The sequence below is a fragment of the Rhinoderma darwinii genome, chromosome 13 (genome assembly GCF_050947455.1).
Source record: "Rhinoderma darwinii isolate aRhiDar2 chromosome 13, aRhiDar2.hap1, whole genome shotgun sequence".
Taxonomy (NCBI): Eukaryota; Metazoa; Chordata; class Amphibia; order Anura; family Rhinodermatidae; genus Rhinoderma; species Rhinoderma darwinii.
In genome coordinates this window covers 45,116,915-45,189,003 of record NC_134699.1, presented here as the reverse complement: position 1 = coordinate 45,189,003, position 72,089 = coordinate 45,116,915, and the positions used below count along the sequence as shown (strand labels likewise).

General features: G+C 43.4%; 3 protein-coding genes across 6 annotated transcripts in view; 1 reads left to right on the top strand and 2 right to left on the bottom strand.

Moving 5' to 3' along the window:
• Positions 1-29,819, bottom strand: part of FBF1 (Fas binding factor 1) — an 85,499-nt gene extending 55,680 nt beyond the window's left edge. The window contains exons 1-3 of the mRNA XM_075845614.1: positions 29,572-29,819; positions 29,463-29,490; positions 2,810-2,894 (exon numbers count right to left, since the gene is read on the bottom strand). Coding sequence (XP_075701729.1) covers positions 2,810-2,894; positions 29,463-29,490; positions 29,572-29,574 — 116 coding nt within the window. The 5' untranslated portion in view covers positions 29,575-29,819. The remainder of the gene's footprint in view (positions 1-2,809; positions 2,895-29,462; positions 29,491-29,571) is intronic.
• Positions 29,820-36,542: 6,723 nt separating this feature from the next.
• Positions 36,543-58,494, bottom strand: ACOX1 (acyl-CoA oxidase 1). Of its 4 annotated transcripts, XM_075845635.1 has the most exons (15): positions 57,925-58,270; positions 57,185-57,344; positions 53,640-53,683; positions 45,264-45,380; positions 44,943-45,050; positions 44,704-44,823; positions 44,503-44,618; positions 43,717-43,886; positions 43,330-43,492; positions 43,021-43,211; positions 42,733-42,912; positions 38,431-38,536; positions 38,188-38,331; positions 37,328-37,534; positions 36,543-37,045 (listed from the first exon to the last, which is right to left on the bottom strand). In XM_075845635.1, the coding sequence occupies exons 1-15, from the start codon at positions 58,031-58,033 to the stop codon at positions 36,995-36,997; spliced, it is 1,986 nt and encodes a 661-aa protein (XP_075701750.1). In that variant the 5' UTR covers positions 58,034-58,270; the 3' UTR covers positions 36,543-36,994. The 4 variants fall into 4 exon arrangements, with proteins under 4 accessions (XP_075701750.1, XP_075701749.1, XP_075701748.1 ...); XM_075845634.1 differs by lacking the exons at positions 53,640-53,683; positions 57,925-58,270 and adding an exon at positions 58,420-58,494 and having other exon boundaries at positions 45,264-45,424; XM_075845633.1 differs by lacking the exon at positions 45,264-45,380 and having other exon boundaries at positions 53,523-53,683.
• On the top strand, positions 58,131-69,380 carry TEN1 (TEN1 subunit of CST complex). The gene is made up of 4 exons (XM_075845636.1): positions 58,131-58,336; positions 59,971-60,080; positions 68,207-68,364; positions 68,900-69,380. The coding sequence occupies exons 2-4, from the start codon at positions 59,983-59,985 to the stop codon at positions 69,028-69,030; spliced, it is 387 nt and encodes a 128-aa protein (XP_075701751.1). The 5' UTR covers positions 58,131-58,336; positions 59,971-59,982; the 3' UTR covers positions 69,031-69,380.
• Positions 69,381-72,089: the final 2,709 nt, after the last annotated feature.

Below are 72,089 nucleotides of genomic sequence, written 5' to 3'. Positions count from 1 at the left end.
GAGACAGCTGTTGGGGAATTAGTCCCCATCCCCATTACTATTCCTCTCTCCCAGAGAGTCTTGCTCTGTCTCCTAGTGGAGGCCATGTCGCATTTGCAAAGCCCCTAAGGGGTCAAAACAGTGGAAAACCCCAAAAGTGACCCCATTTGGGGAACTACACCCCTCAAGGAAATTATTTAGGTGTATAGTGAGCATTTTGATCCCACAGGTTTTTTGCAGAAATAATTGGAAGTAGGCCGTGAAAATGAAAATCTAAATTTTTTCCAATAAAATGTAGGTTAAAGCTCATTTCTTTTCATTTTCAGAAGGACTAAAAGAGAAAAAGCACCACAACATTGGTAAAACAGTTTCTACCGAGTACAACAATACCGCATATCTGATCATAAACGGCCGTTTTGAAACACGGCAGGGCTCAGAAGGGAAGGGGCGCCATTTTGGAGCTCAAATTTAACAGAATTGGTTTGCGGAGGCCATGTCCCATGTGCAACGCACCCGACAGGCCGAAACAGTGGAAACCCCCCAAAAGGGACCCCATTTGGGAAACTACACCCCTCAAGAAAATTATATAGGGGTATAGTGAGCATTTTGACCGCACAGGCTTTTTTGCAGCAATTATTGGAATTAGGCTGTAAAAATGAAAATCTATATTTTTTCAAATAAAACAGTTTGCGCTTACATTTTTCATTACCACAAGCAATACCCCAAGGACTAAAGGAGAAAATGCATAATTTAAAGACATTTCTCCTACGTACAGAAATACTCCACAAGTGGGGACAAACGGCAGGACGCGGAAGCGCCATTTAACTTTTGGAGCTAGGATTTAGCTGGATTTGTGTGTGGACACAATGTCGCTTTTAGTATAATAAATGAAGTATGAAATTACTCATTTGTGGATGTGTGGTACGCTTTGAAGCAATACTTGATACACAGGCCTAGTTTTTCGGGGCAGGTTTCACAGTGATAAATAGTGTCTTTTCTAATTCACTTTTGGAACACGCTCTGCACCTTTTTTGTGTTCTTCCCTTCTTTGCAGCTTAGGGTACTTCATTGGGGAAATGTTGCCCTGGTAAAATACGTGGACTATCGATACCAGCAGATGTGCTCCGGCCCTCCCCTGCCTGGTTCCCAAATAGAAGTGCGTTAATAGCCACCTCTTGAAAATTAAAGAGGCTCTGTCACCAGATTATAAGTGCTCTATCTCCTATATAATATGATCGGCGCTGTAATGTAGATAACAGCAGTGGTTTTTATTTAGAAAAACAATCAATTTTGACCAAGTTATGAGCTATTTTAGATTTATGCTAATGACTTTCTTAATAGACAACTGGGCGTGTTTTTACCTTTTGACCAAGTGGGCGTTGTGGGGAGAAGTGTATGACGCTGACCAATCCGTTACCAATCAGCGTCATACACTTCTCTCCATTAATGTACTCAGCTCAGCCTGATCTTGCGAGATCATGATGTGCTGTCACATACACCCATATTAACTTTACTGAAGTGTCCTGACAGTGAATAGACATCACCTCCAGCCAGGACGCGATGTCTATTCACAATCCCGACACTTCGGTAACGTTTGTGTGTGACTTACTCACACAGCACATCGAGATCACGCTATGCTGTCATCCACAGCGTGATTTCGCGAGATCACGCTTGCTGTCATTAAGTCCCACACAAACAATCACCGTCATCTAATTGTGCCCCATGACTCCAGGGCAGTTTTCACAAAAATGCAATTGCAGTGATCTCTGATGCGGGGGAGCTGCAACGGCCCCCTGGGCGATTAGTAGAGATGGCCTGCTGTCAGGGACAACAGCCATCTTTACTTAGTCACAGTGCCATCAGCACCGGTGACCGCTTCCCGCCGCGCAGTAACTGTCTGGCGCTTTGCGGGAAGCACCTCCCGACAGCACCGTATATATACGGCGCATGTCGGAAGGGTTAAAGAGAACCTTTCACCTGCCCAAACATGTGCAGCTGAGTGCAGCATGTAATGGGGAGGGCTGCACAAACCCTGGGGCACTTTAAACATTTTTCCTCTCCTGCTGTTATTTAGATATCGGTGCCATTATATTTGGCACCCGATATTTAAATGACCCCCTGAACTGTCAATGTGGCGTGTAATTGGCAAGGAGGCGTGTAACATCACTGTGACACTGTCCAATCAGCTATGGACAGCGTCACAGCAAAAGCTGGAGAGAGGATAGTGTGTGTGTGCACACGCGCACCTCGGAGCTGTCCGAGCATGTGCGCGCACGCTCTCACTCTTCAGCTCTCGGCAGACAAGCTGACTGCGTGATCTCTTGCAAGAGATCAGTCTTGTCCTTGTCTGCCGAGAGCTGAGGAGTGAGCGTGTGCGGGCGCGCCCGCACGCACAGCTCCGATGCCGCTGCCGAAGATACTCCTGCCGCCATAGAACAGAAGAAGAATAATTCAGTCCTCTTCTCCTCTTCTGTTCCGTGGTGGCTCTCGCTCTCCTCACTCCAGCTCTTGCTGTGACACTGTCCGTAGCGGATTGGACAGTGTCACAGCGATGTTACACGCCCCATTGCCCATTACACGCCACATTGACAGTTCAGGGGTAATTTAAATATCGGGCGCCAAATATAACGGCACCGTCCTCTAAATAACAGAAAAAGATAGGAACATTTTTTATAGTGAGACAGGGTTTGTACAGCCCTGCCTATTACATGCTGCACATGTATGGGCAGGTAAAAGGTTCTCTTTACGTATATTGAAGAATTGTCTATCTGTGTAATCACGAACTCATAGTTTATTTTGCTATAAAGGAGGTAAACTTTAAGAAACTTACTTTTTGCCGGCGATAGACAGAACTGTAGACCGTTTTCTGTTGGTGGATGCAGATGATGCTTTGCGAGGCCTTGATGGAGATGGATCTGTAAATATGACAAATAATACAGATTTGACTCCTGCAGCAAAATTACTTATAATAGACATAGAATTAGTTATTTGAAAAAAAAATAAAAAAATCGGGAAAACTAACAAATTAGGCCTATGATTATGGATTAGATGACTTCTAGGATCCTATGACTCAATTGGTAAGACTTATTGCAACGAAAAAAACGTATTCATACACAAACCGACCATAGTGACCAATTACATAACAAATGTCATTTTCACTACCTGATTGGTTGATTTGCTCTAGTTTGTATAAACCTCAGTACATGTATATGTATAAATGAATACATTTCAAAGACATTCTAGGATTGTAGTTTATGATATCTGAAGTGATACAGGATATTGAAATCTATGCTAATCGTTTCTCGACCACACCATGTAATTAATGGGCTAGGGGACTGGTTCTTGTACCTGCAGCCCATTAATTTACGCGCCAAGCTTGATGACACTGAGAACTCACGAACGAAATGCCATCGGCAGGATCGGGCTGTCACATAGACAGCCTGATCCTGTACTGACAGGAGCCTGACATAAACAGTTCCCTGTTACAAAAAGTCCATGAACAGTGCTCATATTAAAGGAACAGTGTCATCACAAATTATTTTTTTATATGTTAAAGATGTTAGTGCTTTATTAAAAACGTTTATATTCATTTGTGTGTTTGTGTTTTACTTTTTCTTATTTTTACACTTTTTCTTCCCTATGGGGGCTGCCATTTTTTGTTCCATTTCTGTGTGTGTCGATTAACGACACATACAGACATGGAATACGGCAGCCACAGTCCCATAGGGACTGCGAACGGCTCCCGTCCCATTGACTGCAGTGTACGGCGTCTGTGTGGGAACTGCGCATGCGCCGCTCCCACACAGTCCTATTCGAAATTGGCGCCGTCCGGCGCCATTTTCCTGTGGACCGGAAGTCGCGGCCGGACAGTAATATTACTACTTCCGGTCGCGGCTTCCGGATTTGTGCACTTGCACCAGCGGCAGCAAACGGAGCGGACGGGCCGGAGGGAGCCGCGGCGGCAGGAGCAGGTAAGAGATTTCAATGTATGTTCGTGTTTGTGTGTGTTTACTACTGTATGTAAACCTACTACACTGTGGGTTAGCTCAAAAAATGGCGACACACAGTGTAGGAGGTTACATCGTTCAAACCCCTCGTTTATCCCGGCACTAGCCAGGATAAAGGAGGGGGGGATGCTGAGAGCTCACTAGAGCGAGGGCTTTTAACCCAATGTTGCAATGCTGCAATTTTGGGAACAGCTCCATCTAGTGACCAAAAATGGGTAGTATTATAAATTAGAAATAATTTATAATATTACATGGACTCGTGCAAAAAAATAAAAAAAATTTGAACAATGTTTAATCACCCACACACTAAATGTTTAATTTTTAAAAAAAAAACATGTTTTTCTGGCAACACATTCCCTTTAAGCGCTGTGTCCCCCCCCGAATACAGAAGCCTTGCTTCGGCTTTCTTGCGGTTGCTAGGGAATCTTGTGACGTCATTAATGATGTCACAGGGAATCCCAGTGCAGAGAAGGCTTGGAGGCATGCAGAGGGGACGCAATCTGCATTTTCACTTCATGTCTGTGTATACAGATACGGATAACAGTAATCAAATGGGCTGTTAGCCGTGATCTGTATATGGGGACAGTAAGGAACACGTAGATCATGTGTTTCCTGCTAACCTGTGCCACCCACAATAAAAAATAAAAAGATTTAAAAAAATACTGCGTGATACCCCCAGCCACCAATATAAAGGCCCTTTTACAGCGGCCAATTGAGCGCTCACAAAACACTCGTTCCCGATTATTGCCCTGTGTAAACAATCAGCCGACGAACGAGCAAATGTTCATCGGCTGATATTATCGTTTAGGGTATGTGCACACACACTAATTACGTCCGTAATTGACGGACGTATTTCGGCCGCAAGTCCCGGACCGAACAGAGTGCAAGGAGCCGGGCTCCTAGCATCATACTTATGTACGATGCTAGAAGTCCCTGCCTCGCTGCAGGACAACTGTCCCGTACTGTAAACATGATTACACTACGGGACAGTTGTCCTGCAGCGAGGCAGGGACTCCTAGCATCGTACATAAGTATGATGCTAGGAGCCCGGCTCCTTGCACTGTGTTCGGTCCGGGACTTGCGGCCGAAATATGTCCGTCAATTACGGACGTAATTAGTGTGTGTGCACATACCCTTAGGCAGCATGAAATATCATCGTTGTCGGCAGCATATCTCCCTGTGTAAACAGGGAGATGTGCTGCCGACATTATAGAAATGTATGGGGACAAGAGACCGGAGAAAGGAGTGCTCGTTCCCCTAAATTACGGATAATAGCTCCTTGTGAAAGGAGCAAACAAGCGCAGAACAACGAGCAGTCTCGTTGATCAGGGGGTTGTTTACACTGCCCTTGTCGGGCCGTGTAATAGGCCCCTAGTCTATTCTACCCCGTCCCCATTTACTTTTACTAAAATATTTCTGTACTTGGACGACTAAAACCCATGTACAGATGCTGCGTCTAAAGCTAAGAAGGGAGATCTAGTGCTAGTGCTATAGTGACGCCATAAGTTACACAATGTACACATACTTCACATCGCTATGTGCCGAAGGAATAGAGGATTAATTTATGGGGTAAACATAGCATGCAAAAATAAGGTAAAACTATTTTTTTCCTGTTTCTATTCCTCCCCCCAAAAAACTAAAAATTTCATTTATATCCACTTGAATTTTAAAATAAGAAGAAAGCCCTATGTGTACCGCCAACAAAGAAACAAAACCTTAGGCCCTGTCCACACAGGGGTTTTTTGCAGGCACAATAAGTCTGCCTCAGAATTCCTTCAGGCATTTTGAGGCAGATTTTGACCTGCCTGAAATTTTTTTGCCGCAGTTTTTGCAGCGCTTTTCACTTGCGTCCATTGTAGCTAGTGCAGGGACCGCGGGCAAAAAAACGCAGCGAAAAACAGGTTTTTCCACCCGGGGGGAAAAAAACGCCTCTTCCTCCCATTGAAATCAATGGGGGAGGGGGGGGGCGATTTTGCCGCTGATTCAGATGCGGTTTCCACGTCAAAAACCTCTGTGTGAATATGGCCTTAGAACGCAGCATTCCAAAAGGTGAAATTTTGCTCTGGCCAAGAAAGGCCCAAAACACCTCTGACCATGAAAGGTTTAAAATGATAATAGAGGCTCTGTTCACATCTGTATTGTGGTTTCCACTCATAATCCACAGGATATGTCATAAATGGCAGATAGATGTGGGTCCCACACCCATCTCTAGAACAGGGCCCCCTAAACCCTGTTCTAACTTTTTCTGCTGCAGCTGCCTCCCGGCCACTTCCTGACTATATGGTCGGGAGTACAAAAAGAGTGTAGCTCGTGGAGATACTGTAGCGTCCATGTCCGTGGGCCGTCCGGTTTACTTACCTCCCGACGCCCGCAGCCATGGATCTGTGAGCGCTGGTCCCCATCTCTTTCCTAGGAGACGCCAGCGCTCACTTCCGCTCCGGTCCGCTGTGTCCCATAGGGTGCGTGTACACGATCGTGCCCGCTCTTAAAGGGCCAGTGCGTGCACATGAAAAGAATCATCATCATCAAGTCACATGATTTCCTGGACTATAAGAATGCCTCTGACCTTCTGATCCTTGCCTGAGCGTTGTTTGTCATATCATAGTTTGTCTAAGCAAATGGTCTCCTAGTGTTTTCCAGTTCCAGTGTTCCCTGTTCCTGTATCCTGTGCTATCCTTGTCAAGTGCCGTGCTGAGCTGTAGTCGTGCTGTGCTGTATTCCACGCCTGTCCTGCTGCTCCACGCCGGACATCTACCCGCTGCCTAGTCCCAGCCGAGCCTGCCTTGCTACTGTCCGAGCTGCCACAGGTACCTTATACGAACTGTGGACTGTGACCTGCACCCTGTTGGCCAGCTGCCATACCGCCAAGGCGGTGCGGCCCAGTGGGTCCACGAACCCAATGTGACAGCTACGCTGTTTTCGGAACTCCCACAGTGGTGAATAGCAGTCGACTGCACTAATGATTCCGTCAAAACAACGGAACCCAGATACATGGCCTGGACATGGCACGGAGTAGACGTGCTGCATGAGAGCTCCGTGCCTGCACAGCCTCAACACTTACATTAGCACCTTTACTGAAGCTGCATTGGTCTCCTGATGGTCAGGAAATCCAAGCAAGCCTCTGGGACCCCTTATTATACAAGGAGAATGTCGGCCACTGGATCTATTTACAGTTAGCTCTCTGACGCCGCAGCTGGGCGATTTCCAAGATGGAGCTAACGGAGCGGGAACATGCTCGTACCGAGACTCTGCCTGCAACAGGGACCTCTCCTTTAGCCTCCTCCGCTGACACAGGTACCTGCTGTGCCCTTCCCTCCACATCTTGCTCCCAAGACTCATTTACCATTCCGCTGGATGGGGCTATACCTGCCTCCGCGGCTCGTAAAATGGCATCTCATGTCCGGGAACATTCCACACGTGGTGCTTGCCCTGCTCCTGCACCTCTCCCCAGTACATCAGGAGCTGCAGTCCTGCCTCCCCTTCCCTCCAGGGATCAGGTCTCACCGCAGGCACACAATATCTCCAGCGACTCTGGCAGGGGGATGATTTACAGGGACTAAGAAACAATTATCGGCTATGCCTACTAAACAGGACATGGAAAAGTATATACATTTGGAGACTACTTATAAATCAGAGATTCAATCTCTTACCGCCAATCTAATCTCTTACCGCCAACCTATCTCATTTAACGGATCGAGTACAGCGCATAGAGGGGGATTTTTCTGCTGTTTCAGTTCAACAAGCTTCTCAAGCAGACCGTTTGGATCAGCACTCCCATCAGATTCACATGCACTTTAATTTGTCGGAGGATTATAAGAATAGGAATCGTCGCAACAATATCAGGGTTCGGGGAGTACCCGAAGACATATCTCCTGTGCAGTTAATACCCACTTTACAGAAGTTGTTTAATTCCTTATTGGATCGCCCTGCTGATGATACTCCGGAAATGGATAGAGCTCATAGAACCCTTGGTCCTCGCAATCCGGGCCCTGACAGACCGAGAGATGTCCTTTGCAGCGTTAATTTTTTCTCTATTAAGGAAGAAATTATGCGGAGGGCTCGTGATAAGGGTGATTTACTACTGAATGGCACTAAGATACAGTTGCTGTCCGACCTCTCTAGGATGACTTTAGATAAACGCAGGGCGCTTCGACCTTTGATGGATGTGCTGAGAGAACGTGAGATCTCTTATTCTTGGGGTCATCCCTTTCAAATACAAGTGCGAAGAGATGGTATGCTGTTGGCCTTCAGAGACCCTGGAGACGTTCCTGACTTTCGCGCTGTTCTCAATTTACCTCGTATCTCCATCCCTGATTGGCCATATGTTTTTCCATCGCCTCAACATCCCCGTCCACGACGTCGTGGTCGGTCTCCATCATCTCCTGAGAGTCGCGTAGCAGAACAGGTGTCTCCTGCTGGCCATTCTTCTATTTGTCAATGGAACTTCTTATCATTCCTAAGATGTGTCGTGAATATGATGGCACCCCGGAAACGTTTGCAGGATTGCCTATGGAGTACTGTTGTATAGGACCTTTAGGGGCCGTTTTGCTGGTTATGTTTACTCTATGGCAATTCACTGTTTAAATTGATATAAATATAATTGTGCTCCCACAATATGAGAAAATTCAAGGGTTCACTGAAGTGACAACTGAGTAAAATATACCTTTTATTAGTAACTCGTTTTAAAACCAGGGGTAACACACCACTGTGAAATAGGCCCCACCGTGTAAATTAAAAAATGAATTAAACAAGAAACACTGAGTCATTGAGATAAATATATCTCAGTGTTTATAACAATATTTTACTGGAACCAGCATTTGTCCTGGGCACAGCAATAGTACAATCCCCAAAAAGCACCAGTGTCCATGAGCAAACACCGGATCTCCTAGCGCTGGGTGTAACACAATGCTACTGTCCCCTATGCAAACATTCCATGTACAATGAAAGACCCTACGCGTTTCAGATACTCATCCTCAGGGGTCCGTATCTTGGTCACTCTGGCCTCGTCGCCAGCGATAATAATATTCAACAGCAGATATTCTGCTGTGCGTCACGGGAAGATGCTCGTATCGATGTCAACGGCATACTTCATTACAGGCGCTGGGTTACTATAAGCACCAAGACTCCACCCCTCGTATTTGGCGGCACTACATGAACTGACCAATCACAACGCCCTCACGATTCGTGACACCTGCCCATGTGACCCCCCGCCGTCAGCTGACAGCCAGGGGTCATCATCGACCGCATCAAACCGACCGCGCAGGCGCAGTAGAAGCCAAGGACATATCGCCCGGGCTGCCAATTTAGAGGAAGGTAAGAGCAAAACGATAATTGATTTGAAAGTATGTCTTGCGGGACAGTTACCCACCGCAAGTGGACTGCCTCAAAAAACAACTCTATAGTTTATAAACACATGTTGAGTGGACAAAAATGCGGGGTCCCTCCCACTTAGAAATTCTGACAAAAAATCTCTTTATTTGTTGCCTGGCCAAGATGGCCATATCAAAAACAAAATGCACTATGCAAAATACAAAAATACACCACTCACCCAAAAAGGCAGCCCAGGGTGAAAACCGGCCGCCTCAAGAGGAATGGAATTGCATATTAAATAAAGCACGTATAATTGGTCTGCTCGTTTAAACCCGCTGGTTGTATGCATGCCAATCTATGGATCCATTGGGCTTCTTTGCGTAGAATTAAATTGTCCCAGTCGCCTCCTCTTTTAGGGGGTCTAATGAGTTCAATTGCTTGAAACTTTAAACATGCTGCACGGCCTTGGTGTTTAGCATGTACATGCTTTGATATTGAGGTGTCCCTAGCATGGATAATATCTCCAACATGCTCCCTTATCCGGCGCCGAAATTGTCGTGCCGTTTTGCCCACATAGTTTAGGGGGCATGGGCATGTAATAAGGTAGACTACCCCCGCTGTTTTGCAATTGACAAAATCCCGAATGTTGTACTTTTCCTGTGTTGCAACACTGATAAAGCTATTCCCTTTGAGAATAAAGTCACAAGCTTTACAGCTACCACATCTAAACGTGCCTGGTGTTTGTCTGTCCAACCACGTACCCCTAGGTATAATGGGGTCAAAACAACTGTGCATGACTCTGTCCCTAATGTTTTTCCCTCTCCGGTACGTGACAGAGGGCCATTGTGTGATCTGATCTACCAAATCTGTATCAGAGCTGAGAACACTCTATGGCAATTGTTTGATATTTTGTGCATTCTTAATAATTGCGCACTGTACTTTCCTATGCATTTTATATGCCTATCCTGTTGCACGGTTTCTTCCTTTTCTTTCTTGCTCATGACCGACGTCTTTACAGGTAATATTATTTTTCCTTTATTTGATGCAGATACATTACCTGATATTAATAGTGTTGGGGTTTGTACGGGACGTCGACTCGGCCTTGTCCTGACACTTCTCCTCTTAGGGATTCGCTGGTTACTATCCAGTGTTTAACTTAGTTTTGTTTTCTCCCGGATTAGTCTTTAGGGAGCGGGTGATAGTTTCTCACCCTCCTACTTGTTGTCTTTGTTTGTCGCATGGCTTTCCCCTTCCCGGTTTGTCTTGTGTTATCCTGTCATATTTACTTGCTGCTTATTGCATTTTTTCATTTGGCATTGATGTCCATAGCAGTAGTGAGAGAGATGGCTCAATTGAAGTTGGGTACCCTTAATGCTAGGGGACCTAATGTCCCATAAAAACGCTCACAGGTATTATATAATATGTATAAGGAACGAGTGCATATTTTGTATCTACAGACTAATTTTAAAGTGGGCCACACGACACAGTTCACTAATAGACATTATCCAGTTTGGTTTCATAGTGCCAACCCAGACGCCAAGTCACAGGGTGCTAGTATTTGTATACATAGGTCTATTTCACAAGGTATTAATTGATACGGAGGGTCGGTATGCATTTCTGAAGATTTGCATTAGAAATAAGGTTTTCACTCTTGCCAATCTCTATCTCCCTAATCAAGATCAGGCTCATGTGTGTCGACTGTTTCTTAGGAGTTTGCAAAAGACTTTGATTGTGGGCGGCGATTTTCATTTAACCTTCGATTGCAGGCTTGATACCTCCTCGGGCAGGAATACTGTTCCTAAATCCCAGTTGGTGGCCTTGAAGGCTACTATGCATTTATTGCAAATAATTGACATGTGGAGAATACTTAATCCTAAGGTAAGAGAGTATACGTATTTCTCTACCTTTCATAACATATATAGCCATTTAGACGCCTTCCTCATCAACCACCACTAGCTTACCCGGCACCCTACCCCTGAAGTGGGGTTCTATGCTTTGATCAGACCATGCTCCGGTCTTTCTGACATTAACCTTTCCCAACTCAATGCCCACCTTCCAATCTTGGAAGATCAATGATAACCTTCTGCATGACACTGTGTGCGTATCGGCACTCAAAGAGACACTTGACACATTTTTAGCCATTCATGTTCTTGACCCTACCCCCCCCCCACGACGCAGTGGGAGGCCCTGAAATGCGTGGTTAGGGGTGTACTTATACAACTGCCAGAGAATCATTGCGTTCTCAGCTTGATGAATCTCATGCTAAATTTAGGGATCGGATGGGTAGGCACTCCTACGAATTTGCGGATAAATGCAGTAAATCTTTAGCACGGATTTTACATCCCCACACACAAGCGTCTTATATCTCTACAATTGCATCTCCATCTGGCACGGATATCCATGACCCAGTAGGCATTACTGAACGCTACAGACAATATTATTCTGCTTTATATAATATTAAGGGGCATTTTCATAATATGCAGGCTGCTGCGCGAAGAGATTGATCATTATGTGAATGACACGTCACTGCCATCTCTACAAGCCGGGAATGCATCGGGACTTGAGGAGGAGTTTATTGACACAGAGGTAGAGCAGGCGATTAAGGATTCTCCGATGGGTAAAAGCCTGGGACCTGACTGGTTTAACAACAGGTTCTATAAATCATTTAAAGATCAACTTACCCCGTTTTTGACAAAGGTGACCGCCAGTGACCGTTAGTGACCGCCAATACGCCTTTTAACGGCGGCCACTAACGGGCTTTATTCTGATGCATATGCCTTTTTACGGCACTGCATCAGGATGAGTAAACAGAGCAGGGAGCCGTCAAATCTCCCTGCTCTCAGCTGCCAGAGGCAGCTGAGGGCTGGGAGCGTCCCTGCTCTGCCGTGTGAGATCGATATAAGTATCGATCTCACATGTTTAACCCCTCAGATGCGGTGCGTAATAGCGTGCACTGCATCTGAGTGGTTTTGGAGAGAGGGACGGAGCTCCCGCTCTCTCCCACCGACACCCGGCGATAAGATCGCCGAGTGTCTGTGTCTTCTATGGCAGCTGGGGGCCTAATAAAGGCCCCCAGGTCTGCCTGTCATGAATGCCTGCTAGATCATGCCTCTGGCATGACCTAGCAGATGCCTGCCCGTTTTAAACGGACAGGCAGTAATACACTGCAATACAAAAGTATTGCAGTGTATTATAATAGCGATCGCAGAATCGCATATTATAGTCCCCTAGTGGGACTAGTAAAAAAAAAAGTTTAATAAAGTTAATTAAAAAAAATATGTGAAAAAAAATGAAAAACCCACTTTTTCCCCTTACAAACTCCTTCACTATTAAAAAAACAAAATAATGTTCTTGAATGGGGATGTGATGCACATTTCTGATTTTGTTTTAGTGGGTTTTTGCTTTGGTCTTTGACTTTGTTTGTTAATTTACTGTGTGGAGGCCTTCCCTCCACTATGTCTTGTAACTTTGTGTACTGAAACTTAATAAAACTTTGAATAAGAAAAAAAAATAAAATAAAATAAATTTAAAAAGTTACGCATATTTGGTATCGCCGCGTCCGTAACGACCCCGACTATAAATCTATTACATTATTTAACCCGCACGGTGAACGCCGTAAAAAATTTCATAAAAAACTATGGAAAAATTGCTGTTTTCTGTGAATCCTGACTTAAAAAAAATGTTAGAAAAAGTGATCAAAAAGTCGCATCTACTCCAAAATGGTACCAATAAAAACGACAAGTCTTCCCGCAAAAAAAAAGCCCCCATACAACTGCATCAGCGGAACAATAAAAACGTTACGGCTCTTCAAATACGGAGACACAAAAACAAATAATTTTGAAAAAAAAGCGTTTTTACTGTGTAAAAGTAGTAAAACATACAAAAACTATACAAATTTAGTATCGTTGCAATCGTAACAACCCGCTGAATAAAGTTATTGTGTTATTTATATCACACGGTAAACAGCGTAGATTTAAGACGCGAAAAAGCGTGGTGAAATTTCAGGTTTTTTTCTATTCCCCCCCAAAAAAAAGTTAATAAAAGTTAATCAACAAATAATATCTCCCCCAAAATGGTGTTATTAAAAAATACAACTTGTCCCGCAAAAAACAAGACCTTATACAGCTATGTCGACGCAAAAATGAAAGAGTTATAGCTCTTAGAATGCGACGATGGAAAAATGTAAAAAATGGCTTGGTCATTAAGGTCTAAAATAGGCTGGTCATTAAGGGGTTAATTCTGTGTCCTTGTCCCTTTGCCCCACAGTCTCTGGAGGCCCACATAATCCTTCTACCGAAACCAGGTAAAGACCCTACTAGATGTGCCTATTTCAGACTGATCTCCTTGATAAATGTTGATGTAAAGGATCTGCCAGGCACAGCTTCGGGGTTAACTCCCAGAACTAATCAGTCAGCACCTGAGAATACATCCCTGAGACTGACTCCTGCTTCCACCATTCAGGCTGGCAGGCTTAGGAGTGGGAGAACCTATCGTAACCTGGCCAGACTCAGCTAGCTCCCGCCCTTTGTCTATTTAAGCCTGCACTTCCTGTCCCTCGGTGCTTGTGATTCTTTCCTTGTGGTTTCCTGGCCCAGCTACAGCTCCTGCTATTTTTGATCCTGCTCCATATAGACCCTGGCTTACCGACTACTCTTCTGCTTTTCGTTTTGTACCTCGCACACTCCTGGCTTGACTCGGCTCGTTCACCACTCTGGTTGCTCACGGTGTTGCCGTGGGCAACGGCCCCTTTTTCTTGCTTGTGTTCCTTTGTCGTGCACTTACTGAGCGCAGGGACCGCCGCCCAGTTGTACCCCGTCGCCTAGGGCGGGTCGTTGCAAGTAGGCAGGGACAGAGTGGCGGGTAGATTAGGGCTCACTTGTCCGTCTCCCTACCCCCTGCCATTACAGTTGATGTGTAAATCTATGCTAAATTGATCGACTCTCGTCTCTCACCATTGTGTAGCTTGATACGTGATGAGCAGGAGGGGTTTATACATGGAAGAGAAGCACGTTACAATACTAACAAGACCCTTCTTCTAACGCCCTATGATCAGAAGCATGGAGTGCCCATGTGTTTGCTATCCGTAGATATCGAAAAGGCATTTGATCGGGTGAACTAGGTTTTTCTCCGCAGTGTCTTGGCTCAGATTGGACTTGGCTCTAACATACACTACCTTTCAAAAGTTTAGGGTCACTTAGAAATTTCCTTATTTTTGCAAGAAAAGCACAGTTTTTTTCAATGAAGATAGCATAAAATTAATCAGAAATACACTCTATACATTGTTAATGTGCTAAATGACTATTCTAGCTGCAAACGTCTGGTTTTTAATGCAATATCTACATAGGTGTATAGAGGCCCATTTCCAGCAACCATCACTCCAGTGTTCTAATGGTACATTGTGTTTGGTAACGGTGTTAGAAGGCTAATGGATGATTAGAAAACACTTGAAAACCCTTGTGCAATTATGTTAGCACCGCTGTAAACAGTTTTGCTGTTTAGAGGAGCTATAAAACGGACCTTCCTTTGAGCTAGTTGAGAATCTGGCGCATTACATTTGTGGGTTCGATTAAACTCTCAAAATGGCTAGAAAGAGAGAGCTTTCATGTGAAACTCGACAGTCTATTCTTGTTCTTAGAAATGAAGGCTATTCCATGCGAGAAATTGCCAAGAAACTGAAGATTTCCTACAACGGTGTGTACTACTCCCTTCAGAGGACAGCACAAACAGGCTCTAACCAGAGTAGAAAGAGAAGTGGGAGGCCCCGCTGCACAACTGAGCAACAAGACAAGTATATTAGAGTCTCTAGTTTGAGAAATAGATGCCTCACAGGTCTTTAACTGGCAGCTTCATTAAATAGTATCCGCAAAACGCCAGTGTCAACGTCTACAGTGAAGAGTGTCGACTCCGGGATGCTGGCCTTCAGGGCAGAGTGGCAAAGAAAAAGCCATATCTGAGACTGGCTAATAAAAGGAAAAGATTAATATGGGCAAAAGCACACAGACATTGGACAGAGGAAGATTGGAAAAAAGTGTTATGGACAGACGAATCGAAGTTTGAGGTGTTTGGATCACACAGAAGAACATTTGTGAGACGCAGAACAACTGAAAAGATGCTGGAAGAGTGCCTGACGCCACCTGTCAAGCATGGTGGAGGTAATGTGATGGTCTGGGGTTGCTTTGGTGCTGGTAAAGTGGGAGATTTGTACAAGGTAAAAGGGATTTTGAATAAGGAAGGCTATCACTCCATTTTGCAACGCCATGCCATACCCTGTGGATAGCGCTTGATTGGAGCCAATTTCATCCTACAACAGGACAATGATCCAAAGCACACCTCCAAATTATGCAAGAACTATTTAGGGAAGAAGATGGCAGCTGGTATTCTATCTGTAATGGAGTGGCCAGCGCAGTCACCAGATCTCAACCCCATAGAGCTGTTGTGGGAGCAGCTTGACCGTATGGTACGCAAGAAGTGCCCATCAAGCCAATCCAACTTGTGGGAGGGGCTTCTGCAAGCATGGGGTGACATTTCTCCCGATTACCTCAGCAAATTAACAGCTCGAATGCCAAAGGTCTGCAATGCTGTAATTGCTCCAAATGGAGCATTCTTTGACGAAAGCAAAATTTGAAGGAGAAAATTATTATTTCAAATAAAAATCATTATTTCTAACCTTGTCAATGTCTTGACTATATTTTCTGGTCATTTTGCAACTCATTTGATAAATATAAGTGTGAGTTTTAATGGAAAACACAAAATTGTCTGGGTGACCCCAAACTTTTGAACGGTAGTGTATTGAGCAAAATTATGGCGCTATATAATAGTCCTATAGTTCGAGTTAATGGTCTCTTGTCGGATCCTCTGACTATACCCAATGGCACAAGACAGGGATGTCCCCTCTCGCCTCTGCTGCATGTTTTGGTCATGCAACATTTGGCTGTGGCAGTGCAGGGTAATCCCAACATTAAAGGCATTTGCATTGGTGCCCAACACCGCAAATTGGCGCTTTATGCTGACGATCTTCTTCTATACATTACAGACCCTATGATTTCTTTGCCTTCGTTGATCGGAGAGTTTGAGCGATTTGGCCACCATAGTAATTTTAACGTCAACTACTCTAAATCAGAGGCCTTGAATATATCCCTCGATGCTTCTCTTTCTGCTCATCTCGCTCAGGCCTTCCCGTTCAAATGGCAACCCACTTCTCTGAAATACTTAGGAGTACATATTCCCACCCACTTGTCTGATTTATTTAAGCTGAATTATACTCCTGTCTTGCAGCATACTTTGCAAGACTTGGAAATGTTGTGGTTTGGTCATACCAACGCTATTAAAATGGACATCTTACCGAAATTCTTGTGCATATTTCTAACCGTCCCTATTAAAGTGCCTACTGCCTTCTTTAAGACGTTACACCATGCCATTTCCAAATTTGTGTGGTGTTCTTCAAAACCTCTTAATAGGTTCTCTGTCATTAGTCGCCCTAAACTGGAGGGTGGTGCAGGCTTACCGGATTTCAAATGCTATAATCAAGCCGCACTCTAGATGAGAATGATGGACTGGTTCTGCTCACATGCTGGTAAGAAATGGGTGCGCATTCAGAAGAGTAGGTCTTCTTCTGCACTATCATTTCTGCTTTGGCTGAATAGCTCACAAAGACCAGTGTCTTCCCTACCCTCTTACTTGTATGTTTCTTGCTGTATAGGAGCGTATTATTAATACTTCTAACCTTTCTTATAGGCCGGGTCCATTAACTCCTTTCTTCAACAGCCCTTCCTTTCCTCCAGCCATAGTGGTGGATACGATCCTTTGCTGGGGGAGACAGGATGATGTTTACTTGGCTCAGACCCTTACACCTACTGGTGATATTCTCTCTCTTGCTATTGTTTCGGGCGTGCAACTTGGTGGTCCTATTTTCAATTGCGGCTGTATCTGTCCTCCCGTAGAGACTGTGCTGCTTTGATACAGGATGAGACTCCATTGGAGCTCTATTTGTCATAGTCTTCTTCGCCTTCTCACATGTTATCCTATTTGCATGGGATTCTCCAGCCGTTTTACTCTTCTCTTCTCAGTTGGTGTTCACTACAGCCTGGGATGGGGAGATAGGGATTCAACATTCTGAGGAAGATTGACAAACATCATTCCTCTTAGCTCACAAATTACTGATGCCCTTCCTTTCTCCAAAGGATATTGCCTAATGTGTCAGAGGATTGTTGGAGGTGTGGTGGTGCACATTTGGTGGGATTGTCCTAGGCTCCGTCCCTTTGACCTTGGGAATAAACTTTTTGATGTCTCGGTTATTGCTTCTCCTTCTATTGGTTTGGTCTCCATAGTTCCAGGGTCACTTCCACACCTCAACAGGGGCATCGTTAAACCTTTTTTGACTGCAGCCAGAACTGTGATTCCTCGCCATTGGAAGTCCACTACTGTGCCTTCCTTACGAGAACAGGTTAATGAGATGAACAACAGCATGAGAATGGAGGAATTGTTGGCAGTTGATCATGGTAAGTCTGACGCCTTTGTTCGGACTTGGACAGTATGGTCCCTGTTTCGGGATGGTTCTGACCTTTCTGTCTGGTTAATGGACTTTTCTGAAAGCCTTGTTATCCACTGCTCTGCCGCTTTTCGTGTTTGTGTGCATTTCCCCATTATTGTCTTATTCTTGTGTTCTTTGTACTTTTTTTTAACCTATGTGTTCGCAGTGTAATGTGTCATGTGTATAATGTTTATTGGTGACTCGGTTCCTTACCATTACAGTGCTTTGAGACCATTGATGTGATCTCTTTAATTTGCGGTCATTATCTTGAGGTCTGAGAGGTTTACCTCCTATCTCCTTTCTTATTGCATTTTGTGATTTTATATGTATAGTCTTGCTTCTTCATTCAAATGTTTTGTTATTCCTTCAAAATTCTAATAAAACTTGTTGATAAAGAAAAAAAACAAAAACAAAAAAAAACCCACAATGGAACCCTTTCACAAAGTTGACAAACGGAAACCATTAGCAAAGTTTCCGTCACCATTGAGATCAATGGTGATGTAAACGGAAGCGAAGGTTTCCGTTTGACTTTCCGTTGAGGGGTTCCCCCGATGGAAAACTCAGACGGAACCCCTCAACGGAAGAGCAACGGTGATGTGAACACAGTCTTAGATATACCCTAACAACTGTCTGTTTACTATCAGTAAACAGGCTAATGTACTGGCTTATAGATATATGCCAGTACATTATAATAAAATAAAAAAAATCCCCCTATTAAAAAAGGAATAGTTAAATAGAAAGAAAAAATCAGTAAAAAAACAAACACACAAATGCATTTTTTTCAATAAACTTTAATAAACACAAGTCCCAAAACATAAAATCATATACACATATTTGGTGTTATCACTACCGCAACAACATGCATGACAAATTTATAGCATAATTTATGATAATCCCAGTATGCTATGGAAAAAAAATTCAATTTTTGCCAAAATAAAAATTCATATAAAATTAACCAATGAAGATGTACCAAAAGTTGTCACTTACATAAAGTACAACTACTCCTGCACAAAATAAAGCCTCATACAGCTATGTCGAAACGAAAAAAAACAAAAAAAGAAAAATAAATTGTTCTGGTTCTCGAAGCCAGGAAGCCAGAATTGGCCCTGTCCTTAAAGGGGTTAAAGTGAATGTCCACTTTTAATACTATGTTGATGTCCGTTTGGATAATCAATTTTTTTGTTTTTTTATTCTAAGGGTTCCTAGATAAACTGATCACAAAGAAAGATCTCTTTGTAGTCACTCTCCACTGTGGCTAATAGAGGAGGTTCCTGAACTGGGGACATCCTCTATTAACTGAGAACTTCTTAATATGGTATTTGAAAATGGTTTCTTTAAACCAGACAGCCCCTTTAACCCCTTAATGACCAGGCCTTTTTGCGCATTAATAACCAAGGATTATTTTTTGTTTTTTCACGGTCACATTCCAAGAGTTATAACTTTTTTCTTATTCCGTCGACATGTTTTTTGCAGGACAAGTTGTATTTTCAATTGCACCATTTTTGGATGCATATAACATATTAACTTTTATTAAAGAGACTCTGTCACCACATTATAAGTGCCCTGTCTCCTACATAAGTAGATCGGCGCTATAATGTAGGTGACAGTAATGCTTTTTAATTAAAAAAACGATCTATTTTTACCACTTTATTAGCGATTTTAGATTTATGCTAATGAGTTGCTTAATGCCCAAGTGGGCGTATTTTTACTTTAGACCAAGTGGGCGTTGTACAGAGGAGTGTATGACACTGACCAATCAGCCTCATGCACTCCTCTCCATTCATTTACACAGCGCCTAGGGATCCTGCTAGATCCTTATGTGCTGTCTTATACTAACACATTAACAATACTGAAGTGTTTAGACTGTGAATAAACATCCCGTGGAATGTCTATTCACAATCTCTGCACTTCGTTACTCTGTCTGTGGTAGTTATAGCAGAGGAAGCGAGATCTCGCTGTAAATGACAGGATACAACGAGATTACGCGTCCTCTGCTGTAACTACCATAGAAACAGTAACGAAGTGCAGAGATTGTGAATAGACATCCCGTGGAATGTCTATTCACTGTCTAAACACTTCAGTATTGTTAATGTGTTAGTATAAGACAGCACATAAGGATCTAGCAGGATCCCTATGCGCTGTGTAAATGAATGGAGAGAAGTACATGACGCTGATTGGTGACTGATTGGTCAGCGTCATACACTCCTCTGTACAACGCCACTTGGTCTAAAGTAAAAACACGCCCTCTTGGGCTTTAAGCAACTCATTAGCATAAATCTAAAGTCGCTAATAAAGTGGTGAAAACAGATAGTTTTTTTTTTTAATAAAAAGCACTGCTGTCACCTACATTTTAGCGCCCATCTCCTTATGTAGGAGATAGGGCACTTATAATGTGGTGACAGAGCCTCTGACAGGCAGTTAGGAGACTCAGTTACTAAGGCCCATTCATTCTTTGAAATAGTCCCCACGTCTTGCTCCCAACGTCCCAATTTTTATATCCACCATTCAAGCCTGAGCTTAGTAGCTGAAAAGGACTTCAAGGTGTCGTTTGTGTATAAATGACATAACCTCACAACCCCGCTCTGTGTCCATCCCTGCATCCCTTTCAATTGATGTACCTCCCATAAGTATGGATCATCCCATAGAGAAGTAGAAGTATTACAATTCCCAAGAGACAGAATCTGAGCAAAAGTGTTGGTGTCCCGTGGGCGAACACTTTAAATTGATGTGCTTCAAGAGCCAACAATGGCGACATTCCTTTCCCTAGATTGGTTACACACTAGACCCCTCACTGCACTCCCTATCCCACCCACACAAAGTGCTGACATTGCGCTGCTAAATAGTACACCCAAGCATCTGGTATAGCCAATCCTCCCTCAACTTTCATCAGCTGTAACTTTTCCACCTTAATACGGGGTACTCCTTGCTTCCACACCAGATCTCTAAACAATGCATGTATACGTATAAACCACCTTTTTGGGATGCAAACAGGCGTGTTGTGTACAATATATAGAATTTGTGGCATCAGCATCATTTTAATTAAGTTTGAACGACCCAGTGACAAAAAGAGGCAATTTGGACCATATCGCCACCCTGGCCTTGATTCTTTCCAAAAATGGATGTAAATTCAAAGTAAGGTACTCCAACACCTGCTTTTTCACCCTTATTCCTAGATACTTGAATTCAGACACTATAGGTATTCTCTCCTGACTCAATACCCTAGGAATTTAAATAGGCTCCATTGGCATTACAGCTGACTTCATCCAATTAATAGACAAGCCATAATAAGTCATCAGCATACAGCGCCATACGTTCCTCTACCCATATTTAAATCCCTTTATCCGTGAATGTTGTCTGACAACACACGCCAATTGTTAAACTGCTAAAGCGAATAACAAGGGTGATAGAGGACACCCCTGCCTTGTCCCTCTGGTCAGCGAAAACCTTTCAGACATGGAGCTATTCGCCCGTATCCTAGCTGTTGGAGCCGTATACAAAAGTCGTACCCATCTAATAAAATTGGGGCCGAATCCAAACTTAGCCGGGACGTTCCACAGATGCCCCCACTCAACACTATCAAATGCCATTGCCGCATCTAAAGACAGTATTGCTCTTCCAGTGGGGGCATCCGGGACCGCCTGCAAGTTTAAAAAGTGTTCTTAAATTCACTGCCGTAGACTTAGAGGGCATAAAGCCTGACTGATCTTGATATACCACCTTCGCCACTACGTTGGTCAATCTTTTAGGCAGAAGTTTTGCTAATATTTTAACATTTGCGTTCAATAAGGACACAAGTCTGTAGGAATCAGGCATCTGAATATCCCTCCCCTCCTTAGGGAGAACTACCACCACAGCTTCATAAGGAGATTCCGGTAATTTACCTCTATTGAAGCGACCCTAAAAAAAGTCTCCAACAGAGAAGGCAACAAGTGTTCTTCAAACTCTTTGGACACCTCAGTATGGATGTATCCTTAATGCTATGAAAAAAAGGTACTATCTTTTTCTGCCTGAGCCATTCTCGCCAATAGCCGACCTGTCTTTCCCCTTTATCATAAAACCATTGCTTCATAAACATACTTTTGTTATCTGCCTGTTCAATATAATGAGGTTTACGCCGTTTCTGCGCCTCAATCCAGTTCCTCAACATGGAGGGTGAACTATCCAGGACATGTTTCTCATTGGTCTATCACTCTCTCCCGTAAACAATCCCCCATCTTCCTAGACTTGTTCTTTACGCCTTTAATCCCCCTGATAAACACCCCTCTCATATATTCCTTCAGGGCATCCCAAAAGGATAACAGTCGGCACTGTTCCCGTATTAAATTGAAAATATTCTCGGATATAGTTACATAGTTATTACGGTTGAAAAAAAAGACATGTCCATCAAGTTTAACCAAGGAATGGGATAGGGAAGGGAAAATTTCTACACATAGGAGCTAATATATTTTGGTTCTAGGAAATTATCTAAGCCATCTACTGTAACCAGCTCCAGTGGTAGACTATTCCATATTCCATATGTGTTACTACCTCCACCTTAGAAATCAGTTTCAACCAAAATGGATTAAATTTTCACCCTGTCTGCCTCCCTATCTACCCCCTCCCAGCTCCAAAACCAATATCATAGGAGAGTTGACAGACAATGCTCTCGGAACATAATCAACTTGTGAGATATCGGGTAATGAATCTGTACTACATAACATTAAATCTATCCTGGATAGTGATCCATAGGTAGAAGCACAGGAATACAGACGTTCCCCCCATATGTTTAGCCCTCCATACACCACATAATCCTATTTACCAAATGAAGTACTCGTACCCCTACCAGAACCCACCCCGTGTGGGAATTTATCCAGTCCCGTATCTACTACAGCATTAAAGTCTCCCATAACAATTAAGGGAACATTTGGAAGAGTAGCCAAATGCTCTAACATTTTGCGTATCGGAACACTAGAGTATGGGGAGGAACATACATCCCTACTAAAATACATGCCCAATGAAAAATAGCGCAATGAACCCCAACATACATTCCCTCCCCGTGACATACAAACGGTAGTTTTCGGTGTATAAGCAAACTCACTCCTCTAGAGTAACTAGCGTGGAAAGAGTGAAATGCAATCCCCAACCAAACCCTATGTGCAAGTGACACAGTTTCGCTCATAAGGTGCGTTTGCTGCAGTCCCATTATCAAAGCAGACTGTGTCTTAAAAAAAATTCAATAGTAAGTTTCCTAGCCTCCTTCATACCTCTAATGTTCCATGAGATACACTTAACTATTCCCGCCATTCCCATCCAAATGTACATACCTAATCTTCTTTCCCTCACATCCATACAAGGTAGATTCTGAGCTGTGTAACAAACCTTCCCCCCAACTTCTAATCCCCTCAGAGGGTCGGGGCAACAGACATCTGCCCTATACAAGTACACGCCAAATGCTCGGCGGTAACAAGTACAATAGAACCGTTTCTACAACAATTCAATGCGCAAAAACATGTATATTCCCGTTTCTATTCCCCCACTAGACCATATATTTATGAAAGGTTCTTCTCTTTTTGCTGGCCTGAGGTATCTAAGCTGCTGCTTCGGCGTTTGAAAGAAAGATGTGGACTCAGGTGCCACCACCTGCAGCTTAGCCGGGTAAGTCATCGAGTACTGGACATCTAGTGCTCTCAATCTCTTCTTAATGTCCTAAAACTGTATTAATTTTCCGCTAATCCGGATAGAAGGCCACTTTCACACCATTAATATTTGTATACTGATGCTCAAGCACCTTGCAAAGAATCAAATCTCGGTCTCTATAATACAGGATTTTGACCAGCACTGGTCTTGGCGGGCGTCCCGGTCGTGTAGGAACCCTCAACTGCAATTAGCAGCAACAGAGCCTCACGGCCAAAAACGTCCAGTAGCCACATTTCAAAATACTTACCTGGGTTCGCTCCCTCCACGTTCTCCGGAACCCCAACTAGACTAACATTATTGCAGCACAGCCTACTTTCCAAATCATCAGTTTTCGCCTGCGGCGGCATTACTGCATGCGAATGTAATTGGATGTCGCGTTGCAAGATATTCTAAACCTCCGTGACTCTGCCCTCCACTTCTGTAGTGTGTTCCGACACTTTCTGCAAATCGTTTCTTAACAACATTATGTCCTCTTTCAGGCCACCCATCTGAAATGTTATAGGACTAAGAGCAGTTGAATTCTGTCTAACCGCCATTAGGATATCAGCCAGAGTTGGTGTCTCACCTCCTCCCTTCTCTCTGCTGCTAGGGTGTGAGGCCGCCATCTTCGTCCTCCTCTCCATCTTTCTCCTCAGCCACCTCCCCTCCCAACACCGCAAACCGGGAGCAAAACGATGAGCTTGTCGGATGAACCATCACCGGCATATTCGAGATGTGCGTTGCTCTGGGAGTACAGGTAAACCTCCCCAATCTCTCTGCCGCCTCTATCCGCAAATCTCCTCTCCTACCGCCATGCGCCAGTCCTCAGCTCCATCTTGGGCCTCACACTTCTGGAATTTCCGGCCCTGTTTTAGCCTTCTTGGACCTGGTCATTTGTCCCTCCGGTAGTTCCACAGAGTCCTCAGAACTGTTATCCACTGTCTGGGGGAGTGTATTTCACTCTGGCGGGTGCAGGATACCTTTTACAGGATGCTGGTCTCGGGAGCTTCATCTCTTAGCCTCTGCTCACATCTGCATCCAGGCCACGCCCCAACAGGTTTTTTGCTGACTTTCTTGGAATTAGGACGTAAAAATGAAAGAAAACATTTTCTCACGCAAAAAGTAGTTTTAGATCCATATGTGGTCATAAACTCCTAATTGGACCCACTGAAGGGCTCAGAAGAGAAGGAGCGTCATTTGGAGCTCAAATTTTGCTAGAATACTTTTTGGGTGGTGTCACATCTGCAAAGCCCTGAGGGACCAAAACAGTGGAGTCCCCGCAAAAGTGATTCCATTAGGAAACCACACCCCTCAAGGAATCTAACTTGAAGTATAGTGAGCATTTAAACCCCACAGGTTTTTTGCTAAATGTATTGGAATTCGGCCGTGAAAATAAAAATACTGATTTTTTTTCCACTAAAACGTAGAGTTGTTTAATCTCCTCAAGGGTTGAAAGAGGTAAAAGGACCCCAACATTTGTAAAGCAATTTCTCCCGAGAAACTGCTGTTTGGACACACGGCAGAGCTCAGAATGGCAGGAGTGCTGTTTGGCATGCAAACTTTCCTGGATTGGTTTTTGGGTGCTATGTCGCATTTGAGGAGCCACTGAGGTACCAGTACAGTAGAAACCCGAGAAGTGACTCAATTTTGGAAACGACACCTCTCAGGGCATTCATTTAGGGGGTAGTGAACATTTTGACCCCACAGGCATTTCATAGGTTTTATTATTAGGCAGTGAAAATGAAAAATAAAATTTTTCCCAAAACTATGTTGTTTTAGCTCCCAATTTTTTTATTTTTACACGGTATAATAGGAGAAAAAACACCACACAATTTGTTTCTCAATTTCTCCCTAGTACGGCAATACCCCAAGTGTGGCCTTAAACTGCTGTTTGGGCACACAGCAGGGCTCAGAAGGGAAGGAGCACCATGTGGCTTTTGGAGCGCAGATTTTGCTGTATTGGTTTTCGGGCGCCATGTGGCATTTGCAAAGCCCCTGAGGTACCAGAGCATTGTGGATAACCCCGAGAAGTGACCTTATTTTGGAAATTACACCCCTCAAGGCATTTATCATTTGCCTGGCCATACGGCAGGGCTCAGGAGTGAAAGAGCACCATCAGAATAGATCTAATTGATGATTTTTCACAGCATTGACCCACAATTTCAGGGCTCTGTGGTCAAATAGTAAAAAGAAACCCATGACATTTATTAAGGGGTGCAGTGAGTATTTTGACCCAATACTAATCTTTTACTAGACAATAATGCGCAGTGGATATTCCACTTGTATGCCATTTTAGTGCACTATGTTGTGCCCAGCTTGTGCCACTGAAGACAAATACCTAATAACTTGTTAAGCGGGTTCTCCCAGGTATGGGAATGCCATATAAGAGGAAGAAGACTGCTGTTTGGGCACACTGTAGGGCTTAGAAGGGAAGGACCGCCGTTTGGCGCATGGATTTTGCTTGATGGTAGTTCTGTTTGTGGTATTACTGGTATTTCAGTTTATTATGTGGGGGCATATGTAAACTGTGCCGAGTACATTAGGGCATAATAAAGGTGGTGTAACAGGGTAAATAAATAATATTTCACAGATGTTTGGCCAGGGTCACACTGATAAGTGGTGCCCCCCTTTTGGAACACACACTGCACATTTTGTGTCTCCATATTCTGAGAGCCATAACTTTTGTTTGGCGAAGGAGCGGTGTTAGGGCTTAGGAGCACAGACCGAGGACCGTTTCGTCCGCTCCTCGGTCATGTGATTGCCGTTATTCGCCGAATAACGGTGATCACTACCAAAACTGCGGCGGTTAGTTCTCTCTCTCCTCTCACAGAATATATTCTGTGAGAGAGAGAAATAGTAAAAGTAAGGGCCAGCACTCCCTATCAGCTCCCCCGATCACCCCCCGTCCCTGATAATCAAAATGTCGCACGCATGCGCCGTTTGCATATTGCCAATGCTGCCTGTGGCAGTATATGGCAAATAGTAGCAGCCAGGGACCAATCTCAGTGGTCCCTGCTGACATGATCACTGTGATATACCGATCACAGTGATCTATGTCAGTATATTTACAAAATACAGCCAGGACATGGGCTGTGTACTTCTCTTCCCTCACTGTAGTTGATCTGTAAGAGAGAGACACTACAACCAAATCCTGAGCTGTATAAGTGAAGTGAAAAAGCACAAACTTTTCGAGTCTGTGCCCCCTGATTACCGCATTTGTGCCGCCTGATCACGCCGTTTGTGCCCCCTCATCCCCTGTGTCAGTACAAGTGATCAGTACGTTTTGTGGCAGCGTCAGGTTATTGCCTTTTAGCCAGTTTTACGTAATTTTTTTTGTGCTGGTAAAGGAGTACAAAACGCAGTTCAAAAAGTATGAAAAATATGATTCAATTTGTAAGTTCCAAATTGATCATTATTTTTTTTCAAAAGTGCTGCTATAATAAAGTAAAGAGATGGAAACATATATTTCATAAAAAAATGTGTACAGTATGTATGCAATATTGCAGTTCAAAATAGAGAAAAATGATAATTTTTACAAAATGACAACATTTTTTTGTACTTTTTAATTAATTTACGCAAATCGTATCAGTCTACTTTTACCACCTACATAAAGTACAACATGTGGCGAAAAAACAATGTCAGAATTATTTGGATATGTAAAACTATTGTAGAGTTATTGTCTGATAAAGTCAGACATACTAGATTTGAAAAATCTGGCTTGGTCATTAAGGTCCAAACAAGCTTGGTCATTAAGGGGTTAAGAAAGCGGTGTGAGGGCTTGTTTTTTGCAGAACGAACGGTCGTTTTTATTAATACCATTTTTGGGTACATATGACTTTTTGATCCCTTTTTATTCCATTTTTTGGGAGGTGAAGTGACTAAAAAAAAAGGGCAATTTTTCATTTTATTACTTGAAACTTTTTTGTACAACATTTTTTTTTTCCCCACTAGGGAATTGAAGGTCCAACTGTCCGATCGTTGGTATAATACACTGCAATACTTACGTATTGCAGTGTATTATACCTGTTAGTTTCCCACTGACAGGCAGCGTATTCGGTCCTGCCTCAGGCAGGGCCTAATTGCCTTCGGTAGATGGCAGACCCGAAGGCCAAGGCCTCCGGTTGCCATAGCAACCATCAGCACACCGCGATCGCGTTGCGGGGGTGCCGATTGTGTTGTAACCCTTATCAACAGCCATAATCGGCGGGGACCACCGCTGTGATCCAGTCCTGAGGACTTGCCTCGGTACTAAGGCTACTAGTAGCAGCCAGTTCTGAGAGATGCCGGTAATAGGGGAATCACTGTGCGCAATATAAGGAGAACACTTAAATTAACGGGCTGCAGGCACAAGGACTAGCGATGCAGCCTGATAATTTAAGTGAGCTGGTCAGGAGGGGCTAAAACCTGCTCCATAGTAAATCAACGGCGCATGTTTTAGCTGGCTGTCCGAGCGATCAGGCAGCTAAATCTCGGGTGCCTGGCAGTTAGCGGGTGCCGGGTACCCTGAAGAGAAGATGCAAATCAATGGGCCAAGGCTAGAATTACGACAATTACCCTAAAATAGACATGTAATATATCAACATTTACGGTAGACAATGACGATCACAAATAAAAGGTCTATTTTGGGTAAAACTATGTTATTACCAGAAAAATAAATTAGCTGAAAACGTAAAAAGGCATTTTTTTTACTATTATTTTCAAACTATAAGCCTAAAAATGATAGAATAGCAAAAAAGAGGTGTATAAAAATGATTTAAAAAAAAAAAGAAACCTGCATTGTCTACGAAAAATCACTTCACTAGCCAAAACAAATAAAAGAAAGCTATAAGCGTTTATCTAACGCGTGCTAAAAATGGCTAAAAGGTGTCTGGTCCTGAAGGCTCAAAATAGCCCGGTCCTGAACCGGTTAACCCCTGGGCTTTTCTCAATGACGAAAAAGCGCAATGGGAAAAGTAACATGTGCGCTTTTTACACACGGACGTACTTGAACGCAATCTACTTTACCTCAGAATGTTTCTCTTAGAGGCGTCCCCTACATAAATACGGCTTTTTAGTTATAAAACGGCTGGGGCTACACAGCGACATAAAATCGCAGAAGTTGTGACGCTGTTTCAAATTGCTCCTTATGGGGATAGTAGTTTAACCCCTTAATGACCGCCGATACGCCTCTCCACGGCGGCCTAACAAACGCCCTGCGCCGGTGTCCTGCTCAGGCTGGAGCAGGTGCTCGGTTGTCGGATGACAGCCGGGCTCCTGCTCCAACGGCAGCGATCAAACTTTACTTCAATTGCAACCTTTTAACCCCTCAAATGCCGCGGTCATTAGCGACCGATGCATTGGATTCGTTTACTGAGGGAGGGAGATCCCTCGGTCACCCATCGGCGGCCCGCAAATGGGACTGACGGTTTCAGTGTAAGGCGAACGATACAGCTGCTCTGTATAGAGAATATAGAACAGCTGTATCTCCAAAATGAAAATTATTTTTTTAATAAAGACTAATTACAAAGTTACACTAAACACTACCAATAATCTATTTATTTGTTCATAGCCTTTAAAGTGTAGCTAAACGTTTGACAAACTTCTGACATGTCATAGTGACATGTCAGAAGTTTGGATTGGTGGGGGTCCGAGCACGGAGACCCCCACCAATCTCTAGAACAAAGTAGCTGAAGCACTCGTGTGAGCGCTCAGCTGCTTCGTGTCTGTTCGGCTGTTTCCGGAAATAAATATATCGGTGTACGGACTCAATAGAAAGTCTATGAGCCCGTACACCGATACATCGGCTTTCCGGAAAAAGCCGAACAGACACGAAGCAGCTGAGCGCTCACACGAGTGCTTCAGCTGCTTTGTTCTAGAGATTGGTGGGGGTCTCAGTGCCCAGACTTCTGACATGTCACTATGTGACCTGGGTGAACCTGGTGATATCAAGGCCACAGCTGGCATACAGGGTTGGCAGGAAACAGGGAAAGCGGTGGACTCACCTTTAAATCCATCCTTATTTTTGGAAGCCTGAAATATAGAATGAACATCAGTAACTCATTGGTGGTCACATGACTATGATGGAAGACTACATGACTGATGATCCCTCACCATACTGCTGCGCTGAGCGGCCTCATACACGTCTCCTGCCGGGTGTAAGCGCCATAACAAGGACGCAATCACCTCAGTAAACCAGAGCTATACAGTAAACAGAGCAGTAGAACTGCCGAAGCGGCGTCCGCTGTTACCATGGCAACCGAGTTTTTCCAAGCCTCATCACCTCCCACCACCGCTGCTCGTTCGCTCGTTATCAGGGACACTCATATTAACCGCCACTTCCTGCACTAGAAGAGCTTCCGCCCTGCGAGCACAGCATTGTGGGAATTGTAGTTTACTATTTGTGGCCTCCTTGTTGTAGCTAAGTAGAAGTCGTTGCTGGCCTTGCTCTTTATTGCACGCTTGTCACTTGTCCTGAATTTGCCGGGACTGTCCCGGCAAGTTACTGTCCCGGGACTTGTCCCTGCAACTGATACAATAGAATATTATGTCAGAGCAGGAAACTTTCCGCTTCCTGCTCTGCCATTCACTGCGTCTAGAATGGAGTTGCTCATGGTCGGTCCTCGCTACAGCAACGGCAATCTAGACGGTTTACTAGTGAGGCGACTACATTGGAGTTGCTGGGGGGAGAACGGTCACTGCTGACATGACTAGAATACGGCAGCTCCCCGTACAAACTCCATCCTAGTGACTGACCGCAGCGGCGGATAAGAGTGGAGGTGCTGCCGGGACCCTGGAGCTCAGTCACAGCTGGCGCATTACACAGTGCGGCAGAACATGTCACCATACACTTTACTTGTGTGATTCACGCTTTTACACAATGGGGCAATATCTGTAGGTTTTATATGGAGGTTCATGGTCTCTGTATAGACTGTGGTTGGTACATGGAGGTTCATGGTCTCTGTATAGACTGTGGTTGTTATATGGAGGTTCATGGTCTCTGTATAGACTGTAGTGGTTATATGGAGGTTCATGGTCTCTGTATAGACTGTAGTGGTTATATGGAGGTTCATGGTCTCTGTATAGACTGGTTGTTATATGGAGGTTCATGGTCTGTATATACTGTAGTGGGTATATGGAGGTTCATGGTCTCTGTATATACTGTAGTGGTTATATGGAGGTTCATGGTCTCTATAGACTGTGGTTGTTATATGGAGGTTCATGGTCTCTGTATAGACTGTGGTTGTTATATGGAGGTTCATGGTCTCTGTATAGACTGGTTGTTATATGGAGGTTCATGGTCTCTGTATAGACTGTGGTTGTTATATGGAGGTTCATGGTCTCTGTATAGACTGTAGTGGTTATATGGAGGTTCATGGTCTCTGTATAGACTGTAGTGGTTATATGGAGGTTCATGGTCTCTGTATAGACTGTAGTGGTTATATGAAGGTTCATGGTCTCTGTATAGACTGGTTGTTATATGGAGGTTCATGGTCTCTGTATAGACTGTGGTTGTTATATGGAGGTTCATGGTCTCTGTATAGACTGTGGTTGTTATATGGAGGTTCATGGTCTCTGTATAGACTGTGGTTGTTATATGGAGGTTCATGGTCTCTGTATAGACTGTAGTGGTTATATGGAGGTTCATGGTCTCTGTATAGACTGTAGTGGTTATATGGAGGTTCATGGTCTCTGTATAGACTGTAGTGGTTATATGGAGGTTCATGGTCTCTGTATAGACTGTGGTTGTTATATGGAGGTTCATGGTCTCTGTATAGACTGTGGTTGTTATATGGAGGTTCATGGTCTCTGTATAGACTGTGGTTGTTATATGGAGGTTCATGGTCTCTGTATAGACTGTAGTGGTTATATGGAGGTTCATGGTCTCTGTATAGACTGTGGTTGTTATATGGAGGTTCATGGTCTCTGTATAGACTGTAGTGGTTATATGGAGGTTCATGGTCTCTGTATAGACTGTAGTGGTTATATGGAGGTTCATGGTCTCTGTATAGACTGGTTGTTATAGGGAGGTTCATGGTCTCTGTATAGACTGTGGTTGTTATATGGAGGTTCATGGTCTGTATATACTGTATTGGGTATATGGAGGTTCATGGTCTCTGTATAGACTGTAGTGGTTATATGGAGGTTCATGGTCTCTATAGACTGTGGTTGTTATATGGAGGTTCATGGTCTCTGTATAGACTGTGGTTGTTATATGGAGGTTCATGGTCTCTGTATAGACTGTGGTTGTTATATGGAGGTTCATGGTCTCTGTATAGACTGGTTGTTATATGGAGGTTCATGGTCTCTGTATAGACTGTAGTGGTTATATGGAGGTTCATGGTCTCTGTATAGACTGTAGTGGTTATATGGAGGTTCATGGTCTCTGTATAGACTGTAGTGGTTATATGAAGGTTCATGGTCTCTGTATAGACTGGTTGTTATATGGAGGTTCATGGTCTCTGTATAGACTGTGGTTGTTATATGGAGGTTCATGGTCTCTGTATAGACTGTAGTGGTTATATGGAGGTTCATGGTCTCTGTATAGACTGTAGTGGTTATATGGAGGTTCATGGTCTCTGTATAGACTGTGGTTGTTATATGGAGGTTCATGGTCTCTGTATAGACTGTGGTTGTTATATGGAGGTTCATGGTCTCTGTATAGACTGTGGTTGTTATATGGAGGTTCATGGTCTCTGTATAGACTGTAGTGGTTATATGGAGGTTCATGGTCTCTGTATAGACTGTGGTTGTTATATGGAGGTTCATGGTCTCTGTATAGACTGTAGTGGTTATATGGAGGTTCATGGTCTCTGTATAGACTGTGGTTGTTATATGGAGGTTCATGGTCTCTGTATAGACTGTAGTGGTTATATGGAGGTTCATGGTCTCTGTATAGACTGTAGTGGTTATATGGAGGTTCATGGTCTCTGTATAGACTGGTTGTTATAGGGAGGTTCATGGTCTCTGTATAGACTGTGGTTGTTATATGGAGGTTCATGGTCTGTATATACTGTAGTGGGTATATGGAGGTTCATGGTCTCTGTATAGACTGTAGTGGTTATATGGAGGTTCATGGTCTCTATAGACTGTGGTTGTTATATGGAGGTTCATGGTCTCTGTATAGACTGTGGTTGTTATATGGAGGTTCATGGTCTCTGTATAGACTGTGGTTGTTATATGGAGGTTCATGGTCTCTGTATAGACTGTGGTTGTTATATGGAGGTTCATGGTCTCTGTATAGACTGTAGTGGTTATATGGAGGTTCATGGTCTCTGTATAGACTGTAGTGGTTATATGGAGGTTCATGGTCTCTGTATAGACTGTAGTGGTTATATGAAGGTTCATGGTCTCTGTATAGACTGGTTGTTATATGGAGGTTCATGGTCTCTGTATAGACTGTGGTTGTTATATGGAGGTTCATGGTCTCTGTATAGACTGTAGTGGTTATATGGAGGTTCATGGTCTCTGTATAGACTGTAGTGGTTATATGGAGGTTCATGGTCTCTGTATAGACTGTGGTTGTTATATGGAGGTTCATGGTCTCTGTATAGACTGTGGTTGTTATATGGAGGTTCATGGTCTCTGTATAGACTGTGGTTGTTATATGGAGGTTCATGGTCTCTGTATAGACTGTGGTTGTTATATGGAGGTTCATGGTCTCTGTATAGACTGTGGTTGTTATATGGAGGTTCATGGTCTCTGTATAGACTGTAGTGGTTATATGGAGGTTCATGGTCTCTGTATAGACTGTAGTGGTTATATGGAGGTTCATGGTCTCTGTATAGACTGTGGTTGTTATATGGAGGTTCATGGTCTCTGTATAGACTGTGGTTGTTATATGGAGGTTCATGGTCTCTGTATAGACTGTGGTTGTTATATGGAGGTTCATGGTCTCTGTATAGACTGTGGTTGTTATATGGAGGTTCATGGTCTCTGTATAGACTGTAGTGGTTATATGGAGGTTCATGGTCTCTGTATAGACTGTAGTGGTTATATGGAGGTTCATGGTCTCTGTATAGACTGTGGTTGTTATATGGAGGTTCATGGTCTCTGTATAGACTGTGGTTGTTATATGGAGGTTCATGGTCTCTGTATAGACTGTGGTTGTTATATGGAGGTTCATGGTCTCTGTATAGACTGTAGTGGTTATATGGAGGTTCATGGTCTCTGTATAGACTGTGGTTGTTATATGGAGGTTCATGGTCTCTGTATAGACTGTAGTGGTTATATGGAGGTTCATGGTCTCTGTATAGACTGTAGTGGTTATATGGAGGTTCATGGTCTCTGTATAGACTGTAGTGGTTATATGGAGGTTCATGGTCTCTGTATAGACTGTGGTTGTTATATGGAGGTTCATGGTCTCTGTATAGACTGTGGTTGTTATATGGAGGTTCATGGTCTCTGTATAGACTGTGGTTGTTATATGGAGGTTCATGGTCTCTGTATAGACTGTGGTTGTTATATGGAGGTTCATGGTCTCTGTATAGACTGTAGTGGTTATATGGAGGTTCATGGTCTCTGTATAGACTGTAGTGGTTATATGGAGGTTCATGGTCTCTGTATAGACTGTGGTTGTTATAGGAAGGTTCATGGTCTCTGTATAGACTGTGGTTGTTATAGGAAGGTTCATGGTCTCTGTATAGACTGTGGTTGGTACATGGAGGTTCATTAGCACGCCGCCACTGGACTGTAGCAGTGGACACATGTTCTGTGGAGTGATGAATCACGCTTCTATTTCTGGCAGTCTGATGGATGAGTCTGAGTTTGGCAAATGCCAGGGGGACGTTACCTGCCCGACTGCAATGTGCCAACTGTAAAGTTTGGGGGGGGGGGGGAGAGAGAGAGAGATAATGCTATGGGGTCGGCCTAGGCCCCTGAGTTCCAGTGAGAAGAAATCTTAATGCTTCAGTATACCAAGACATTTAGGACAATTGTATCCTTCCGACTTGTGGGAACAGTTTGGGGTTTGGCCCTTTTCCATTCCAGCATGACTGTGCCCCAGTGCACAAAGAAGGGTTCATAAAGGAATGATTGGGTGAGTTTGGTGTGGAAGAAATTTACTGGCCCGAACAGAGACTTTACCTCAACCCCATCCAACATCTTTGGGATGGAAATAACAAGCCAGGCCTTCTCGTCCAACATCATTGTTTTACCTCACAAATGCTCTTCTAGATGAATGAGCAGAAATTCCCACGGAGAAAGCCTTGCAGAAAGCCTTCCCACAAGAGTGGGACCTGTTTAAGCTGCAAAGGGGGGGGGGGGGGACGGGACCATCTTCTTAATAATCCTTATAATAATGATTTAGACTGGGATGTCACAAAAGCTCCTATAGGTGTAATGTGTAGATGTCCCAATACTTGTGTCCCTATAGTGTATTTCGCTACATGTAACAGGTGAAGTTTCCAAATGTTTATTTGTTGGTAATTGGTAAATTCGCCTGAGTGTAAAGATGCTGTATGAAGCACTGAAATAACATGAACACCTATAGCGATAAAGGGGACCTGTCACCCATATGCTGCCTTCACTGCTGTAGCGACAAACTCGCTGATGTCAGCAGCTCGCCAATTATCTGCTACTGTAAAGCTGTTTCTGAACTTACATGGAGAACCCGGGAAGCGTCAGAAGAGAGGAGTCTGAAGTATTCATGAGCTGCCTCTAGCTCCGCCCACACTCCACTGATTGACAGATGCACATCGGGGAGATTGTCAAGCAGAAAGGGGGCGGAGCTAACTCCAGACTCCTCTCTGCCTCTGCTGACGAGGTTCTCCATGTAAGTTCCTTTGAAACTGCTTCACATTAGCAGATAAGTGACAGACCGCTTAAATCAGCGCGTCCGTCAGTACATTATGCTGCCTTCAGCACGAGCAGCATAATGCGCATGACAGGTTCCCTTTAAAGGTATTTGATATAGGCTAGGTTCTCATCTGCATTGTAAATTCTATTTTTCTGTTCCTTCATAAAATTAGAAAAACTTATAATGGGTTCGTGGTGATGAAAAAAAAAATACAAATATTTTCTCAGAAATCTGTCAATAGATGTCTGTATGTCAATCACCATTAGTCATTAACAGGGGAGAGGACGTGGCCTGAAGGATTTCACAGGGACAACAGAATCCTGCTGCTGTCACCGGATATATGTATGGATTTTTGCTAAGCAAGGACCCCGGCAAATTCTAGATTTGGAAACAGCCAGAAGAAATGGCACTAACGTTAGTTATTATTTCAGATTAGAATTCACAGGGAAAGCTTGTTTTTCTTACTAGAGTCACTAAATGATCACTCCCAAAACAAATATACGGATGTACATATAATATAGATCACACCTTGACAGCGGCTGTCAAATTCCAGCTGTATTCTTCTTAGGTACATAATAATAATAATAATGTTTTCAAAGGTCTTTCTGGAATTATTATCTTCCAATTTCATACTCATGTCCTCGTAATGTATTGACAAACACTCTGCCACAATTATTTCACCCATTCAATGAAATAAAGACAGACAAATACGAAATTTAGATATATTGTCAGGTACTTACATCATTATTGTATTAATTACAGGTTCTAGTAGTAGGTCACGGAGATCCAATATGGTGACCTAATAATCACCTTATCAGCCCTGCAGCTTAATATTGGGCAGTAGAGAATAATATTACAGTAATTACCATTTGTCTAGAACATTCAAACAAATTCTAAAACATTTTGCAGTTCATTCAAAAAGTTAAACCATGTTAAAAATGAGGTCTACTTAAAGGGGTTTTCCCATCAGGGATATTTATGACATATCCACAGGATATGTCATATATGACAGATACATGCGGGTCCTACCTATCTCTAGAACGGGGTCCCCTAAACCCCATTCTACCGCTCTGTGTTGCGGCTGAAGCGTCTGATTTCCAACCATGAAGAAGAAAACAGCTTAGCTCGCTGAGCTACGCTGTTTTTGCAAGTCCCATAGAACTAAATGGTAGTTACGATAACTGTATCTCACATGCTATGCTGCTTCCGTAACTGCCATTCACTATGGGAGTTACGGAAACAGCGTAGCTCAGCGAGCTAAGCTGTTTTCTTCTTCATGGTTGGAAATCACACACTTCAGCCGCAACACTGAGCGGTAGAGTGGGGGTTTAGGGGGCCCCGTTCTGGAGATAGGTGGGGGTCCCAGAGGTGGGACACACATTTATAACATATCCTGTGGATGTCAAATGTCCCTGATGGGAAAACCCCTTTAATAGAGGCTTCATTACCCCCAAGCTGGCATCCTGGAATGTACATTTTATACCAGATGTATATATGTCATTGAGATGTAAAAGCGAATAGTGACGTCAGCGGGGGCCCTCAGTAGAGGCTCACACTGAAAGGGTCGTTAGCGGTACAAGGGGGAATTTAGAGAAAACCATTACAGTTCCCATAGACCAACCCCTCCTACTTAATATCATTTTGGAGTAATCAATAAGAGAGAAGATCTTTGCAAAGAAAGCTAAAACCAAAAATTATACAATGAATTCTGCTGGTCCGGTTTCCATTCAGAAAAGAGAATCACAGCTTGGACTGAAGAGGTTTCAGATATTTGTAGAAGGATTCATGAACCTAAAAAAAGAAAGGAACATTATTAATTTTCCATTCAAGTATGGGATAGTAAAACGTAGCTAATGCACTGACTACAGCCGGTGGGACGTGGCCCGGAGGGCCCGCTCCGATACAGGAACGGTGCTGCTGGGGAGAACAGCCTTAGAGATAAATGACAAATTATAATGAAAGGGCCACTAGGCAAAGAATTTTCACCTATTTAGATTAAATAAAATTAAGTTCCATGTTCGCTTTAGACGATTAACCCTTCATCACCCTAATCCACCTTTTAGAAAATCTTACCTGTGTCTTATTCAGGGGTGATTTCTTTGCCCATTCAAACATATTTTCGTACACGTTCCCATCGTACCTCCCGAGTACAGAGCCCAGCTGAGTGTCCGTATAATCAAATGCATCCACTAGAGCTACTGCATTAGGCCGGATTACTGCCAACAAATCCTTAATCCGCTGCTGTACCTGCTCCAACTGGGAAGTTGTCAGGAGGCTAGCCTGCAAGGAGGAAAAATGCTATTACACCACCATTCTCTGATCAGCAATTTTCTATAGATATACAGTACATGATGCACAGAAAGAAAATAGTATCTTCATAGGATATGTACACTTTTGCAAAAAAATGATTGCTGAAATGCATGTAAAATTAAAAATAATAACTTTGAAAACAGTCTTGATTTTAAAAATACCTACCGTTTTGTGTATACAGCTCCTGTGTAGATCCATGTATCACACACAGCTCTGTACAGCAGCTGTATACAGCAAGTTAGGATTATTTATATCAGGACTTCTTGCAAAGTTTCTTAATTAAAAGTGAACATAACCTTTAAAAAAAAAAAAAGAAGAAGAAGAAAGAAGAAAGAAGAAAAAGGAGAAAAAAAAAAGAAAGAAGGAAAAGAAGAAGAATCCACACAGAATGAAAGCAATAATCTCTGGACTGGATGTTCAGCCATGCTTAATGAAGACCATTTTATATGGCTTGTCTGCCATAATAGGCCAATGGCCCAACATAATCTGGATTGCAATGTGAAATCATCTTAAACCGGATGTCACCACTAATAAGCCACATTCCTGACCCATGTGCCAAATCGCTGCCAAACCCCCCCTCCCCCCCCCCCCCCATACTGTGGAGTAATTTCTTGCACACAGACCTGCAGAAAGTCTCCAGTATTCCTGCTGATTCCATGCAGAGTGTAGAGGAGACAGAGTGAGCTCAAGATACGATGAGCGGCCACATCCACCACCTCAGACAGCTTGTCCACAAAAAGCTTGACTACCACAAAATGACAGTGTGCCTGCAAATTAAAAGAAAATTAAGTATTATAGCAAAAAAAGCCAATTACTGGTTTACAATGCGGAGTATATAGAGCCAACTATTGAGGTTCCGGTCTTACATCGGTGGCCCGGACCAGATCCACAGAGTTCTTGTTCCACGCATCTTCTTTACGCTTTCCACGTTTCAGATCAGACTGGACATTTTTGGAGGCAGCCACGACTAGCCTAGAATACAGGCAAGTAAATGACTGAGAGCTCGTAACATATAAAGGTCTAATAAAAAGGAAGTTAACCCTAAAAACAATACATAGAATTGCTTTTCATTCGCTGCAAAGATCCAAAACCAAAAATAAGGACGACAATATATGTTTATGTAAACTAGAGGCAGATCACAGGGTGGACGACATTAACAGGTTCCCGGCCGCTGGCTGCGTTTTTACCGCCAGCGGTCAGGGTCCCTGAAGTCCGCCGTACAGACTAATTACGGCAGCACTTCAGAGAGAGTGTGCACGCTTGATCGCGGCCAACAGCCCTGGGCACAGTATCAGGGACCAATCGGTTGCTCCCTGATCATGTGATCGCTGTGAGAGTCAATCACAACGATCACATGCATTTCTATAAAAAAATATAGTGTGCACGTGATCGGGTGCACACAGTACTTTGCCCACGCTATTACCAACAGCTCTGGGCAGAGTAGCAGGGACAAGATTGGTCCCTGATCATGTGAAAACCAATCACAATGATCACATTTGTTTTTATTTTGAAACTTCTGGCAGCGAATCTCCTGCCTCTTTTCTTCTCCTTACACATTGTTTCAGTGTGAGAAGAAGAAGAGACATAGAAAGATTCGCTGCCAGAAGAATATACAGTGTTACAAAAAAATACATGGTCACCTACACGTCATTATTTTTATAGATACATTTCCATCTAACTTTCTATCTTTATTAGAATAGGCAGGTAGGGAAAATCTGTTATAAATTTTTTTTATTTTGCTTAGTTAGTCTTAGTGACATTATGGCAAGAAAGTTGTTTAGCGCGGAAGAGGCATACGCCATGCTGTGGTCAGACTCAGACAGCATCAGAGTTGGAACCTGTTTTAGGCAGTGACAATGATAGTCACATCAGGTTCGTCTTCAGGGGACGTTATCCCTGACGCAGTTGAAACTGTAGAACATGGAAGCGCAGGGCCCAGTAGCGCTGTAGCATGGGAACCTGGTTCGGCCCTCGTATGGGCACCTGCGCCACTTTTGGGCCTAGAATCCACGCATTTACTGCCATCTACGCATTTACTGCCACTCCTAGCATAAATGTGGACAATTCAAATTTTTCCCAAATGGATTACTTCTGTTTATTTATTACTGACGACCTCCTAAATATGATCGTCCACCAAACCAATTTATATGCCACTCAGTATATAAGGCAGAAACCTTCATCCGCCCATGCCAGAGATTGGACGGCCACCAATTTGTCAGAATTAAAAAAAATTTGGGGCCTAAATATGGGCATTGCAAAAAAGCTCCACATAAGGTTGTACTAGTCAACAAGACCCACCCAAGCCACCCCAGTGAATTCTGAAGTAATGCCCAGGTCTCGTTCTGAAACGATAATGAGGTTCCTTCACTTCAATGACAACTTACAGCCCCCTCCCCCCCCCCCCCCAAGTACCGATGCAAATAGTGATCGGTTGTTCAAATTAAGGCCACTGATAAATTGCCAAACAATTTATAATTTATTCCTGCAACTTTACACCTCAGAGCAGAATGTAAGTGAGGACGAATCCCCCTCAACTTCCATGGAAAGCTTAGAATTGCCAATATCTACCCTCCAAAAGGGCAAGATATGGCATTAAGCTTTATAAATTGTGTGAAAGCGGGTCAGGATATACTACCGCCTTCAGACTTTATGAAGGACGGGACTGCTCAATAATGGTTCCTGGATGCCCCCCATTCGCATGCTGCGAGGACCGGGGCATGTGGTACCATGCGCAAAAATCGAATTGGTTTTCCGCAGCAATTAGTGGGGAAGCACATGGTGAAGGGGGACTCCTGTGCTTGTGCATCTGAGGAATTACTGGCGGTCAAGTACAGGGGTCACAAAGATGTATATATGTGCTAAGCACAATTTCTACCGAAGCAACAGTTGCAGTGAGGGAAAGAGGGGCAACATCGGACAAGCACAAACCAGTGAGCGTGTCCGAATATAACAAGTACATGGGGGGGGTGGATTTAAGCGACCAGGTTTTACAGCCCTATTTAGTGAATCGGAAAACGAAAACCTGGTACCGAAAAGTGGCCATTTATCTACTACAGGTGGCCATCCACAACTCATTTGTGCTGTATAAAAAAAAAATAGAGGCAGACACACATACCTGGATTTCCAGGAGAAAATTATTGAAGGCCATATATTTGATGTTCAGGATACCAGGGAATGCCCCCAGTCTGAGGATGTCAAAAGGATTGACTGAAAGGTGAATGGGACTGATAAAATGCCTAACACTAACTAGAAGCAACCCCCAGAAAAAGTGCCGCGTCTGTAGAAAAGATGGGCGGTAAAGATTCCATATTTTTTTTTTTTTTTTTTCTCCCTCACAACCAGGCCTGTGCATTCACCCATGTTTTAAACAAATACCACGCTGTTCTGAATTATTTGATTTTAGATTATCAGTTGAAAATATAATTGCCCTACATTCCATTTTTATTTTCCCCCTGATTTTACTCCAAGGGTGAGGGAGGGAATGGGGGGGGGGGTATCAGATTTGCAAATTTTTCAATGTTGGACTGTTGGAAAGCGCCATTTGCATTAACCTGCAATTTCTTGTTTTAGGAAACCAAAATAAAATAAAATTCCCATTATACCCCTAGATGAATATTTTGGGATTTCTGCTTCAAGAGCAGATATTTTGGAAGTGTTATAGAAACTCAACTGAGTTTTGTCAAATCAGCTTTGAAAAAAAGGCGATTTGTGAAATAAGCTTCTTCTATCGTCCGCCCTCCTACATCTCTATGTGATAAATAAGGCACACATATTTGGTATCCCCATGCACGGGAGAAGTAATAATGTGAAAGGGGATTAATTTTGTCCGTGGTCCATACGGTGTGTGAAAATTGCTCACGTAAACTGACGCATTTGCTAAATTCTTGCATTTTTTCCAATTTTGCCCACTTTAGAGAAAAAAATTAAAATGATGTATACTGACAAATGCCACTAAAACTAAGCCCTATCTGTCCTTTAAAAGAGTGTAAAATTCAAAGATAAACTTTATTCACCTGCAGAGTTCTAGTTATCTAAAGAAGCGCATAGCAAAATTGTGACATTTTCTCTGGTCATTTAGTTGTAAAACAGCCTAGTCCTTAAAGGGAACCTTTCACCCAGGGTTTGTGAAGCCCTCCCCATTACATGCTGCACTCTGCTGCACATGTAATGGGGAGGGCTTCACAAACCCTGGGGCACTTTACTTTTTTTTTCTACCTCCCACCGTTATTTAGTTATCGGTGCCGTTATATTTGGCGCCCGATATTTAAATAACCCCCTGAACAGTCAACAGGACGTGTACTGTCAAGGGGGCGTGTTACTATGACTGTGACACTGTCCAATCAGATATGGACAGTGCCACAGCATGAGAGAGTGTGTGATTGCAGTCTTTTCATCCGAACAGGCAAAGGGGCGTGTCAGTGATACGGACAGAGCCGGGGAGAGGAGAGCGCGCATGCGCGCTCATCTCTTGCGAGAGATCAGTCTTGTACTTTGTCTGACAAACTGGCAAGGGGGCGTGTTATGTATGGGGAGGTGAAAGATTCTCCTTAACCTGTTAATGTACGGTTGTGTAATGTCAAGAGAGAGAGAGATACTATTTGTAGCAGTTCTCTACACCTTTTATCGTACTAGTACAACCACATAAGTGATGTTTCAGCTCATAAACTAGTTCTTTCTCAAGCAATGCTTAATTGTTCAAAAGAGGCTCAACTTCTTTATGAACAGAAAAATTGCTTTTTTTTTTTACACTTTGATGCGGTCATGGATTCCTGAATTTAAGGAATACTATTGTCGACTCTGAACTCAACATAGACTCCATGTGTTCACCTGTCCGGTCTAGAGGTGCTGGCGCTGCAATTTTCTAGAATTTAATTTCCAAGTTTAGTTGCACTTTCCGATCTTGCATCTGGCGTGGAGAGATACAGGTAGCAAACTGGGCAGTATAGTTGCCAAATTAATAAGACCCATGCACAAGACTCTTTGGGTGTTCTACGGTCGCCTCAGAAACTATACCAGCCAGCGTGCTACCTGCTCCTCTTCATGCAAGATTGAATTTTCGTAAACGCATTGAATAATTGAAGAAACGGACATCAGTTTTTCAATCTGTCATCTACCTGTCAAAGAATAAAATAAAAAAGGCAACCCTTGCCATCCATATTTTTACTTACCAAGCTGCCCGTTGTTTATAGGCTTCTACTAGACTGTCCAGGTCGTTAATATCTGTCACCAAAGACCGCCCAGCCAGGGGCTGAGCCTGCACACGGTGTAAGGACACATCATTAAGGTAGGAGACCATTCCTCCAAGGCGTTCTCCAGATAAGGCTGCAGTATAACTTTTGAAAAGGAACCTGCATAGGAACACAGGGGGAAGTCAACACGGCAGTTTACATACGAGTAACATTTTTAATTGCGGTTACGGTGATATGAACCACACCCCCCCCCCCCCAAGCATTTACCTGGCTGTCTGCAGCATCATCACTGTATTCTCCCCCTCATAGGTACATGCTGGAGTAAATGTCACGTAGATGTCAGGGATTCCACTGCTGCAAGAGTATCCATGCCCTCCACATGCCATTCTGAATTCTTCTATGCCACTGCTTGCAACCCATGTAGTAAAGGCTTTCAATCCTGCAGAGATTGCATGGAGCTGCGGAAATATTTGAGAAGTTGCACGCCACTGATGGTCTGTTCTACATGATACATATTAGGTACAGTACATAATGCAAGACTTGTTCACCAGCCCTCATTCACTCAGGTAGGTTCACCTCTGGAAGTTCACTCAGGTTCCCTTGCTGGATGTCACCTGTTATTCTATGATAGGTTTGGCTCATGTAAGACCCCACAAACTGGAATGCATATGCTGTGGCTAGTAGTGGGAACAACTTGTATTGCTGGGTCTGGAAGTCCAGGATCTGTGGCTCAGGCTCCCTGCAGGAGACAGAGGGTAGGTCATGTAGACGTGTAATAATATAGAATGGGTTAGAACATGATAGGCAGTGGATGAAATGTAACTCAAAATCTTGATTGTGACTTAGCACATCATCCTGAAGCCCTACTTAGGTTCCTGCGAAATAGGGATATCCCATCTGCCACCAGGCCAGGTAGTTGGACAATAATTTTTTTTGTTTGTACAAACAGTGAGTAACACTCACCCAGGTCTGATCTCAGATTGATGTCGTACAGCACTGTAGCGCACAGCAATAGTGCACGCCCTAGAGAGGCTGCGTGCAGAGTCTCCCACAATCATGGAGCGGATAAACACCATGGTACCATAGGTCAGCTTATCACTAAGTGGCTTTACGTAGGTTCCATCTGGTTCCACCTGAGAAAACATGGATGTTTATAAAAGAGAGATTATATTTATGGTCGGGATGAATTCTCACTGAAACGCGTCAGCATCTAAACAGTTCAGTATGGCTTGAAGGGTGCCTAGAGACAATAGCATTCACCCAAAAGGAGAAGTTGCCCCATATCCGCGATACATGGGCAGTGCATTTATATGCTATGCACAACTTTGAGGGCATTTTTTTGTTTTTGTTTTAAATAAATAGATTAGTCTGTGTGTTTAGTGTAAGTTTGTAATTTAGTCTTTATTAGGTACACTAATTACACGGACTAATCTATTTTTTTTTTTTTTAAATGCCCTCAAAGGTGTTTATAGCCTTTAATTTTATAGTTTTGCTTTCTTCTCCTGATATTGCACCACGGACAGCCCAGTGTCCATGCTGCATGCCACGTATATGATGATAAAGAGAAGACATAATGTGGGCCCTGTCTCCTACACTCCCGTATACAATACAGGTCTTTTGCACTGTGGCTCCTATGTTAGGGAATAGGAGCTCTACGATCGGTCTCCTTTTCTTCATTATGTGAACAGCATGAAGCACAGACACTGGGCAATTCATGCTGGAGAAGAAAGGAAATGTACAGCGGCTCACCTGTGCATATTTCATCAGCATGTTTTCACGTGGAATGCGGACTTTGTCGAATTTCAAGAATCCATTGTCGGTTTCATGAAATCCAAACTTGGGCCCGATATCTCCAACAGTCACACCTGTAGTGGAGATAAAGATTGTGATGAACACAAACACATAAGACATTTATAAGTGGGCTTGCAAAAGATTTTAAATAAAACCCACCTAGCAAAGGCTCATGTGTACCCATCTGACGAATAGGAACAATAAAGGCTTGTAGCCCCTTGTGTTCCCCTTGGGTGTAGAGTTGTGCCAGCACCACAGCATGATTTGAGGTCTTCCCCACTGCAGATGAGAGACAATTATTATTATTTTCCCCATACTAATGATCATCACTCTTAACTGCCCTCAACGCCTCAATTCTTATGGGCAAACCCACAATCTCCACCCTGGCAATATCTTACACCCTCCAGGCCACCACTTGATAGAAGACACAGTGGGGCTGTTCAGAATGAACTCCTGCGTAGATGGGTCATAGGTGGCAGTTGTCTCCAGTCCTCTCAAATGTGTCCCTGTAATGAATAAAAAGGGGATGTTAAACAAAATTCAGAACAAACAACCCTTAGTACCTCCCAAATAATGGTAAAAGGCATCGCAGTGTTAACCCTCCCAGAGAAACCTGCAGAAAACCTACACTATATACTTAAATCTAATTCTACAGAAAATCTATAAATTGTTACTATAAAACCCATGAAGAAGCGAAATGCGTCAAAAGTCTTTGTTACCATGTCCCATTTCAGTCTGGGCATATGTTCCAATGATCTCCAGGTTCCAGGCAGGCATGAAGAAACGGTCCTGCTGCTCGGGAGTAGCCTGGCTCAGTAGGGTGGGCAAGAACATGCCTAAGTGCAAATCAAGGGGCTCAGGACGGCCCCGGTGTACAAAGCTGCAGAGGAATGAGGATGGGGTAGGGGGGAAATGTTGGAAAAGAAAAATCGGGCAATCAACAGACAGGAGGTGCAAATAAGAGGTGTGAAGAAATTTGGTAATTGAATAGTGAAGTGATTTTATAAGGAAGGATAGAGAGGAGAGAGGGAGAGAGAGAATAACATGATGAGTATATTGATTTCTGTGGTGAAATAGAACACGGAATTATTTGTGCAACCCCAATCATTTTACCCCATGGCAAGATGTCCTCTATGAAGAGGACATGGGCCACTTATCCATTATCAGTGAAAGAGGAGAATGAACCATCTTTACCAACAAGAAATATATAAGCTGTGAGTGAAGCTTTACCAGGCCAGACAGAAAATGAGAAAACACCATATGTAACCGAAGATGTAATTCAATATTTATCTACAAGATCAAATTGCCCTTCAAACATTGAATTTCAATCTCACAGATTTGTGCGTCTATGACATTCATGAATTTAACAGATGTTAGACTCAAATACCATTATATAGTGTGTAGGTTCTCCAGGCTCCGAGCTATTGGTTCAGCAAAAGTGCCCTCATATGGGAATGGAAAATCTGTACTTCACCTACTTTCAGGCCACAAGTTAAAGCGAACGTCCAACATTGAACACCATTTTGATTTTTTTAAATCTAAATAGGTCCAAAATTTTGTGAGTCCATCTTAAAATGAAGTACTATATAATGGGATTGTAAACTCCTGCTCTCAGCACTGGTGAAGGCCAGGATTTGGGCCCATGAGCCATTACTTGCGCGATCTGCAAATGATTGACATTTTGATCATTTGTGAACGGTGATGGTAATTTGCATTCCTGTGCACGAGACAGTATGCAAGAGCAGCAAAGAAAAGGGCTTAAAAACATTTATAATGTATTATAGTGAATAACAAAATTACAATTACTTATTGAGATGCAGCTTTTATGTATCCTGGATACATAGAAGCTGTATCTTGCTCTGAAACCCGAATCCGTCAGGTCAGCAGGACTGACCGCTCCGGTGACAGCGGGACATGCGTGTGTCTGACACGCAGGATCCACCTGTTATCAATCACATCTAAGGCACATGACCGTAAAAAAAAAAGTCTGTAATTGCGGACTACAATATGGTCCGCAATTACGGACCTGCCCGGTACTATTAGCCGCGGACACCTTTCCGTATCGCTACGGAAGGGTGTCCGTGCCGGGAAATATGGAGCATGTCCTTTTCTGCTTTTACGGGCTGTGCTCCCATACTTGGGAGCACGGCACGAAAATGCGGCCCGTGGATGTCGGCGGCTGGCCGTGCCCACAATCGCGGGCCGTGATTACGGGCACGGCCGTGTGCATGAGGCCTAATTTCTTATATAAGTTCTTATATAAGTTCTTACTAAAAAAAAAAAAAAATTACCTATCCAATCGATTACGAGATTGTTTTCTCCTGACATATTGTACTTTGTTAGTGGAAAAAAGTTGTCGATAAATTCAATATTTATTTGTGAAAAACACAAATTAACAGAAAATGTGCAAAAATTAGCGCTTTTCTAAAAATAAATGTATCGGCTTGTAAAACAGATAGTAATACCACACAAAATAGTTACTATTTCACATATCCCATATGTCTACTTTATGTTGAAATAGTTTTTTTTGAACATTACGTTACAAAGCTTAGAACTTTAGCAGAAATTTCTCACATATTCAAGAAAACGTCAAAAGGCTATTTTTTCAGGGACCAGTTCAGTTCTGAATGGCTTTGAGGGGCCCATACAATACAAACCCCCATGAATAACCCCATTTTAAAAACTGCACGCCTCTAAGTATTCAAAACAGCATTAAGAAAGTTTCTTAACCCTTTAGGCGTTTCACAAGAATTGAAGCAAAGTAGAGGTGAAATTTACAAATGTAATTTTATTTGCAGAAATTCCTATTTTAACCTTTTTTCGGTAACACAACTCAATATTTATTGCCCAGATTCTACAGTTTAGAAACATCCCACATGTGGCCCTAGTGTGCTAATGGACTGAAACACCGGCCTCAGAAGCAAAGGAGCACCTAGAGGATTTTGGGGCCTTCTTTTTATTAGACTATATTTTAGGCACCATGTCGGGTTTGAAGAGGTCTTGTTGGGCCAAAACAGTACATACTCCCAAAAGTGAGCCATTTGAGCCATTTGGCAAACGACACCCCTCAAGGAATTTATCAAGGGGTATAGTGGGCATTTTGACCGCTGTTTTTTTGCTGAATTTAGTGGAATGAGGCCGTGAAAATGAAAATCAAAATTTTTTACCAATAAAACGTAGAAATGTAACATTTTTACAAGGCATAAAGGACAAAAAACACCCCAACATTTAAAAAGCAATTTCTCCCGATTACAGAAATACCCCATATGTGGTTATAAACTCCTGTTTGGACACACAGCAGAGCTCAGAAGGGAAGGAGCGCCATTTGGCTTCTGGGGCTCAAGCTCTGCTGCAATGATTTTTGGGTGCCACGTCGCATTTGCAAAGCCCCTGTGGGACCAAAACAGTGCAAACCCCCAAAAGTGACCCCCATTTGGGAAACTACGCCCCTCACAGATTTTATCAAGGGGTGTAGTAAGCATTTTGACCCCACATGTTTTTTGCCGAATTTAGTGGAATTAGGCCATAAAATTGAAAAGCTACATAAGGCTATGTTCACACGGGGTATTTTGCCGAGTTGTTTGACGCGGAAACCGCGTCGCAAAACTCGGCAGAAACGGCCTGAGAACGCCTCCCATTGATTTCAATGGGAGGCGTCAGCGTCTTTTTCCCGCGAGCAGTAAAACTGCCTCGCGGGAAAAAGCGACATGCCCTATCTTCGGGCGCTTCCGCCTCTGACCTCCCATTGACTTCAATGGGAGGCAGGAGAAAGCGTATTTCTCGCTGTTTTATGCCCGCGGCGCTCAATGGCCGCGGGCGAAAAACGGCGCGATAATTGCCGCGAAAATCGGCGTGCAGGGAGAGGAATATCTGCCTCAAAGTTCCAAACGGAATTTTGAGGCAGATATTCCTCCCCCAAAATACTCCGTGTGAACATAGCCTAAAGGAGAAAAAGCACCCCAACATTTGAAAAGCTATTTCTCCCGATTACGGCAATACCCCATAAGTGGTCATAAACTGCTGTTTGGACATACTGCATGCCTAAAAAGAGAAAGGAGCGCCATTTGGAGGTCAAATTTAGCTGGAATGGTTTTCGAATGCCAAGTCACATTTTAAAAGCCCCTGTGGAGCCCAAACAGTAGCAGCCCCCAAAAGTGACCCAATTTTGGAAACAGAGGGGGCTGTATGGAGCTATCTACAGGGGGGGCTGTATGGCGTTATCTACAGGGGGGGCTGTAATAAAGGCACTATCTACAAGGGGGGGGCCCCAGTCAAAAGTTTGCTATGGGGCCCAGTCTTTCCTAGCTACGCCTCTGACTGCACGGCTTACGTAGTGTATTGTAACTGTCATTTTTCATCTGACAGTTAAGCCTATTAGGTCCTGCCTTGACACCGGCCATATCTCGCAGGGGGGGCGGGTGTCAACCACTTCAATGCGGCAGATGCCATTGACCGCCGCATTGAAAGGGCTAAATGCTGGCGATCTGCAATAACTGTGACTGCCGCCGTTGCAGCGGGATATCAGCTGTATACTACAGCTGACACCCGCTGAAGATAAAGCGCCCACAGCTCCTATGCGGTAAGTTACTTACAATGCCGACATGCCAGACCCGTCAATTGTCGGGAAGGGGTTCAGCAAAACCTTTGCTTTCCCGCAACAGACAGATTAATGGTCGTCTTAGCTGCAGTGAGATGCACAGCCTTCTTTCTCAGAGGTACAATCCTTTTCCAGCAATTGCAATGGGAAAATTTCAATTTCTATTCATTTAAATCTAAAAGTAGGTCAAGGCTGCACACAGGCACAATGAACCACTGTGTAGGAGTACATCGGAATAGGAGTTCATATTCTTCATTAAGGTTCTCCAAAATCTCTAGGGCTTATATCCTTCAGTCTCAATATGCTTATGGGGGAGATTAAAGGCTGTCTAAACCTTTGAAAGTGATTTTTTTTTTTTATAAAAATATCAGTCAATGTATTTGGTGGAACTTTCAAATTAGTTTTTAATATAAATTATTTTTACTTTTTGAGATAGAGCTGTTGCCAATAGTAACCAATCACAGAGCAGCTTTCATTTCTTAAAGTGCTCTAGAAATATTAAAGCTGGGCTGTGATTGGTTTCTATGGGCAACAAGAACAGTTCTGTTAGACTGTTTTCATGGATCTCCCCATTCCCATTATTATAATAAAGTCTGCATCTTACTTTCAGGGAATAGTGAAGCGGAGTTATAGGGAGTTACACTTTCCCTGTGAGGCTAGTGACATGGAAGAAACATTATGATGGTGCACCTGCCGTAAAGGACACAAGTCAAGCACAATACATATGTTGCGTTATATTGTGGCTGTCTTAGGCCTCATGCACACGACCGTAGCCATGTGCACGGCCGTTATTTTCGGGTCGGCCGGCAGTGGACTGTCAGCCGCGAGCCGCCCGCAAATCGCGGGCCCTGCACATGGCCACGCCCATTATTTTCAATGAGCCCGGACCGCAGAACACGGCCGTAATAAGACATGCCCGTTCTTTCTGCGGTGCGGGCTCCCGGGCCATGCAAGGACAGTAAAAACAACGGTCGTGTGCATGGCCCGCCCTAGTTGTTCATGTAGGGTTGGATGAGATTTTGCCAAGTAGTCCAATGAAGGCAATGCGGTCCAGGCATAGAAGCAATAGGAGAATGAACACACTACAGAAATATTACTATTTCTTCTTTTTTCACTTTCAGTACAATAAAGACTAGTAAAAAAAAAAAAAAAAATAAACCATATGTTATGCCAGCAAATTAACATGGCGCAAGGGTAAGACACACAGGAATAGAGCAAGGACAGGTTCACACAGGGCATCAGTCAAGTGCATTATTTTACAATGACGTTAGAAATCCCCATTCACACTATGGTCTCAGCACATCTTTCAGCCCCTGCTGAATTTTTTTCTTATTTTTATATATAATTATGTAGGATATTATATTTCATACATTGACATGTTCCATCTCTGACATTTTTGTGTCCTACCTCACACCTGGTAGTCCCTCTGGCTGTCCCCCAGGCTTGCGGCAGGGACATGCACAGATTTAGACCTTTAACCCCTTCCCTCCGAACTTTTTTTACTTTTTTTTCTCCCCACCTGCCAAAATTCATATTTTTTATTTTTCCGTCGATATAGCCATATGAGGACGAGTTGTAGTTTCAGATAAAAACAGCATCTTAACTTTATTCTGCAGGTAAATACAATTACAGCGATACCACATTTCTACAGTTTTTTTTATGTTTTACTTTTTTCACAAGGAAAAGTAAGGCTATGTTCACACAGAGATTTTTTTGACGCGGAAACCGCGCCGCAAAACTCGTCAAAAAGGCCCCGAAAATGTATCCCATTGATTTCAATGGGAGGCAGGGGCGGTTTTCTCCCGCGAGCGGTAAAACCGCCTCGCGGTAGAAAGAAGCGACATGCCCTATCTTCGGGCGTTTACACCTCTGACCTCCCATTGACTTCAATGGGAGGCAGAGAAAGCGTATTTTGCGGCGTTTTAAGCCCGCGGGCGAAAAACACTGCGAAAATCGGCGTGCAGGGAGAGGAAAATCTGCCTCAATCTTCCAAATGGAATTTTGAGGCAGAAATTCCGCCTGCAAAAAAAAAAACTGTGTGAACATAGCCTAATTGTTAAAAATAAAACTTGTTTTGTGTTGCCATTGTTTTGAGAGCCAAAACGTTTTTTGTAAGAGATGAGATTACTAAAAAACAGGCATTCTGGCGGTTTCAATTATTATTATTTATTTACGCTCTTCATCGTGCAGGAGAAATAATGCTATACTGTAATGGTTCAAACTTTTCTGGATGTGGGTATACCAGTTATCTAAAAAAAAAAAAATATATATATATATAATTATATTGCTTTTGGGTGAAAATAAGAAAAAAGTTTTATTTTAAACTTTTTATATTTTTATTATTAAAAAAATTGATTTTAACTGTATTTAACTTTTTTTTTATTAGACCCCCCCTAGGGGACTTGCACCAGCAATCATTGGATCGATTGCACGATATACTGCAATACTAATGTATTGCATTATATCCGGTTTCTGACAGGCAACTATTAAGCCCTGCAGGAGTACAAAGATGGCAGACCCGGGGGCCTTCATAACCCTGCCCAGGCTGCCATGACAACTGTATATACGGCGGATGTTGGGAAGGGGTTAAAGGAATCTTACAACTTAATAAAATGATGCTCAAAATACTGGAATCAGGACCGGGTATTTGTTCACCGCACCGATCTTGGATGAGGACGTCAGTTGATACTATAGGTGACTTTTTTCAGAAGTGCTCTCACGCCTGTGCGGAAGCCCTTATCTTATAGAGTTCACCTTTCAGTTTTTCCTGCAGTCCTACTTTAGGGTGCAGTCACACGTGGCATATTTTCCTTGTATTTCACAGGTCAAAAATATTCTGCAACTCTTTCTTGCATTGCTGAATGTTTTTCTTATTGGATTACACTGTAAAGTTTTCCTGCAGCTTATTATTATACAAGGCAAATACTCCACGTGTGACTGCGCCCTCGGATGTGAAAAACTGCATTTGAAAGTCTATGGAGGGATGCGCGATAAGAACGGACATGTCCTATTTTCCCACGGACCCTTCACACGGTCCATTGAAAAAAACGGCTGTGTGAACAGCCACATTGAAATACATAGGTCCGTGGGACGGCCGCTGTTTCAACCGCCGTCCCACGGACATTTAACACGTTCGTGTGAATCAGGCCTTAATGTGAGGATTTGAAAAATAGTACGGCTCATGTACACCTGTAATGGTAGAGATTACAAGAATGGTACAAGTTGTCGTGCACTGAAATAGACTGGAAACCTGCGAATCTTGGAATCGCTTGAACAATGCGCACGTTAAAGAATTAAATATTACGTCAACTTTTGCAACCATTATTTTTATTGCTAAAATGAAGCAACTTTGCAAATAGTCTTAAATAAATAACAAAAACACGACTTATGATTTCAATGGGGCCGTTCACACGTGCGTGATTTTACACGCAGTGAGAGTCCGCTGCGTGAAAGATACTGCATGTCCTATATTGGTGCGTTATCACGCACCTACGCGCCCATTGAAGTCAATGGGTACGTGAAAACCACGGACAGCACACGCATGCACATGCGTGTTCGGTGCACGATGTACGCATCAATTCAGTTGAAAATAAGAAAAAAAAAAAAAAAGAAAAGACAAGCTTTGCGAATGCGTGAATAACGCATGCCACTCGCAAAGCACACTGATGCATAACGCCACACATACGGACCCGATTCACGCACGTTTGTCACGGCCGAGGCCTTAGTTGTTTCAACAGCTCCTATCCAGACCGGCGTGTCTCCGTGGAAGTTAATAAACAGACCCAGTTATCCTGCAGCCATTTGTTACTTCTTTTTATCTACCCACTCACTTGGTGTCTGTAGGTTAGCAAAAAGATAGGGCAGATAGTAATACATTATTGCAAGATCAGGGTTTGTTTGTAGTCTGTAACCATGGAGACACATCGATCTGCATAGAAGCTGTAAACCGAAAACATTAGGATACCTTGAATTAAGACTATTTTATTTGGTGTATGCATTGGAACAATAAAAAGTTGGTTGCAAAAGTGTCCATAATCTATGTTCTAACTTCCATTATTCTGTTTCTATGATGGAACAGGATAACAAAAATATGGGCGCAGATGTGAACAGAGCCTTACAGGTCAACAAGGTTTAGCGAAATGAGTGGACAGGTAGCAATCCGATATGGTTTCTAACTAGTCATCTGAAAAAAAAAAAAAATAGAAACAAAAACACACAGACATTTGGGCTGCCAGTTTCTAGAAATCGTGCAGCACCAATTTAAATATACCCCATTCACTATTTGCTACATTTCATTACAAAACCTTACATCCCTCTGCAGGTCTCTCCTGGCACTGCCAGCATGCCCAACACTTTCCACCATGCCCAGTTCAAAACTAACCATGCCCCAGCTCGGTCTGTGCATAGGTGCCAATGGCTTGTAGTCTGCTGGCAAGAGGCAGCCACTTCTTGAGCTGTGATTCACTGCACTGACTTGCCAGCATGTTGGTAAACATGCTGTAATGTAAGCCCAAGGGATCCGTCTGAGAGCCCAGACATGTTCTACAGGGGAGAGACAAAAGGTCAGAAGAAAATACATGACTGGTTATGAATAAATAAAGTAAAAAGAATGGCAATATAAGATTCTGAGGTATTCTCCTTTATTATTCTATCCAGCTGGCGTTATACATGTCACAGCCATTATAGAGCCCGTAGGGTCTGCCACCCAGATTTCCACTAATTGAATTGGATATAAATCCACATTTTTATGGAGAATAATAAGTAGATCACAAAATGTTCCCCTGCTGGAACCCCCAGTGATCGGCTATAATTTGTGGTGAAACAGTAAGCGTTCAATTTCCCTGCAGCTCCAACTCAGGGGAAAGTAAGCATTACACCGTGCCCATTCAAATCAATTGGGTGTCTGTAGTGCAGGACAGTTCCTCCATAGATGCTTTTTGTAACCGAGAGAGGAGAATCCTGAACAGACATTCCCCTATATCAACTAAGACTTCTTGAAGAGGTTATATGAAAATGTGTTTTTTAAAAACTGGACAGACGGCCATAATATGGGCGAATTTTAGTGTCCAAACTATGTCTGCTATACCCAGATTTCCTGCAGTTCTAGTGAACTGAACCTCGATCACTATAGAAACCTTTGGTAATCTAAATTCAGTTCATCAGGTCCCATTTCTTCTGGCCGGCCCCCTTTTGTTGTACCCCAGCTCCATGACACCCTATGGATATTACCCTTACTGAATGATAAAAGTGGAGCTTCATTTTACACAGCTTACGTTCATATTTTTAACAAACGTAAAAAAGATACGGTCCCTTTACAGCAAGTACCGTGCATAGCGACTATAACGGATCATCCGTGTGATTTCCTAATAGAGTCTTGGTAAATTCCAATACCGTAACTGGAATTGTCTCAGACACCGTCTTTATCGTGTGGTTCATAAACCATTCGTAGAGTGTAGGTAAAGAGCGCAATCATTTTCCGCCGTGAGTTTAACCTCTAGATATTTGCACTTTGATGCTGGGAAGGACCGACAGAACTTTGGTCAGTGTCGTTACTTGCATAATGCAAAGCAAGTTACAGGCAGGCAGAGGGCAGTACGCACGCACGCACGCCGGCTACAATACTTGGGCAGAGGCGAAGTCCAAGGTATCTACAGGTGACTTAACACAGCAGGGGAGTGTGTACATAGGTGACAGTCACCGTGAGCCTACGTGATACCAGAGAACAGGGAAGAGAAGGGGGAAGGGAAATAAATAAGAGACAGCCCGCTCCAGTGACGAGAGGACGCTGCCTGCCCTCATACACAACCACTTATTGTTAACATAGAGCATTAACATTGCAACCAATACACAACTAAAATGATGACATTTAGCGGAGTGTTAGCCACTATATACAGCCAGGACTACTATATAAATAAAAAAAATATGCTTTTTACTTCCTCAGGATTTAGAAAACCTTTTTTTTTGTTTAGCTTTTACAAAAATCGGATTTCTATGGTACCTTGAGATATTAAAAGTGTGGTTTGAGTACTGCCATGCATCCCGCTTTACCGTCCTCAAGTCCATGCCAACTCTGCCATGAGGGGATCTGTGTAACTAAAGCTGGTATAATCAGGATCCACCATAAGTCTAACGTCTATGGGGTCTGCCAGACCGTTCCCTTATCGCCCCCTCATTTAAAGGGAACCCGTCACCAGCATTTTACCCATCAAGCCAGCAACGGCTGGTGGTAGTGGGTGAAAAATCATTGTTATTTAACCTATAATTTTTTTCGAAGTAGGCTCTGTACCTTTAGTATTCAGTTTTTGAGTGTTTCTGTGCCATATGCAAATGAGCATAAGAGTCTCATATCTTCTTTCAGAAAGTGTCATATCTTCATTCCTCCAGCGTTTGAGTTAACTCCGCTTCCTTGTTTTTGATTGACAGCTCCTCTCCTCCCTCCATCGCACACAAAATCTCGCGCTTGCGCATTGGGACATTCCCTCTTCGACGGAAAGCCGTTACGATGTGCAATATGACGCTGAAAGGGGGGGTGTACCATCAGCGGCGCAAGCGCAGCAAATAGTTTCAGCGACGAACGAAGCATGGAAGGGCAGCGTAACAGATGAAGCGCGCATGCGCGATATTTTATACACGATTTCGCCATTTCAGGGCAGGACAGGTGGCGGCGGTGGGCAAGGAATAAGAAGCAACGTAATACAGTAAAGAATTATTACCATAAAAGGCGCGAAAAATATGCAGACCGATATTTACAGACAGAGGAGGACTATAGGAGAGGGGATAACGGAAATTAACTTTGGACAGCTGCGGCCATTGCGGGGTAAGGAGAGTGCCAATCCAACATTGCGTCGAACAGCTGATGAGGAGAAAATAGGCCAGCAAGCCGTGCCGTTCTTTATGTCAACCAGCATTACAGGGGTATTCCATTAGAAAACATTTATCACCGATCCACTGAATCGGTGCTAAACATTAGTCCATGCATGGAAATAACCAATGCCGCGTCATCCTCTAAAACCGTTACCAGAGATAAGGGCATATTTACATAAGCTCGTCCATGCGGGATATCGATATACTAAAGCCCACGCTCATCAGAATGGATATACAGTACTGCCTTAGGTCCCCCACCTCAAGAACAACTAGCTCAGATACACTGCACTTCTTTCTAGCAGGGACATTGTGGCCACTAGTAGCCGAGTTTCATTCTGGACTGGTGGAACAGAAGTAAAGTACAATTCAGGCTCTATGACCTGAACACAGAGCGTTTCTATGACTTTATCTAGAAGAGATTACATTTTACAATTCTACACAGGATCAGTCCAAACTACACAGATTTATCAACACAAGCGCGATCCAAGCAGATAGCGGATATTCACAGACGCGGACGGTCGCCCACATATATTCAAACACTGGGTTTTTTCTAGCAATCGGGAGTGATAGATCTCTTAATAGATACACATATACAAATTATGTCATCCTCTACTTTGTCTATGGCCCGAGAATTTTTTGTAACTAAACAGGGATTGCAAACATTAAACATTTTTTACTTTAAAAGGGCCTTTCGGACCCTCAGAAAACCCCAGTGATAACGGCCTTTAAATCCCCTCAGACCGTGGTTTCACTGCCCTCAGCCAGTCGATGTTTACTTGGCAGCAGCAATAATGAACAAGCAACTGCGCAGCCAATCACTGGCCAAAGAGGTGAAGCACGGTCTATGCGGACATCCTTCCTGCGATCACTGATTCACTTGCTGTGTAGTTAAATAAACAAGGCGCATGACATGTACACAGGCGGCGGGGACCGCGGCGCAGGAGCAGCGGGGGATTTAAATGGTGGATACAGAAGAGGGTATTTTTCCCCATTTGTAGCCATTACTGGTGTTTTCCAGAAGGTCAGGAAACCCCTGTGCAGTAAAGAATGTGAATTATATTACTATGGAAAAACTCTTACTAAGAGGTGTACGAGTCTGAGAATAACCTGCATGGAATCTCTCTTCCCATCTCCGGGCACAGGCCATTTTTAAGATGAAATCCCTCCCAGGCTTCTTACCTCTTGAACCAGTAGATTTCCTCAGGGTCCGATATTCCATGTTGTCGCATCTTCTGGACCATTTGCGCACTTTTCTTGATGGCCACCTCATAGCGCTCACTGCGGGACAAGAAGTTTGGGTCTTCATGCTGGAAGGCTGGGTCACTGATCACTAGGCTTTCTACAAGAGTAACATATTACAATGATCACTACACACAGTTATCAGTATTTTGTAATCTACACGTTATAATACATAAACGATCTCGCCCGGTGTATAAATGCGGCGAAAGATTAAATGATCTGGTCGTAAAGCCATCTCGGTGGAAGTTATGGAAATACAATAGTGTTTCTTAAAGGAGAAATACGGTCAAAATAATCTGATATGTCCGAGATACATGCGGGAAGATCTGATCTTGGACCACCACTGATTTGTAGCACCGCTCAGAGATTTCAATAGCTAGAAAGGGGTGACAAAGGGGTTTTAACACTTGATTGAGTGGTGGTCCTAGATCAGAGACTTTACCAACATCTTCTCACAGGTAGCTATGACATCAGATCATGATGACTGGATTTCCCCTTTAATTCTAACAATCTTCATGCAGCAATGAAAAACTATGTAAGTATCATGCAGATTGTATTTAAAGGGACAGGAGGTGCTTAGATCCTGTGCTAAAACAATTATTCTGGTATAATAGATATCATCCTGATCGGTGCCCCCATACACTAGCACTGTCAGCTTCTGACCCAAAGTGTGTGCCCACCAATTTCTCTCCTCCTGCGGGTCCTCTCTGGGGTCCCATCTAAGATATGAGTGATGGTCACCGGGTTGAAGGAGGCGGTTGCCCTCTCCCTGCTCAGATCAGGATTCATCGTTCAGCTGTCACCTCCGCAACTACCCACCACCGGCCTTTACTCCCAATTACATGTGATAAATCTGCGCCGCCCCTTTTGTCACGTGACTGAACTCGGCCGGGAGAAGCAGGAAAACTACAACTCCCGAAGTGCACCGGTCGTGACTGTGAAACGTTGTGGTGCGGAAAGTTTCATTTTTTTGAACTAGGGAAGTGCAGGTGCAATGTGTCAATTCCTCGATATCTTCGGGAAAATGGCTGCCAGTTAAAGAAGACCTGTCCAGTGCATGACACTTCCGAGCTGGTTCCCTGCTGCTGTTCAGTAAGTATCAGATACTAGCTTAGGTCTCAGGGAGTCAGGGCTTATTCACACAGGTGTTGTGCATATCGGAAGTGAAAAACTACCATCTTTCACGTCCGAGGTGCATCCGTGCGCTGCGGGATGCGATATCACCCATCACCCATAGACTAGAGTCTATGGAGGGAGGCGTGACGCGTGAAAAAATAGGACATGTCCTATTTTCGCACGGACCCTTCACGCGATCCGTTGAAACAACAGCCGTGTGAACGGCCACATTGAATTACATAGGTTCGTGCGACGGCCGTTGTTTTGACAGCTGTCGCACGGACGTATAACGCGTTCGTGTGAATAAGGCCTAAAGCTAGACATAGATAATCCTCTACTGGTCTACCCAGTGTCGGCCATAGTGATTCCTGCAAACTGCAGCTGCCCATAGGAGTTTTTATGGCGGCCACTAATGGGCTTTATTCTGATGCGGTAGCCTTTTTACAGCGCAGCATCAAAATGAATAAACGCCGCCGGGAGCAGTTAACTAGTTGCCGACACAGGACGAGAATGCTCGTCCTGAGCGGCGGGTACTTTGCGCATTAGGACGAGCATTCTCGTCCTGTGTGACAGCTGTGTCCGCGCGCTATCAGGAGCGGGGCAACGGCTGTAATACACGGCCCCAGCCCCGCTCTAACGGCGGAGAGAAGAGAAACCTCTTCATTCCGCCGTTAACCCCTTGAATGCCAGGATCAAAGCTTATCGCAGCATTCAAAGTAAATAAGAGAAGGGGGGACTGCCCTTTGATCGCGTCACAGAAAATCCCTGTCATGCCTTCAAAACCCATAACTTGTATGGGCAGACAGCCCAGGGTCCATTGAAGGACTCCAGGGCTGTCTGACCATATTTCCTGTTGTTAGGGTGTACAATCAGTACACAGGCTAATGTACTGGCATATAGATCTATGCCAGTAAATTACAGTTACAAAATCAAAATGAAAAATCCCTCGATGGGATTAAAAAAAAAAAGTTACATTAATTTTAAAAAAAATGGAAATAAAAAAAAAAATACACTAATAAACTTTTTAAGATATAAGTCCCAAAGCATGAAATAATATAGACATATTTGGTATCGCTGCGTCCGTAACTACCCCAACTATAAAGCTATTACATTATTTAACCCGCACGGTGAATGCCATAAAAAACAATGCCAGAATTGCTGTTTTCTGTTCATCCTGCCTTTGAAAATTTTGATAAAATGTGATCAAAAAGTCGTATGTATTCCAAATGGTTCCAATAAAAACTACAAGCCGTCCCGCAAAAAAAAAAGCCCTCATTGGCAGAAAATTAAAAAAGTTCTGGCTCCTAATATATTGCGACACAAAAACAAATAATTATGAAAAAAAAAGCGTATTAGTAATGCGTAAGAAAACCATATCAATTTGGCGTAGTTCCAATCGTATCGACCCGTTGAATAAAGTTATGTTGTTCATACCACACTGTAAACGGCGTAAATTTAGGACGCAAAAAATGGAGGTCAGAGCTGGCACCGTGGCAAGAGTGGACATGCCGTTTTTTTTCCCCCCGCAAACGGCTAAAAGCCGCTCAGAAAAAAAAAAACGCCTCCACATCCCTTTCAATGGATGTCATGTAAGGCTTGTTGTTTTGCAGATCACATTGTACATGAGGAGGATGCTCCCAGCTCCAGCACAGCATCGTTATCTGTGGGAAATCCGCTCAGGAGACGTCCCTATTGGATCCACTGTGAGGACTTTTGGAAGGTTGAAATTTGGTCTTATTTCAATTATATATAAACTGTACGTTGCCAGAGTTTAGATCAGTGGTTCCCAATCTCATTAACATGGGGGAAACCCCCGAAAAATTATTCCAATCCAAGGTAATAGTTCGGGTATGACGTTTCTGACCAACCTGTGGGTGAGGTAGTGCGACAAAAGGTGCTGTCAGCCTGTTAGATACAGCGTCTGAGGAAATAAGCACTAGTTCAGACTGTAATGTCAAAAAGTAGAAAATTGGGTTTTATACTTTTTCCATGTCAATTGACAGAAAACAAATACAATAAAATTGCCAAATGTGAATCAAATATTTCACCCATCTGAAGGTTAGAGTCCTGGAAATGTCCTGGTTAGAGTTCCTTCATAGTCTTCTCAGTTAGATCCAGGGCTTTCGCCAATAGCAGAGACCACGCGCGTGGAGGATTGGCGTCTAACCACACGTGTGCGATGTTTCGGGGGACCGCCCCCTTTCTCAAGCATACCTGTCGGACGTTCCGTGCTCGTTTTAAATTGTAAGGTAAGTGTAATCAATATAATATAAAACATTTTACAATCAGGTGAATATTTAAAAACGTGTAAATAATTAAAAAGAAACATTGAGTTTCACATTGAATATTAGAGAAATGGATTGTTTAAAGATTTTTTATAATGTTTCAACAAATTTCGTTAGTGAAGGGTTAAATGCAGTGCTGCACCTGCCATGAGGCTAGGTGAGCCGACAGCCTCAGCCGGCGCCACCTACCCGAAAATGGAGGGCGGCATTTTCAGCCAGGGACAGACTGGACCGGGGGGAGGGGGCATGCAGACTTAGCAGATATGCTGCATGATGGGCATGTCTGTAACACTCCTCCTCCTCTCTGACGCTGTACGCAGCACGCGCCACCAGAGAGGTGCAGGTCTGCAGGAGGAGCGGTCAAGCGAAGAGGTGAAGTGACGAGACGCATGAGGTATGTTCCTGCCTTAACTCGGTCGGCCGAAGCTGCTGGGACTGGGACCCGGGAGTATACTGCAAGGGGGGACTGGGCATTTTACTGACAGCCAAGTGCTCTATGGGGCTGGAATAATCCACCCCATAGAGCCCTCACATCACTATAATGGGGGGGGGGGGGTCAGATGCTCAGACCCCAACCCCCTAACCTTGCAGTATAGTAACTAGTCAGGGCTCTATGGGGGGATAATTCACCCCTATAGAGCCCTCTGCTGTCAGTAAAATACCCAGACCCCCCCCTTGCAGTATACTCCCGGCCCCCCAGCGTTGGCCGACCCCTTTTTAAATTAGATGGGGCAGGAAGCTGAGCGCAGTATAATCCTTCCCTATAAACCTGACTCCGCTAATTCAAAAGTGATCGGCCGACGCTGAAGTGCGGGGGATTCTACAAGGGGTGGTCTGAGCATCTTACTGACAGCCGACGGCTCTATAGGGGGGAATAATCTTCCCCATAGAGTCCTCACTAGCTACTATACTGCAAGGCTAGCGAGGTCTGAGCGTCTGAATGACTGCTGAGGACTCTAAGGGGAATCCGCCTCCTTAGATCCCTTAGCAGTCAGTTAAACGCCCAGACGTCCACCTTGCATTATAGTAATTAGTGAGGGCTCTATGGGGGGGGGATTATTCAGCCTCATAGAGCCCTCAGCTGTCAGTAAGATGTTCAGACAACCCCCCCCATCACTTAAATTAGTGTGGGCAGGAAGCTGAGCGCAGTATTGCTCCCCCCACAGAATTCAGTCAGTACCTTCCTTGCAGTATAATCCCCCCCATAGCACCCTCAGTAGTTATTATACTGCAAGGGGGGTGGGTTTCAGTGTGATTGGTGCAACTTTCTAATTACTTTTTATTAAAAATAAATGTTCCTTTTTGAGCTACAGCTGCTTTGTATCCTGTATACAGAGCAGCTGTATATAGCGCTGAATCCTGTATGCGTCAGGTTAGCGGGTCCTGCATGATCGAGCTGTTACCGATCACATCTAAGTTCATAACATTATCATAGGATGTGATCAATAATAGGCGACCTAATGGATTCAGGTCTCAGCGTTATATACAGCTTTTCTGTATACAGGATACAAAGCAGCTGTATCTCAAAAAGTAACAATAATTTTCAATAAAAAGTAATTAAAACTTGCACCAATCGCATTGAGATATATATATATATATATAATACATTTTTAAAGGTGTACATAGCCTTTAAACTGTAACTAAACTTTTATCATATCATGGTGACATGTCAGAAGTTTTCATCGGTGGGGGACCGAGCACTGAGACCACCACCGATCGCTAAAACTAAGCAGCAGAAGTGCTCGGGTGAGCGCTGTGCCGCTTCATTTATGATCGACTTTCAGCCGAGTGAGCGGTGTGCGGAGTCATAGACTTTCTATTGAGCCTGTACACTGCTCCAAGGAAAGCCAAACAGAATTGAAGCGGCACACCGCTCACCCGAGCACTTCTGCTGCTTCGTTTTAGCGACTAGTGGGGGGGGGGGGGTCTCAGTTTTCGGACCCCACTGATCAAAACTTCTGACATGTCAAAAATGTTTTAAAAAGTTGTTACACTTTAAAGAGAGCCTTTCACCTGCCCATAGATTTGCATTTGAGTGCAGCATGTAATGGTCAGGGCTGCACAAACTCTGGGGCACTTTAAAAAAAAAATTCCTACCCTCTTTCCTTATTTAGATATCAGTGCTGTAATATTTGGCACCCGATAATTAAATAACCCCATGAACTGTCAATGGGGCGGTAATTGGCAAGGGGCGTGTAACATCGCTGTGACACTGCCCAATCCGCTACGGACAGTGTCAACAGCAAGAGCTGGAGAGAGGAGAGCATGTGCGTGCGCACGCTCTCACTCTTCAGTTCTCAGCAGGCAAGTACAAGACTGTGATCTCTCGCAAGCGATCAGTCTTGTCGTCCTTGTCTGCCCCTTGTCTCTATCCAGCACTGATCGCCAGCCTCTTCTCTCTTTCCAGCTCTGATCGGCAGCCTCTTCTCTCTATCAGTGCTGGATAGAGAGAAGGGGCAGCCCTTTTGGGCAGAGTTTCCGCAGCGGAACACAGCGATAGAAAGAAAAAGAAGTTCATACGTACACCGGCCGTTGTCTTGGTGACGCGTCCCTCTTTTGACATCCAGTCCGACCTCCCTGGATGACGCAGCAGTCCATGTGAACGCTGCAGCCTGTGATTGGCTGCAGCGATCACATGGGGTGAAACGTTATCCCAGGAGGACGGACTGGAGGAAGAAGCAGGGAGTTCTGGGTAAGTCTGAACTTTTTTTTTGTTGCAGGTTTTTACTCCCTGTCCAGCGGTAGTCACTGTCCAGGCTGCTGAAAGAGTTACTGCCGATCAGTGCAGCCCCTTCCCTCTATCCTGCACAGATCGTTTAACTCTTTCAGCACCCTGGACAGTGACTATCCCCTGACGTCGTCTAGCAACGCTCCTGTAATTACGGGTACAGCCATCCGTAATTACGGGAGCCCCATAGACTTCTATGGGCCTGCCCGTGCTGTAATTACGGCCTGAAATAGGACATGATCTATATTTTTCAGCGGCCTGGGCACCTTCCCATATGTCTACTTTATGTATGCATAATTTTTTGAACATCCTTCTATTTTTCTAGGACATTACAAGGCTTATAAGTTTAGCAGAAATTTCTCACATTTTCAAGATAATTTCAAAAGCCTATTTTTTTAGGGACCAGTTCAGTTCTGAAGTGGCTTTAAGGGACTTGTATATTAAACCCCCATAAATCGGCCCTTTTTTTTTTTTTTTTTTTTTTTTTTTAAACTGTACCATCAAGGTATTCAAAACAGCATTTAGAAAGTTTATTATCCCTTTAGGTGTTTCACAGAAATTAAAGTGAAGGTGACATTTTCAAATTTCATGTTTTTTTGCAAAAATTCCATTTTAATCAATTTTTTCTGTAACACAGAAGGTTTGACCAGAGAAACAAAAATCAATATTAATTGCCCAGATTCGGTAGTTTTTAGAAATATCCCAAATGTGGCCCTAGTGTGCTAATGGACTGAAACACTTGCCTCAAAATTAAAGAAGCACCTAGTGCATTTTGGGGTCCTTCTTTTTAGGCCTTGTTTACACGAACGTGTCCATTTTGTGTGCGTTGCAGTTCCATGTGTCATCAGTGTTTGGTGCGTGTGCATTATTTTCGTGCGTATGGCATTATGTCACGCGGTTTTGACGATAATGAAATGAAGGAGGTGGTTTTCTTTTTCCCCTCATTTCTTAAGCAACTGTTGCACGAATCACGCACAGCACACGGATGTGCGTCCGTGTGTTGTCCGTGATTTTCACGCACCCATTGTCTTCAATGGGTTCGTGATGCTCAAAAAACGCTCAAGTATAGGACATGCAGTGAGTTTCACGCAGCGGACACGCTGCATGAAAAACACGGAATGTCTGAATGGCCCTATTGACTTACATTTTCATTCGCGATTATGTGATTTTCACGCGCGTATCACGGACGTGAAATACGCTCGTGTAAATAAGGCCTTATTCTATTACATTTTAGTCACCCTGTCATGTTTGTAGAGCTCTTGTGGGTCCAAAGGAAACACCCCAAATTATACACCATTTTGGAAACTACACCCCACAAGGAATTCATCTAGGGGTGTAGTGAACATTTTGACCCCACAGGTGTTTCATAGATTTTATTAGAATTTGACCATGGAAATGAAATTTTATTTTTTCTAATTTAACTAAATTTTTCATTTTCTCAACAAATAAAGGAGAAAATGTTTTGCATTTGTAAAGCAACTTCTCCAGAGTACGGAAATACCCCATATGTGGTCATAAACTGCTGTTTGTGCACATGGCAGGGCTCAAAAGGGAAGGAGCACCATTTGGCTTTAGGAGCACAGATTTTGTTGGATTGGTTTCTGGGCGCCATGTTGCATTTGCAGAGCCCATAAGGTACCAGTATGATGGAAACCCCAGAGAATTTACTCTATTTGGGGAAACTACACCCCTTGAGGAATTCATCTAGGGATTTAGTGAGCATTTTTACCCCACAGGTTTTTGTTGAATTTATTAGAATTGGGCTGTGAAAATTAGAAATGACTTTTTTTTTTCAATAAGATGTAGTTTAAGCTAACAATTTTTTATTTTCACGAGGAATAAAGGACAAAAAGCAGCCCAAAATTTTAAAAACCATTTATTCAAAGTACGACTACCCCATACGTGGTCATGAACTGCTGTTTGGCCACAGTAGGGCTCAGAAGTGAAGAAGTGCCATTTGGCTTTTTGAGTGCAGATTTTGCTGGATTGGTTCTGGGCGCCATGGCGCAATGCAAAGCCTCTGTTGGACCAAAGCAGTAGACACCCCCAGAAGTGACCTTATTTTGGAAACGACACCCCTCAAAGTATTCACCTAGAGGTGTAGTTAACCCCTCAGGTATTTTCCAGAAATTAGTGTTCACCTGATGTTGCAGAGTGAAAATGGCAATTTTTCCATAGATATGCTATTTCAGTGTCCAATATGTTGTGCCCAGCTTGTGCCACCATGAAAAGACAGCTCTTTAATATTATGCTGTGTTTCCCGGTTTTAGAAACACCCTAAATGTGGCCCTATTCTTTTGCCTGGACATTCGACCAGGCTCAGAAGTGAGAGAATACCATGCGAAATTGAAACCTAACTTGGCGATTTACAAAGTATTGGCTCTGATGTGAAATAATAAAAGAAACCCCTGAGAAGTGACCCCATTTTGGAAGCTACGCCCCTCACGGCATTTATTAAGGGATGTAGTGAGCATTTTGACCCCACAGGTGTTTTCCAGAAATGAATGCGCTGCAGAAGGTACAAAGTCAAAATTTACATTATTCCCCAGATAATCCAATTTGGTGGCAAATAGGTTGTGCCCAGCTTATGCCACTGGAGACACTCACCCCAAAAATTGTTAAAAGGGTTCTCTCGGGTTTGGCGATACCACATATATGGAAGTAAACTGCTGTTTATGCACAGTGTGAGTCTTTTTGGTATTTCAGTTTATAATGTGGGGGCATATGTAAGCTGGGCAGAGTTCATTAGGGTATAATCGGGTGGTAAAATAATAGGGTAAAAAAATATTAAAATTATGTTTGTTACGCTTTGAAGCAATACTTTCTGCACAGGCCGGTGTCACACTGATAAATGGTTTTCTTTCTTTTCCCCTTTTGGTCCACACTCCGCACCTTTGCAGCTTGGGGAATTTTGCTGGGAAAGTGTTGTCCTGGTATAACATGGGCACCCTCGCTTCCAGCAGATATGTTTCTTTCCTGGTTCCCTAATATCAGGGCCTTTTATAATGGCCTCTTGAAACAGAAGAAATGTTCCCCTCGGGCCTGCATATTTTTTTCTGTGATTTCATAGACCTAATGGTATGAGAACTGTTTTTAGCGGGACGAGCTGCAGTTTTTATTGGTACCATTTTGGGGTACATTCGACTTTTTTTTCTTGTTCCATTTTTTGTGGAGATGAAGCCATAATATAAAAATAAAAAACTATACAGGAATAGCTTTTTTTTTTTTATTTTTATTTTTTTAATGCGGGCGTTTACCATTCTCTATATATTACATGTTAATTTTTTTCTGCAGGTCAGCATGATTATGACTATAACAAATCGATATCATTTTTATGTTTTATCAATTTTTTTTGCTATTTTGTCTAAAGAGCTGTTGTTAGGCCTCTGGTTACCATAGCAACCATCGGCAACCCTGCAATCGCATCGCAGGGATGCCGTTCAGCTACAAACCTCTAAGATGCCGCAGTCGCTTTTAACCGCGGCATCTAGGTGGTTAATGGCAGGGATCGGAGCTAGCTCCAGTCCCTGCTGTTACAGCAGTGTCGGCTGTGAGGTACAGCTGACACCCACGGCTGATTGCCAGGGGTTTTTGGAGCCTGGCCTATGTCTGTTTATCAGGGTTGCTTCCTTTTAAAAGTTGGCTTGTTTAAAAACCTTTTGAGCACTGTTTTATACTGTCGCTTGGATACTGTAAAGACTAAGGAAAAGAAATAAAAGACAAAGAAGATCCTGAATATCGTCACATGATGAGTTTCGGAAGGACTAGTTGGATCGGTTGACTGGTAGAGTTAGGGCTTTAGGCTTTGAATGTGTGGTCCATAAACCCATACTGAGATTTCTTTTTCAACTTCTGGACATTACAGGCTGATAAAGCGTGTTCTCATTAGAGATATTTTTGTTAAAAAATATCTAAAATATCCTGAGGTATCTTGGTGCTTACAATTGAATTTCCTATGGGTTAATAATAGGGATGTCACGCAGCTGTTAAGAACCCTTTCTTGGCTTCATCTTTCCCACTGCCCTGTATCTTTCAGTGTCACTTTAAGGGTATGTGCACACACACTAATTACGTCCGTAATGGACGGACGTATTTCGGCCGCAAGTCCCGGACCGAACACAGTGCAGGGAGCCGGGCTCCTAGCATCATACTTATGTACGACGCTAGGAGTCCCTGCCTTGCTGCAGGACAACTGTCCCGTAATATAATCATGTTTACAGTACGGGACAGTTGTCCTGCAGCGAGGCAGGGACTTCTAGCATCGTACATAAGTATGATGCTAGGAGCCCGGCTCCCTGCACTGTGTTCGGTCCGGGACTTGCGGCCGAAATACGTCCGTCCATTACGGACGTAATTAGTGTGTGTGCACATACCCTAAGAATTCTATAGCTCACTAGTTACGGTTTTACATTTTGTCATGTAATTAATATTACTAAGCAATGGGCGTCTTTCCGTGAAGGCCATCTAGCGCTCCATCTTTGACAGTACTTGCCATAAGGCTACACAGAAGCAACTATACGGTATACACTAGCATCAAAGCTCACTGACTTTAACTGGATAGAATAGCATAACAGTATGAAAACCGAACAGAATGGAGGCTAGCTGATGCCACAGAAGATTCCCAATGAAGTTTAATGGGGATATATCTAATATTACTAAGGGATAGTGCACACGATAGTATGGAACCTGTTAGGTGTTCGATATGGATGTGCAAACTGCTCCAATAAAGCTCCGTTTGGTAGGCTGAAGTTGCTGCTGACTAACGTTACTAGGTTGCTATTGGTTTTTACGTGTTGTAGAACATCTGGGCTTCACTTTTCTTTCTCTACACAGGCTTAGCAGCTACGATTCCGCTCGGTCAGAGGCCGTGCTTACAGCGCATCACTCTGCAGTTCAGCACAAGCTTCGCTTGAACACGCGCTTCGTGGAGCCTTTTTCTGCCCAACTTGGATCATACTACCAGGCTCTGGGAGAGCTGGACTCTGTCGATGGTGAGTTTAAATGATGTGACCCTAAATTCACTTTAAAAGGGGTTTTCCCATGAGAGACATTTATGACATGCACAGGATATGTCATAAATGTCCGATTAGATGCGGGTCCCACCGCTGGAACCTGCACCTATCTCCAGAACGGGGCCCCCTAAACCTTGTTCTGCCGTTCTGTGTTGCGGCTGAGGCAGGTGAATTGCCGACCATGAAAAAGGTTACATGGTCAGGAGTTACGAAAACTGCATAGCTCGCTGACCTACGCTTTTTTCCGTAACTGCCGTTCATTGCTATGGGAGTTACGCAAATAGCGTAGCTCAGCGAGTTACACTGTTTTCCTAACTCTTGACCATATAACCAGGAGGTGGCCAGGAGGCAGCGAGAGCAGACAAAGGTAGAACGGGGTTTCTAGAGATAGGTGCGGGTCTCACAGGTGGGACATCTATCTGACATTTATGACATATCCACAGGATATCGTGGGAAAACCTCTTTAACTCTTTCCTTTGTAGCTGACGATGGAACTGTCACTTTTGTCTTCCAGAGGCACATCTTGTACTGTGTGCTCGCTTGTTGACCTGCATTGAGGGTGTAGACCTTTCCCTTTTGCAAAATGCAGTAGAAGAACAGAGAAGATACTTTCATGAGAGCGGAGCGGCCCATAGAAACATCTAAAGCGAATGGGCTTAATATAGATGACCTTTTGGTTCCTTCCTTCAGTGTGTAGATTGATCTATTTTCACCATGTTATGAGCGATTTTAGCTTTATGCTAATGACTTTCTTAATGCCCAACTGGACGTGTTTTTACTTTTGACCAAATGGGCGTTGTAAATCTCCTCATTATGTAGGAGATAGGGCACTTATAATGTGGTGACAGAGCCTCTTTAAGTACTTGTTTTATGTAGGAGAATTTTTTTTTTTTTTGGAGTGGGTACAAATAAATTACTGTGTAATTTTGTATCGGTTTTTTTCTATATTAATACAGCAAAAAAAGAATAAAAATAAATACGTTTTCAGCATTGAATTTTTTTGTTTATTTTTTTGGACTGTTCACGCTTCACCCTACATAACCTGTTAAATTAATTACTCAGTTTATTACAATCATGTGGATACTTATTTTACAACTTTTTAAACGTATAATGTATTACTATATTCCTGTATGCTAGTACCTTATACTCTGTGTCACTTTGAAATAGGCTTCTGTTAGGGCAACACTTTGTGTGGCCTGACAGCAAATTTTCTGAACGGACAGCCTTGGGGTCCTTTCTTCGTCCCCAGGGCTGACTGCAGAGGTGTTCTCCAGTCTCTGATTGGGTAACTGGGAAACCTGTTGCCTCGATTTAAAGGTGGGAGTTCCTTTTCATCACGCCACGGTCACAGACCGTTGCGATCAAGGGGTTAAACGGTTCCTTTCGATCTCAGACGTAGTCAGGAGGCTGCACTAGAACAGGAGCTATAAGTAAAAGCTCGTTCTTAGAGCATTAACGCTCATTAGCCTCTTCTGCAGCGACTAAGCACCTGCACTACCTGCCATCAAGACAGTGAGCGGTCGTTAAGGTGTTAACATTAAAGGAGAGAAAGGAGTTTCCCATAGTAATTATTCATTATACAGTCCATTCACTGTGGGCCAAACAGCCTGAATTTTTTTGGGCCATTATTTAACAGCAGAATACACAGAGAGTTGGTGACTTCTGAGGACATCTGGCTGTGTGAACTGTATTATTAACAAAGGACTTGTCCGGTATATTGATAGCTGCGACCATATTATATCCTAGCGCTGGGCAACTAGTCGTAAAGAAATAAAACCGATATTCAGCAAAGATAACCGAGGTCATTTTGCGCATTTCGGTTTTTTTGCAGTTTCAACTGTATCTTCGTCCTCAGGACACAAATATAATTGAAACCTGTAGTAGGGCAGGGAGTCGTCAGTTCCCTGCTCTACTATTCACTGTGTAACTACGGCCGCTCACGGCAGGATGACATCACTGCCTCGCGCCTGTCTGTGCTGGACTTCTGGCATATAGCAGCATTTCAGACATCTTATTGGTCCAAGATGTCCTTAATGCCCACCTTATTAGCTTATTACCTCAATGCTGTGCGCCATGGCGAGCGGACAGTGCCTGCCCCAATGTTATATACACGGATGATGTGGGTTATATACAGGGTTGATGAGGTAATATACAGGGATGATGGGGGTACCTGTATATTACCCCCATCATCCCTGTATATAGCCCCCATCAGTATAAAGCAACCAACAGCCCTGTATATAACCCCCATCATTTTTGTATATAACCCCCATCGTCCCTGCATATTACCCCATCAACCCTGTATACAGGGATGATGGTAATTTACAGGGATGATAGTTGACTAGTATATACAGGGATGATGGGGTTATATATGGGATGATGGCTGGTATATACAGGGATGATGGTGGTTATATACAGGAATAATGGGGTAATATACAGGGATGATGTGGGTAATAAACAGGCATGATGGGGGTTGTATACAGGGGCCCCCCATTATCCCCGTATATACCAGCCCACCATTATCCCTGTATATAACCACCATCATACGTGTATTGGGACGGGCACTGTATACTCACGTGGTGCGTGGGCATTGAGGCTAAACAAGAAGTAAATGGGGTGGGCATTCAGGACACTGTGGACCAATAGGATGCCTGAAATGCCGGTACATGGCAGAACTCCAGTGGAATCTGAAAATATATGCCTAGCCACACAGACCACAGGAGCACAGGAATCTCCTTCACTTGTTGTTGGAATGGGGTTAGGCGAGTATGTATTTTATTATCTTTATTGGGGCTGCGTGGGAACATTACATTGCATTCCGAAAGTCTTCAGACCCTTTCACTTTTTCCACATTGTTATATTGAGGCCTTGTGCTAAAATAAAAAAATTCAAGTTTTTCCCCATCATTCGATACCCCATAATGACAAAGTGAAAACAGAATTTTAGAAATTTTTGCAAGTGTATTAAAAATGTAAAACTCAAATTTCACATGGACATAAGTATTCAGACCCTTTGCTATGACACTTGATATGTAGCTTTTGGGGCCTCCCATTTCTCTAGATCATCTTTGAAATGTTTCTACACCTTGATTGAAGTCCACCTGTGGTAAATTAATTTGATGACCATGATTTGGAAAGACACGTCCCTGTTTATATAAGGTGTCACATCTGACAATGTATATCAGAGCAAAAACCAAGCCATGAGGAGGAAAGAACTGCCTGTAGAGCTCAGAGACAGGATTTTGTAAAGCCAAAGATATGGAGGAGGGTACAAAAAAATTTCTGCTGGAGTGAATGTTTCCAAGAGCACAGTGACCTCCATTATTCTTAAATTGAAGTTTATAACAACCAGGACTCTTCCTAGAGCTGGCCGCCCCTCCAAAGTAAGTAATCAGGGGAGAAGGGCCTTGGTAAGAGAGGTGTCCAAGAACCCAATGGTCACTCTGGCTGAGCTCCAAAGATCCTGTGTGCAGATGGGAGAAACTTACAGAAGGTCAACCACCACTGCAGCACTCCACCAATTTGGGCTTTATGGTAGAGTGGCCATAAAAAAAAGCCTCTCCTCTGTAAACTGACACATGAAAGCCCTCCTTGAGTTTGCAAAAAAGCACCTAAAGGACTCAGACTGTAAGAAACAAGATTCTGTGGTCTGATAAAACCAAGATTGAGCTTTTTCGCTGCAATTCTGAGCATCATGGAGGAAACCAG

Coding starts and splice junctions, on each gene's coding strand:
- ACOX1 (XM_075845633.1), bottom strand. CDS start 58,033: ATGAATCCTGATCTGAGCAGGGAGAGGGCAACCGCCTCCTTCAACCCG. Junction 45,051..53,522: donor ACAGACCGAGCTGGGGCATG/GTTAGTTTTGAA, acceptor TATTCATTACAG/GGACACATTTGAGAGGACTG. Junction 37,046..37,327: donor CACCCCTGAATAAGACACAG/GTAAGATTTTCT, acceptor TTCTTTTTTTAG/GTTCATGAATCCTTCTACAA.
- TEN1 (XM_075845636.1), top strand. CDS start 59,983: ATGAGGAGGATGCTCCCAGCTCCAGCACAGCATCGTTATCTGTGGGAA. Junction 60,081..68,206: donor ACTGTGAGGACTTTTGGAAG/GTTGAAATTTGG, acceptor TTCTCTACACAG/GCTTAGCAGCTACGATTCCG. Junction 68,365..68,899: donor AGAGCTGGACTCTGTCGATG/GTGAGTTTAAAT, acceptor TTTGTCTTCCAG/AGGCACATCTTGTACTGTGT.